The sequence below is a fragment of the Silene latifolia genome, chromosome X (genome assembly GCF_048544455.1).
Source record: "Silene latifolia isolate original U9 population chromosome X, ASM4854445v1, whole genome shotgun sequence".
NCBI classification, from domain to species: Eukaryota; Viridiplantae; Streptophyta; class Magnoliopsida; order Caryophyllales; family Caryophyllaceae; genus Silene; species Silene latifolia.
In genome coordinates, this window is record NC_133537.1 from 302,375,369 (window position 1) to 302,447,457 (window position 72,089).

A 72,089-nucleotide genomic window follows, 5' to 3' on the forward strand; every position below is an offset into this window, starting at 1 on the left:
GGTACTCCGGGTCTTCAATCACGGGTGGGGTTTCCGGTTGTTGGCGGGGTTGTCTTCTACGGGTGCTCCTTGTTGGCCTTATCATGCTACAAAACCGATTCACAAACGAGATACCAAATAGAAAATATGAGGGTTATGGCAAACTTGAAAATGGATAGGAGTTTCCCCAACAGATCTAATTGATTAACAATAACTTCGGAGAAAAATTTGACATGATTTCCCTTGTATTGTAATCAACCAAAATTTACTCAAGACATGTATTTTCCGAAAAAATAAGAAGTTTGCGAAATTGCACAACCATTCAAACCCATCTTAAGCATTATAAATTAAATTTTGTGGTTTTCAAACTTTGTGGTACAACTAAATCAAGAACGAAGTGTGAAAAATCAAAATTTCCCGGTATGTCACTATATATTTCGAAAATTGGATGGTTTTGAGACCAAAATGTCAAATTTAAAATAGTACAATACATTATTATCAAAATTTGAGTGTCAAGAGGCAATTAAGGCAAGGATTAAGCTTGAGAATAAAATCCGGGTGCTCACATTACCCGTTTTCGACAACTCGAAGGAAATTTCAAGACACATCTCCAATTTAAAGTTATAGGTGACATTATTAGCCAAATTGAATCATTATGAAGCATTTAACCCATGTTTTAATTGTAAAACCAAAACGAAAGCATATGTGCCATAAATGTCAAAATTTTGACAGTATTTTGGGACAAAATTTTTGATTTTAGTTAAAATATAGCATCATTAACATGGATAGTATTAATACAAGGAAATTAAACCAAGTTATACACATGAAAATCAAGATTTGGGGAAGAACATCCTAACTTTCGAAATTTTAAGACAAAGTTTTAAAATAACATTTCAAATGTAAGACAAGATCTAGTATTAACAACAAAGCTTAAGCCTTTGTTGGACTATTAATTCAAGTAATAAACACAAAATCAAGTCTTTGGCCTCAAGAACCCTAATTTCGAAACTCATCAATTTGAGGAAAAATTAAACATGAAATTTTTCATATTTGACATCAACAATAGCATAGAAAGTTGATTACTACTATAAATTAAACAAAAACATGCAAATAATTGATAAAACTTGAAGAAATTGGAGTAGATCTACCCGAAATCAAATTGGGGAAAACAAGAGGAGAGAGAAAATCACTTACTTTGCTTAATTAGTGAGGATTAAGGAAGACTATTGGAGTAGTAAACTTGAATGCTTTCAAGAATGTGCAACAATGGAGTTTTAGAGTGATTTTTAGAGAGTTTTTGGTGTTTGGGATTATGAAGAATGAAGGAGATTGAAGGAGATAATATTATAGCTTATACACGATTTGCTCGAATTTCTCAGCCCGGAATTTTGCACTCGGTCGAGTGCCCTCTTCCACTCGGTCGAGTGACCATTTTTCAGAAAATTATAGATTCTTGAAAAGTTGTCCACTCGGTCGAGTAAGATGGGCCACTCGGTCGAGTGTATTGTACTCGGCCTAGTGTTGGCTCGTACTCGATCAAGTGTTTCCCTATGGCTAATGATTTCCGACTAAGATAAAAGAGGTACCGTTCCTACAACAAAAGAGAATTTTCGGGATTTCACCGGCTATCGGTGACTCGTTCCGAGTTAGTTTACGCGTCATCACACTCATCGTCTCCGATACACTACTTTCACATTAGTGACTACTCTACTAGTAGCCACTACCAACTCGTATTCTACGATGATACTAGCAAGTCTAAAGAACACTCGCGACAATAAAATGTCAAAGGACGGAACTAAGGTCCCTCACACATTAGCAAGCAATAATCACTCTCAATCATGTTATTCACTTCAATACTTTCATCCAATATCACACACTATCATAAACCATATAAAAGACTACATCATGTAAGAAACTTGTCAACAATATGCAGGTATTCACACCTAGTTTTACATAACGTTCACCCTTTATAACCACCCGCGTAGTTTACCGGTGAAGGACAATAGGCCTAGATTTGGAGTGAGGGGCCTTTCTCATCTAAAGTCAACCCCCTATTGTAATTGTACCGAGTTCATTTTATTTAGACTCACCAAGGTTCATTTGGGTCTAGGTTCCAAAATCATCGCTCTGATACCACTTTGTAACACCCCCAATTACCCGGCTAAGGTAACCAAGGGTGCTACCATCTCGGTTTGTAGTGCATCAAAACTCTAATAACGAAACATTTTATTACAACCAAGGTTTAAAGTCGTTATAAGACAACGTACAAAAAAGGGAGTCTCATTACTACAACATCTATATCTCTAGTAGTCTATGCCACTTCGATGGAAGTGACTCTCCACTCTCAAGCAATTCCAACGCACGTGCCATGTCCCGCTCGCGGTCAAAGCCAGACCTATTTTCTAACTGCTCCTCATATGACCAGAAATATGATATATATCAACACAGACCACCCCGGAAATAGGTGACAATTTACACATACACACAAACGCCAGTCTCAATAATACATATAATCACCACTGACCACAAGATTATGACCACACACATGACACCCAAACCCAATACATCCATCTCCGTCTCATTATCATATCGATGACGGTATCGCAACACCGTCACCACCTATGCCGGATCACAGCCCGAGATAGCCGTATCACAACACAGTCTACCTGAGTTTGCATCGCAACACGAACCCGATAACTTGAACCATTAATGTGCACATCCTCCTTGGGGGTGGGTCCCTCCAAGAAGCGATCTTAGGCGTAAGGTCGGTGTCCCACAAATACCTCTTCACTAACAACACCACTCTACCGCATCCAAAAATACGAAACCAACACCACTAACACGAAACCAACACAACCAACACAAGGTCGACACAAGGCACAAATAATTATATGTAATTAATGAAAACTGAGTAGGTAAACCCTACCTCATATCAAGACTTTATGAGCAACATGAAAAACCGCGTCCGACTCACTAGTTCGTCATTTCCTACATAGGCCATACGATATAATTACTAAACATCTCATAATCTCTCATTATGTAAGAACCCTTCCCTTAATTAACCATAACTATAATCATAACCTTAATTAATAAGACATCCCAAAACCTCCAAATCTAGGGTTAGTCTAAACAAAAGATGAAGAAAGGTGAAGGTTTGACTTACCATAAAAATAGGTGAAAGGTGGAGGAGAGGCTACTGGCTCCACATCTTCAAGCTTGGGTTCTATGTGAGAAGGTTATAGAGGGTTTTAAAGAGAGGGGAGAGTGTTTGAGGTTGAAGGGAGAGAAGGGGAAATGATTTAGGGTATAGAATGAGGAATCTCAATGAGTAATATAAGAAGAGATCTGACACGACACACTCGACCGAGTGTCGGGACTATTCGACCGAGTGTCGGGATTACTCGACTGAGTGTCACTCACTCGGTCGAGTATGGTGTGTACTCGGTCGAGTGGAACCTGTAATACTATGGTTTTCTAAGTCTGTTACTTGGCCAAATATGGCTTACTCGGCCGAGTAGTGCGTCGTGTATTTCTGGTCAGGCTACTGTCCAGGAATACTCGGCCGAGTATGGGAATACTCGACCGAGTAGGGGATACTCGGCCGAGTATACTCTATACTCGACCGAGTATCCGGTCTGACGGTGATTATTTTCGTGGTTTGATTTAGAGAGGATTAGAGTTATATAAACGGGATTTACAGTTTCTTTATCACTTTTTACCAAAACCTAAACCTCCAACGTAACTCTAATCATCTTTAATCTCTCTCAAATTCGTAGATTGCTCGTGAGTCTTGTTCATTCTTCTCTTGCGTCGATTGTGTCGGTAAGCCTCTAGTTCTAAAGGTTTTGTCAATTTGTCTTTAGGGTTTGCCCTAGTTTTATGATTTGGAGGAAAGGGGATTTTGGCATGATTGTAATTGGAATTGTATGGTTATTGTTAGGTGGAGATTTCATAGAGGAGCCGTTTTAGCTTGCTTGATTGTCTCGTTTCTGATTTTGCTAAGGTAGGGTTTCCCTACTCAGTTTATTATTTAATTGATTTAAGATTTGTGTTGTAATTAATTGATACGACTGATGTTATGATTGATTGTTGTTGGTGCATTGGAGTTTGGGTGTTGGTGTTAAGATGGCTGATGATGTTTACGAGGTGCGTCCTCGGCTGAGTGGAGTCACTTGCGGGAGTGGCTTCACGCCCTTGATTTGCCCTCTGTGGAACCCGCCACAGGATGGGATGTACACATTAATGAATAGGGTTATCGCTCGTTGATGAGCGGGGCTTAGGTGTGCAAGGCTGCGGTCCCCCACTGGCAGGGCTATACACTTTAGTGTGTAGCCAGTTGTGAGATGTGATTGGGAGTTGGAGGTGGATTGTGGAACAGCTGTTTATATTTATTGCACTTTGTCTTATTTTGATTATGCAGTGAACTGACCCCGTTGTTATTTTTATAAAGTCTGTGGTGATCCATTCAGGGATGGTGAGCAGATTGTGACAGGTGATTATGGTCTTTAGCTATGGGGACGAGATGTGGAGTCATCACTTCGAGTCTAGCTTCTGCTGTCACGAGATTAGCTGTTTTAGATTTAGTTGTTTGAGTACTGGTGAAAATTTGTTTTGGATTTGGTTTTGGAACTTGTAAACTTTAACTTATATACTTTAATAAATTTTGCTGAATAATTTATTTTGATATACTAACCTTGGGCAACCGAGATGGTAACAATCTCTCATGCTAAGGTGGTCCTTGGTAAGGCACCTTGGTATGTGGGGGTGTTACAAAGTGGTATCAGAGCGACGATTCTGGAACCTAAAACCAATGAACCTAATGAACATAGGGAGTCTAAATAAAATGAACTCGGGGAGAGTTATTTGGAGTTACCGCAAGGATTTGGGAGACGTCCCAAAGTCGCATTGAGGCCCTTACAATCTTGAACCGGTCAACAAAGGGGTGTCTTGGGGACTGTTGTGTGTTTAAAGTTATGTGTGTTTTACTTGTAGCTATGAATTTTGTGAAGTTGTTGGATGAAATGAGAAGAGAACTGTGTAATTTGAACATGATAGACATATGTGTTTATTACTTGGCTTTCGAAAGGGTAGTGAAGTATCGTATATATAGAATTGCATGTTAAAGTATGTTATCGTAAGTTTGTAGCTCGTTTTTGGCATGACTTGGCCGAGCAGGACTGGTACTCGACCAAGTAACCAAGCACTCGACCGAGTGTTGGTTGGTGTGTACGTAGCAGAAGCTACTGGTTGTGATCACTCGCCGAGTAACGAGCATACTCGACCGAGTAACATACATACTCGACCGAGTATGTTCTTTGTGTTTCTGACATTGGCTACTGGAGTGGAATACTCAGCCGAGTAGTAGCATTACTCGACCGAGTAGTCTATACTCGACCGAGTATTTCACCATACTCGACCGAGTACTTCTTTGGCGGAGGGTCTTGTTTATTTTGAGCCGTAGGCTATGTGCTTACGTTTCCTTGCTTTTATGAGCTCAAAATGCCGCCAAAGAAGTTAGCAGTATATATCCAAGCCACTGAGATGACTGTGGATGAGGTCGCCCGTATGATTGAGCAGCAGGATGCGCTCCTGGAGGCTCTTAAGAACATGGGAAAGGGAGGTGAGAAACTGGTGGACGCAACCCATCTAAGCACCATCATTGCTCGCTTCAACCCTTCGACTTCTGAGGGCATTGGAGAGCCTAAGCTGCTCGATAACTGGCACCGCGAGATGGAGAGTCTTCTTGAGGTTGTGAAGTGTCCGACGGAGTTGGCGGTCGAACAGGTGGCATACTAAGTAAGAGGTGAGGCTGGGGTTTGGTGGCAGAACGTGAAAGAGGATGCCAGAGCATACTACAAGGACGAGGGATACGATGATATACCTTAGTTAGGTCTAAAGAGCGCTATGAGGGAGCATTTTGTACCGGAGCACATCTGTCACAAGCTAAGGGCTGAGTTTGATTCTTTCACCATGGCTGATGATATGACTGTCACGGAGTACTATCACCGGTTCTTAGAGTTGTCACGTTACGCAGAGGATATGCAGCTGGGTCAGCAAGGTTTAGCTCTTCATTTCGAAAAGGGGTTGGCAACTAAGATCATGGATAGACTACCGGCTGGGGTACTTAGCAATCTGAAAGAGGTATATGCACGATTTGGGCATGCTAAGAGGTTGGCGGACTTGTCCATGGAGGCTAAGGAAAGAAACACTAAAAAGAGAAAGGTAGAGAGCGAGAGTGGCAATCAGTCGGGCCACAAGAAAAGCAACTATGGTCAGTCTAGGGCTTTTTATGGAGGGTCTGGATATACGGGGGGATCTCGAGCATGGGGAAGAGGTGGTGGTCGGAGTACTAGTGACAACTCCAACCTTACCTGCTTCAACTATGGCGGAGTGGGTCACAAGAGGCACGATTGTACCAGTGCCAGAGTTGGAGGAGGCTTTTCGGGAGCTTACCAGGGGAAATTTTCTCAGGCTCCAAGCCAGAGTTTTGCTAGCAACAGGCCATCTGGGTCATGGGGCAATCGTGGAGGGCAGAACAACAACAATGGCGATTTCAACCGCAACAGTGGAAGATCCTATCAGCGCCCGAACAATAGTGTGACTCAGAACTCGACAGCTAAGCCGACTACTTCAAACACCTTGGTCCAGGGGGGAGGTCATAAAAGCAGCGGGAAGCTCTTTATGATAGGCAAACAAGAGGCAAAGAACGATGCTCATGTGGTTACCGGTACCTTTCTTGTTCATAATACACCGTCTTTCGTTTTGTTTGACTCGGGGGCAACCAATTCTTTTGTGTTTAGGGGTCATGCCTTAGCTATAGGGTTAGGGGAGTATTAACTTTTAAAAGATAATATGTTTATACCATCTGGGGAGTCGGTGTCTTGTTCTAAGTTGTATAGAGATGTGTCCATGTTGGTAGGGGAGGTAGATTTACCGGTCAACTTGTTAGAGTTTCCTATGGATGGGTTTGAGGTCATCGTCGGGATGCACTGGTTGGGTAAGTATGATGCTAAGATAGATTGTAGACAAAAGAAAGTGTCCTTAAAGGGTTCCAAGGGTGTCAGGGTATCATATAAGGGGTTTAATGTGAGACCAAAATGTAAGTTTATCGTTGTGATCACTTTAAAGTCATGTATAAGGAAGAAGTGTCCCTTGATTCTTTTCCAAGTGAGAGATATAAGTGTGGGGAAGCTGACAGCATCCGATATACATATGGTTGGGGAGTTTAGTGATGTCTTTCCAGATGAGATATCGGGGTTACCACCTAAGAGGGATATCGACTTCATTGTTGAGCTCAAACTGGGGACGGGTCCTATATCTAAAGCCCCGTACCGTATGACACCTAAAGAGTTGGAAGAGTTGAAGAAGCAGCTGAATGATCTGTTAGACAAAGGGTATATCCGGCCTAGTGTGTCACCGTGGGGAGCACCAGTGTTGTTTGTGAAAAAGAAAGATGGGAGCATGAGGCTATGCATCGACTATAGGGAGCTGAATCACGTCATGGTGAAGAACAGGTATCATTTGCCAAGGATTGATGATCTTTTTTACCAGCTAAGTGGCGCAGGTGTGTTTTCAAAGATCGACTTAAGGCCGGGTTACAATCAGTTGAGGATAACAGATGAGCATATTCCTAAGACAGCTTTTCGGTCACGTTATGGTCACTATGAGTACGTAGTGATGCCTTTTGGGTTGACGAATGCACCAGCAGTCTTCATGGATCTTATGAACCGTATTTTCAGCCCGTTCTTAGATAGGTTTGTGGTCGTCTTCATTGATAGCATCTTGGTCTACTCTAAGACCAAAGAGGAGCATGAGGAGCATCTGAGGTTAGTTTTGCAGACCTTACGAGATAATCAGCTATATGCATGCCAAATTATCTAAGTGTGAGTTTTGGTTAGAGAAGGTGGCTTTTCTGGGTCATGCAATATCTAAAGAGGGTGTGTTGATGGACCTTAACAATATTGAGGCAGCGACTAAGTGGGAATCGCCGAAGAATGTTGCTGAGATTCGGAGTTTATTGGGTTTAGCTGGCTACTACAGGAGGTTCGTGAAAGACTTTTCTACGATCGTGAGGCCTATGATAGCTTTGATGAGAAAAGAGACCAGATTTCATTGGGATGAGAGTTGTTAGACGGCATTCCAAACCTTAAAGGAGCGTTTGACCACAGCTCATATCCTAGCTTTACCCGAGGGAAGTGAGAACTTTGAAGTATACACCGATGCTTCAAAGAATGGTTTGGGTTGTGTTTTGATTCAAATGGGGAGGTTATAGCTTATGCGTCGAGGCAGCTAAAGCCGTATGAGGAGAACTATCCTACTCATTATTTGGAGCTGGGTGCAGTTGTTTTTGCTCTTAAGATTTGGAGGCACTATCTTTATGGGGCAACCTTTAAGGTGTTTTCAGATCATAAGAGTTTGAAGTATATCTACACTCAGAAAGAGCTTAACATGCGATAGAGGCGATGGATGGAGTTGGTTGGGGACTATGACATGGAGATCATCTATCACGAGGGTAAGGCCAATGTTATGGCAGATGCTTTGAGTAGGGAGAGTGTTCATTCGTTGTATATAGCTATGTCTTTGCTGAAGCTGAGGGATGAGATGTCCAAGATGGGGATTCATATGATTCGGAAAGGAGATGCCATCGGGGATTTGACGATCGAGCCAAATTTGTATGATGATATAAAGAGGAAGCAAGAGCTTGATCCAAATATTCAAGAATGAAAGTCAAGGGTAGAGAGTGGCACGATTTTGAGGTTTTCTATCCACACAGATGGGAGTGTTCGTTTTGATGGGAGATGGTGTGTTCCTAGTGATGCAGATTTGAGGAGGGTGATCATGACAGAGGCTCATTACACTCCTTATTCAGTTCACCCAGGGGGTGACAAGCTTTACAAGGACTTAAACAAAACGTTTTGGTGGCCTAACATGAAGAAGGATATGGCCGAGTTCGTGGCTAAGTGTCTAACCTGCCAGAGAGTAAAGGGTGAGCAATGAAGACCGCAAGGTAAGATTCAATCACTTGAGGTACTAGAGTAGAAGTGGGAGTCGATCTCTATAGACTTTATTGTGGGGTTACCAAGGATTCAGCAGGGTAATAATATGATTTGGGTGATCATCGATCGTTTAACAAAGTCAGCTCACTTCATTCTGATGAAGGATACTTGGACCAAGATACAACTAGCTTTGGGTTATAGAAAGCATGTGGTTTAGTTACATGGTGTGCCAAAGGATATAGTGTCGGATCGAGATGCGAGGTTTATATCACGTTTCTGACAAGAGTTGCAGGATTTGCTGGGAACGACCTTAAAGATGAGTACAACTTTTCATCCTGTGACAGATGGTCAGACTGAGAGGACTATCAAAACTTTGGAGGATATGTTGAGGGCTTGTGCCACGGAGTTCGGTGGGAGTTGGGAAGATAGGCTGGACTTAATTGAGTTTTCTTACAACAACAGCTATCACACCAGCATTGGAATGGCACCGTTTGAGGCTTTGTATGGCAGGAAGTGCAGGAGTCAAGTTTGTTGGGACGACAGTACAGAGACAGTGGTTTTAGGACCACAGATGGTGCAGGATATGATTGAGAAAGTTCGTCTAATTCGTCAAAAGATGAAAGCGGCTCAAAATCGCCAAAAGAGTTATGCAGATTTGCACTTCAGGGACATCGATTTCGCAGTGGGTGACAAGGTCCTTTTGAAAGTGTCACCTATGCGAGGGGTGATGAGGTTTGGCAAGAAAGGGAAGTTGAGTCAGAATTTTATCGGCCCGTATGAAATCTTAGATCGCGTAGGTGAAGTAGCCTACCGACTAGCTTTACCACCATCGTTGGATCGAGTCCACAACGTATTTCATGTTTCGCAACTCCGGAAGTATAAGAGTGACCCATCACATGTGCTTGAGGTTGAGAACATAGAGCTTGATGAGTCTCTAACTTATGCGGAGGTTCCTAAGGAGATCTTAGACCGAAAAGTGCGCAAGACAAGGAACGGTGAGACCGTCTTACGAAAGGTACTTTGGTCTCATCACAATGTGGAAGAGGCCACATGGGAACGAGAGGAGTCGATGAGAGAGCGTTTTCCTCACCTTTTTGTTCAGGTATGTTTGGTTACGGGGACGTAACCGTTGTCTTTTAAGGGGGGGTAGGAGATGGTCGCATGCTCGTTTTCGGGTTAGTTTCAGTTAACTTAGCTATGTTTTTATCATCTTTTCAGTTTGAGTTGGGTGTTTTGTCTTTTACAGTGGGAGTTGTTTGGTACTTGGCGTAGTTGTTGCGTTGTTGTTAAGGAGTCGTGTTGTAGTTGTTGGTTTTGTTTTGTGTATAGTGTGAACTTCGGAGACGAAGTTCTTTTTAAGGAGGGAAGACTGTAATACTACGGTTTTCTAAGTCTGTTACTCGGTCGAATATGGCTTACTCGGCCGAGTAGTGCGTCGTGTATTTCTGGTCAGGCTACTGTCCAGGAATACTCGGCCGAGTATGGGAATACTCGACCGAGTAGGGGATACTCAACCGAGTATACTCTATACTCGACCGAGTATCCGGTCTGACAGTGATTATTTCCGCGGTTTGATTTAGAGAGGATTAGAGATATACTAGGTAGTATCCCGCGCTTCGCGCGACCTATTTTAAATTTTTATTATTTTAATTGAAGAAAAATAATATAATTCATATATGATCTTTAATATTTTTACTTAGAAATAAAAATAAATTAATTTTTCTCAAATTTAATTTTTTTTAGGTTTAACTTCAATGTTTTAAAATAAAATACATACAATTTTAATTATTAAAACTAATAAATGATAATTAATTATGCATGATAAACGTTTTATAAATAGATTTGTTACTTATCTAATATCATATTAATTAAAATAAAATTTATTCGAATAACGCAACGATGGAACATTAAGTTCTCACATTATATTATTTAATGATAATTATGTCCCGAATCAGTTAATATTTGTTCAAAATGATGTGAATATAATTTTTTGTATTTATATTTTTTTATGTATAACATGTGATATTCAAGTATCAAACATATAGCTAGCGTCCAAACTTAACTTGTTCAATTCTTTTGATTGTGTGCTGCAAGTGCTATGTGTCAAACATATTTATAAGAAATTTAACCTTTTGTTTTTTAAACAACTATCAATTATATTATTTTTCTACAACGATGTTTAATAAATTACCTGTAAATAAAATAGGTTGAACTTTCTAATTTTTTTTTTGAGGTTTAACTTCAAACTATTTAAAAGTTAACATATAAAATATTTAACTAAAAGTAATACTATATTATTACCTGTAATTGAATATATTAAAGAAAAATGTACGTGTTTTCTACTTTTTCATGGCGTTTATAATACTATATTACTTAATAGTCATTCATTTGTTTTGATTATTTAAATTTACTCGCGATCAATGTGTTACTGTGTACATTAGACCTGACAAACAAATCGGGTCGTGTTGGGTTCGTGTTCGTGTCACATGTAAACGGGTCACAATCCCTCCAACCCAAACCCGACCCAATTAAATCTCGTGTCGTGTTCGTGTCGACCCACTTACATAAATGGGTCATAAGGCCTCAACCCTAACCCATTAATTTCGTGTCGGGTTCGTGTCGTGTTTTCGTGTCACGTCCATATATTGAAAGTTTAAGCATATTTATGTGATAGAGGATCAAGAAAAATTAGGATTAATTTAATAAACAGGTCATTCGTGTCGGGTTCGTGTTTAGAGAGGTCAACCCTAACCCAACCCAATTAAATATCGTGTCGTGTTCGTGTCGACCCACTTACATAAATGGGTCATTAAGTCTCAACCCAAACCCGTTAATTTCGTGTCGGGTTTGTGTCGTGTTTTCGTGTCGTGTCATTGTTTGCCACCTCTAGTGTACATACATACTCCTTATCACACTATTTAAACCTATCAAAATCTCACATGTATTCAATTTCTCGCAATATATTTTTTTTTCATTCTCACACTATAAAAATTTATCTCTTAGTAGTTTTCTTTAAGTTCTATTTTTAATAAATACAATGAATCTCCTAAATTTCTTACCGGATTTAATGGTCTGAGTTTTATAACTTTTTCAAAATATTTTTTTACATATATGTAAAATATCAAAATATTTCAATAAATATAATCAAAATTATACTCAATTGAAAGCATTATTCGCAATGAACATAATTATTTATATTTTAGAATTTTTATCAAAATAATTTTTTACTAAATTTAGAATTAAATTACCGTAATTTTTTTATGTAATTTTATAATAAATTTATTAAACTATAATTAATATTTTGCTGAGATTTATACAGCATTTATTATGCTAATATTAAATGATTAGCTGTAATTAATGCTTATCATTAAGGCTGTATAGAACACGTGGCGCATCCACAGCGTTTCAACCCAATTTTATATATATATATATATATATATATATATATATATATAGTACGAAGTATCCATATTAATCTAATTTATAAATAATGCGGGTATTACATTGTTGGATTGAGTGTCCTCCATAATAGTGCGTCTACATATTAAATCTCGTACAAGGAATATCAGGGATTTATTTTATATATTTGTCAGTTGATCAACGTAAATCGGTAAAGCTCGGGATTACTCGACCGAGTGTCACTCACTCGGTCGAGTACGGTGTGTACTCGGTCGAATGGAACCTGTAATACTATGGTTTTCTAAGTCTGTTACTTGGCCAAATATGGCTTACTCGGTCGAGTAGTGCGTCGTGTATTTCTGGTCAGGCTACTGTCCAGGAATACTCGGCCGAGTATGGGAATACTCGACCGAGTAGGGGATACTCGGCCGAGTATACTCTATACTCGACCGAGTATCCGGTCTGACGGTGATTATTTTCGCGGTTTGATTTAGAGAGGATTAGAGTTATATAAACGGGATTTACAGTTTCTTAATCACTTTTTACCAAAATCTAAACCTCCAACGTAACTCTAATCATCTATAATCTCTCTCAAGTTCAAGGATTGCTCGTGAGTCTTGTTCATTCTTCTCTTGCGTCGCTTGTGTCGGTAAGCCTCTAGTTCTACAAGTTTTGTCAATTTGTCTTTAGGGTTTGCCCTAGTTTTATGATTTGGGGGAAAGGGGATTTTGGCATGATTTCAATTGGAATTGTATGGTTATTGTTAGGTGGAGATTTCGTAGAGGAACCGTTTTAGCTTACTTGATTGTCTCGTTTCAGATTGTGCTAAGGCAGGGTTTCCCTACTCAGTTTATTGTTTAATTGATTTAAGATGTGTGTTGTAATTAATTGATACGATTGATGTTGTGATTGATTGTTGTTGGTGCATTGGAGTTTGGGTGTTGTGTTGAGATGGTTGATGATGTTTGCGAGGTGTGTCCTCGGCTGAGTGGAGTCACTTGCGGGAGTGGCTTCACGCCCTTGATTCACCCTCTGTGGAACCCGCCACAAGAGGGGATGTGCACATTAATGAATAAGGTTAACACTCGTTGATGAGCGGGGCTTAGGTGGGCAAGGCTGCTGTCCCCCACTGGCAGGGCTACACACTTTAGTGTGTAGTCAGTTGTGAGATGTGATTGGGAGTTGGAGGTGGATTGTGGAACAGCTGTTTATCTTTATTGCACTTTGTCATATTTTGATTATGCAGTGAACTGACTCCGTTATTGTTTTTATAAAATTTGTGGTGATCCATTCGGGGATGGTGAGCAGATTATGACAGGTGATGATGGTCTTTAGCTATGGGGACGAGATGAGGAGTCATCACTTCGAGTCTAGCTTCTGCTATCACGAGATTAGCTGTTTTAGATTCAGTTGTTTGAGTACTATTGAACATTTGTTTTGGATTTGGTTTTGGAACTTGTAAACTTTAACGTATATACTTTAATAAATGTTGCGGAATGGTTTATTTTGATATACTAACCTCGGACAACCGAGATGGTAACAGTCTCTCATGCTAAGGTGGTCCTTGGTAAAGCACATTGGTATGTGGGGGTGTTACAGAACCTACTTGGACCACTACAGCTTTTACTCGGTCCACTATATCCCATTAGGTCTAGCATAGCTCACACTAGGTCCACTGTACATTTGTCCTTCATTCTCGTGTAGCTTTTCATCGGGCCTAAGGTTCTCTCACGCCTCCCAAGGTTCCTTTAAGGGTCTCAAAAGGTCAGGGTATTACAGTAAATACTTTTACAAAGCTAAAAAATCACATACACATCACGTTAGACCCGAAAGAGGGAGAGAGGCGATAAGAGGACGCGGGTTTCGAGTTTGGGATCGATCTAATTCATAACTTCGAGTTCTTAAGCAATTCTCCACTAACCCTAGTTATCTTATATTCCATATTCGTTAATTATTGTCTTGAATTGTTCAAGGTATGTCGCGTTTGACCGAGAACGACGTGCCCTAATTGGGGTTTTGGGTCAGTTGTTGTCGTACTTGTGTATGTTTTATCATTGGTATATCGCCTTAGACCATGTAGTATCGTTACCGTGGCTAGTGCGGGGTTTGTTCATGGAAACCGTGATTTGGGACATGATGGGTTTCGTTGCTCGCTGTCTTTCTGACGATGTAGATTATTGATAATTACAATATTGTATGCTTTAGGTGGTGATTTCATAGAGAAGCGGTTCTAGCCTTGTTGCCTCGTTGTTACTGATTTACTAAAGGTAGGAATTTCCTACTCGATCCTTGTACTAATTAATGTATGAATGTGTCTAATATGAATGTTGAGACAGAGTATTGCGTTGAGCTTATTATGATGTTATAATTAAAGGAACTGTTGACTTTGTATAATATTGTGATGAATTTATGGAGAATGATCGTTGTCATTCTGGATGTCGAATACTTATGTAAATATTACAGTGGCCAAGCTCAGTGTGACTGAGACAAGGTATAGTGGCCAGGCATGGCGGAGTTGGGGTTGGTTGTGGACACGAAGCGTGAGCCTAACGGGGTTGTAGTGTTGGTGTGGTGTTGGCCGTGTATGCTGTTGTTGTAATTGTTATTATTGAGTGCACTTGCTTTAATAGTTTCTATTGCAGGGAATGTTGTATATTGTACTGTATTGTTAAGGGAATTTCTACTCAACCGTTTGTGTCTTGTGTCATATTGTTACTTATTTCCAGGGTGACCTGTTATGATCCATTCAATAATTTCTGATTGAATGGGGAGCAGATTAAATAGCAGGTTTAGGATATTTGGTGATGGTTATGCTGGGATTTCGGGACGAGAGATGACGAGATATTACGAGTCTAGTTCTCACGTGTGGTCTAGCGAGTTGTTAGACATTATTATTCTTTATTTTCAGTCCAGTTGACAGTATTTACTTAAATATGTAATCGGAGAATTAAACTATGTATTTGTTCAGTTTGAGACAGTTTTCAATAATTGATGTAACATTTAATTAAAGTACTTTTGTATTGTTTAATTTGATATTCATTGTCTCGGGTTACCGAGATGGTAACAGTTCCATTTAATCGGGAATGTCTTGCTAAAGACTTCTGCTTAAATGGGGGTGTTACATTCAGAGGTTCTGAACGATAACACGAATAGTCCCACAAACTATTCAATCTTAAATTGATTAAGTTTTACATCAATGAGGTAGGGTAAGTCAATATGTAAATTCTGGAAAATTAATTAAATTAGTGACAAATTAATCAATTTATAAAATATTCATTCAAGTTAGTAGCGTTTGGTGGCGGGGTGTTGTACCCCTTTCGTGCGCATAAGATGGTGGCCAAAGTAGATGTGTGTGTGTGTGAGACACTGAAATATGTCGTGTGTAGTTCGTGCGGCATACATGAAGGGCTTGTGGGTGACTCGTGTAGACCAAATGACTCTCCTGTGGAGGCATCGTGGTGGTGGCACGAACAAGACCATGGTAGTGTCGTGTTGGTGGCACGAACTTACCCATGGTTGTATCGTTTTCCTTGCACGAACAACATTAAGTAGTCTAGGGTGGGAACTAGGACCTCTGATGAAGTCGAGAATTGTCTTTTAAACCCAACATACAAATTGATAACTCTGACGAATAGATGGTGGCAGTGACGATACTATTAATATACATTGTCATAGTTCGTACATGCCTTATGTATAGATCAAATAGAAAAAATAAATGTTACTAATTGACAATGTAACGCCTCGAAAAACCAGAAGAGTGCTCAAAATAGCTCTTTATATTAAAAAAAAGACAGCAGCGGAATTACAAGAGCGTCACTGCCGTATTTCCGCTTCGGAAAATACAAGGCTTACAATAAAATAAATACACTTATGAAACTTGATGGGGCATATTCTGCACCCGCTGACCAAGTCAACACATTGAGCAAGGTCAAAGATATCCACAGCGAGTCAACGGCTTAAACAGCCTAACCGACGCAGCCTGTCGGCCTGCCTCTTGTGCCTCGGCTAGGACACCTTGTCCGCCGGGGCACACATCCGCGAACTCATATCCAAGACCCCTCGGCGGCGAGTCAACAGGGTCCGCCGGCCTGCCTTGGGTCCCTCGGCCGAGGGTAGATCAGTCTTTCCACCTGCTAGCCACTTGGCCACTTGGCCACTACGTGACAAAAGGTGAAAGTCTATAAATACTCCTCAACTATCATTGAGGAAAGCATCCACAATTTAATCTAAGAATCACTATTCATCTGGTAATATCTTCCTTATCTCTCTACAATACGTACTTTGCCAAGTAACAACAACTTACCTCTCTAAGTTACTGACTTGAGCGTCGGAGTGAGTTCGCTCGGCCCAAAGCCGAGCCCTCAGTTTGTTCATCGTTTCAGGAGACCGCAAGGAGGAGTCGACTAAAGACGTCATTCTACAAGCACGGGTGGTGACATATAACTGCTCTGGAATTACACCCGGAACAATTGGCGCCGTCTGTGGGGAGAGATACTAGAAGCTAGTCACATTCATTCCCAAAAAAAAAAAAAAACAAAACAAAAACCCACCCAAAAAGCTAAGAAGATGTCAAAACAACAAGAGGTATTCGTAACTGACGAAACCGAGTTCTGCCAAGATGATACCGTCCACAACTCTGGAGTTGCGCAGCCCTCCACCGGCCGGGTAATACAGCCGGAGTACGGGATGCCAATAATACCAGATACGCCGCTGCCCGCCAACCAGGTCACCATCATGGGGCATGTGGTTGATGTAGCGAAACTGAAGCTATTCCTGGACCTCATTAGTAGTACGTCGGCTCACACTGTCACATCGACAAGAGCGGCGGAACCCGTCCAGGAGACCAGGGCCCAGAACGTGACTCCAAGAGACTTAAATGGAGCACTGGAAGAAGCTGGCCCCGTGAAGACGCCGGAGGAGCCCAGCGTGCCAGTGGTAGACCTAAGCTCCTCCCGCACCCCGGGAGGAGGCGTCGCGCGCACCGACCGACGAGGCCCGCCTCGAGGAGTGAAAGAAGTCCGACTCGTCGAGTCGGAGAAGAAGCCCGACTTACCATAGTCGGAGGAGAAGCCCCACCCAAAGAGACGAGGAGAGGGGCCGGACTAGGAATGCGAGGAGCCGATCGCCGCGTGTCATTCGACACGTGGTCGACACCCCTCGGTGCCTATGTCCTTGACACACCGCCGTGCCAACCAAACTAAAATTGCCGGCGTTCACTTACAAAGGGGATAGCGACCCCACCGACCATGCCGAGGCCTTTGAGTCGTACATGTCGGTGTGGGAACAACCCGATGAAGTCTGGTGCCGAGTCTTCCCAACGACCTTGCATGGGATGGCTCAGAGTTGGTACAAAGGGCTGCCCGACGGCTCGGTGATATCGTTACGCTGACCTAAGGGACGCCTTCCTAGCCCAGTACTCTTGCAATAAGAGGAAGGCCGTGGAGACGTCGGACCTCCTAACTATTAGGCAGGGGGGGGAGTCTCTACGAAGCTATGTGAAGAGGTTCGATGCAAAGGTTCAGCAAATTCGGGAGATAAATCCCGAGCTGGCGGCCTTCACACTGATGAAAGGCCTCCCAAGGGGAGACTTGAAAAACGAGCTCATCAAGTCCGGAGGCCTGGGCTTAGACGCCGCCAGGAAGATGGCCGATCAAGCCATCAAGGTAGAGGACTATCACAAGACTGGTCGGCCACAGCCAAGCCGGGCACTCGAGAAGAAGAGCCACCGGGAGGACAACCCGGATGAAAGACGCCGTGACAATAATAGGTCACGGCCGATAAATCGCGAAAGCGAGCTCGGCGGGCACCGGGGAGTTCGGGAACATACCACCAAAGGCGGTACCGTGATCACACCCCCCGGTTGTATCCGCCGCCGAGGTCTTCGCCCGAGCAAGGGCGAGGGCCGAAATGGGAAAGGCCTCCCAAGCCGAAGGGAGACGGTGACACGAGCCGATCGTGAGTACCACGCCACACCGGTCACCTATCGACGACCACACAGATCTCGAAGAATGCCATTGAAGAGCTAATCCGGAAGGGGAGCCTCGGCAAGTATGTTGCCAAAGGCCAAAAGACTGAGGCCGGCGGCTCAAATAAGAAATCCGTCTTTGAACGGATAGGAGTGATCCATGTTGTCATCGGGGGCAACGAGAACGGTGGGTCCGCTCGTGGGCACAAACGGCGGCACTGAACGAGTGTATCGGGCCATCAACTTTGTGCCCAAAACAGCGGTCCCCGCTTCCAACATCCCCGATATGACTATTGGGAAGAAGGACTACGAGGGAGTCATCGCTCCTCACAGCGACCCACTCATAGTCCACTTGGACATCTCCAACCACCTGGTCAAGAAGTGCCTGATTGACACGGGCGCCTACACGAACATCATGTTCAGGGAATGCTTCCTCAACCTCGGTCTGAAAGTCAAGGACCTAAGCCCTTGCACCAGTCCACTGTACAGCTTCTCCGGGGCCGGATTGGTACCCCTGGGGTCAATCAGACTGCCGGTGATGTTCGGCGAAGGGAGTGCGGCTAAGAATGTCCTAGCTGAGTTCGTGGTCATTGACGGCTCGTCCGCCTACAACGTTCTTATCGGCCGAGTCACTCTGAGCGAGGCCGACGCGGTAATGTCCATACGGGCCCTGACACTGATGTATGTCTCGGACCGGGGGGAAGCACATAAGCTCGTCTCCAAGGACGAGAAGGACGAGGTGGTCAACACCCAGATATCCGCCAGAGGGTGCAACATGCAGTCCCTCAAAGTGGCAAGGAAGTCAGAGAAGGGGGAAATCCCATCCTTACAACAGGAGGGCGACCTCATGGATGCAAATGACGGCTAACTAGGAAGGTGTGCCTTTAATAAGCCGTTAGAACACTGACGACCTCAGAGAATACCTTGTAAAGTGTCGGAGGTGCCCAAGACAACTGTGGGTACCCCGACACATGTTTATATCTAATGAGGAATCGTCCAAGTTCTCCATCAAAGTGTTCATTTCCCAAATAGTCACTATCAGAAACAGGTACCGACTCACACTGTCATACCGACAAGAGCGGTAGTCACTATCGAAACAGTGCAGGCTCACACTGTCATACCGACAAGAGCGGCAGTCATCATCTGGAAGCAGGCGCCGTCGCAGTCACCCCAAGTAGTAGACGCTACGGCAGTCACCCCAAGAGGTAGACGCCGCAGCAGTCACTCCAAGTGGTAGACGCCATGGCAGTCGTCATCAAGGATCAGGCGTCGTCGCAGTCACCCCAAGTAGTAGACGCTACGGTAGTCACCCCAAGAGGTAGACGCCGCAGCATCACCCAAGTGGTAGACGCCACGGCATCATCATCAAGAAGCAAGTACCGTCGCAGTCACCCCAAGTAGTAGACGCTACGCAGCGATCACCCCAAGAGGTAGACGCCGCAGCAGTCACTCCAAGTGGTAGACGCCACGGCAGTCATCATCAAGAGGTTGATACCCGCAAAATGATCAGCATGCCTTAGGAACGTTAAACACAGTTGAGACACGCACTCTAGACTGCCTCGGCCAAGCCGAGGCGGAAGCAAAAGAGGCGCTCAATTAATAACGTAACACAACTCAGACAAAGACGAGAAAAGACCTCGGCCAAGCCAGAGGCAAAGTGAAAACGCTAAGTACAGTTGAGATGCTCAATTATTAGCGCAAGAAGATAACTCAAAAGAAAATGAGGTAAAGACCTCGGCCAGGCCGGAGGCAAAAGAAGCGAACTCTTATTAAAAAGATAACGAGTTACAAATGAGGAGAATGCAGACGACGGCCGTCCCCATAAGGATAAGCCAAAAGACAACCTACCAAAGCTGTACAAAATACAAGGAAAAGAGAGGCAAAAGGTTACAGATATCATTTACAGACAAAATCCGAGGTTACAGATGGCAGGGAGGAAAGACTGATCTAAAGCTAAAGCTATCCGAGGCGCCGGGAGAGCCTGGTGACAACCGCCCGTCTCCCTAGGCCTGTTGCTGCTCGCCGTCAGCAGCGTTAGCAGCATCGTCCTTAATAGGCGACCCGTGTCTGTCTCGGCAGTCTCGGCTTTCTCAAGCGACCACGGCCTCGCCTGCCTTCATCCTCTCGGCTTCCTCTTTGGCTGCCCTAGCCACCTCAGCAAGGGCCGCCTTCTCCGCGGCCGCCTCCGCCTCCCTCTTCACCCTTGCCTCCTCCTTGGCCTTTTCCTTCGCCTCTTCCTCCTTAGCTTCGAGCTTGTCATCAAACAGCTCGTCGAATCTGTCCCACGGAAAGGAGCCATCAAGAGGGAAGAGCTCCTCAATCACTTCCCTGGCAGCTCCTTCGGCCAGGTCCCGATATTGGGCGCACATGTTAGGGAGAAGAACGGTTTGGAGCTTCTCAATGTCCTCCTCCCTTTGGGCAATGATAGCATCCTTGTCCCGGACCACCTTCCCCTGGGTCTGGAACAGGTCCCTAAATTCGTTCCTCTGTTTAAGGAAAAGGTCGGCGCGCTTCTGAACAAAGTCACGCATCTCCCGCAGCTTGGCAGCTTCAGCCGCCGCAGCCTCAGCCTTGGCTCTCTCAGCAAGGATTTCCTTTTCAGCGTCCTTCCAAAGTTTTCTCTCAGCCCGGACTGCCTCTTCAGCCTCCGCCTTGGCCCTCTTAGCCTCCTTGTTCGCCGCGTCAAGTTCCAGCCTTAGCCGCTCGAGCTGTGGGGCAGCCTCAGCCATGGTCTCCTCTTGCTCCATAATGTGGGAGCCGGCTAGCCGAGCCCACTTCGCCAGCCTCTTGGATATTTTTGCACCCTCTGCCACAAGCTCGGCGGGGGAAATCTTCCGAGGTAGGGAAGCGACGGTGACATTTCTATCACCCGCCTTCTCAGGCTGCTTCTCCAATTGCCGCACGGTGAGAACGGTGGCTGCCGACGGTTGATCTACAAAAAGTCAAGTAAAGCATCCGTGTCAGTATACATGGACGTATCAGAAAGCCTGTCATCAGGAACGCCTGATTAACCGGCTAAACCTGAGCCACAAGATGTACCTGCACCATGCTTAGCCTTCTTGCTCGGAGGACGCATCTCCTCGCCGGCAGCAGTTGCAGCAGCAGCAGCAGGAATATCAGCAGCAGGGGTGGGCTCTTTCCTTTTACGGATAAGGGGAGACCCCTCCGCATCGGAGTCCCCCCCCCCCCCATCGGTAATGTCAACAATCTCCACCATCTCCTTCTGGACTGAAGGGATGGAAGGAGGAACGGATGTCGACGCCGTCGCCGCCAAAGACTTTGTTTTCCGCATTCGACGCGGCATGTTACTAGCAACCCTCGCCTGGGCCGCCTCCACATTCAAGCCTTTCAGCTGCTGATCCATGAGGTCATTCGGCGACATTCTGCGGTCACGACCTGAAGCCTTAGGATGCAAATTAGCAACGGTCTTGTCCTTGTGCAGCCCCATCCTCTTAAGAATATCCTCGGACAGGTCCGCGCCAAAATGATCTGCAAAAGAAGCAAGGCAAGAGTTAAGCAAGGAATGAACCAAAATCCAAAACGGACAGAAACATTGAGAGCAGTCATGGGCCTCACACCGACCCCACTCACCCTGTGCTAGGGCCGGTATGAGGCCGACATGGCAGAGCAGCTCATCCTGAAGAATGATCTGCGTTGGGGGAATCCATCTTTTCGACACCCCACTCTTGTCCGTCTCAAAGAGCCTCATCGCCAGCCTCTCATCCTCATTAAGAAGGACCTTGTCGGCGTCCATTTTAAGCTTTTTCCGGGTAACCCATCTGTCGTGCTCTGCCTCAGTCTCACACCGCAAGTTAAACCGGTGCTGGAAGGACCGGGGCAGCGGATAGTCATCCGGCACCTCAACGTACACCCACCGATCTTTCCAGTCCTTGCAGGAGGAAAGCTTATCAACGGAGATGTAACCCGGTTCCATTTGCACGCTGTACCATCCGACGCGACCAGAAAATGACGGCCGGAGGTGATGAAGCCGACGGAATAAATTAACCGTTGGGACCTCCCCCTTAAAGAGACAGAGCCAGACAAAGCCGACTATGGTCCTAACGGCCAACGGGTGCAGCTGGGCAACAGCGACGTTCATGGCCCTAACGATGGCCATAACGTAATCATTCAGCGGAAACCGGAGCCCGTACTCCAGATGCCACATATATACGCCGGTGCAACCCGGTGGAGGGCAACAGATGGCCTGACCCCTCTCAGAGATAACAATTTTGTATCCCCTGCCAAAGTAGAAATGGCCCTCGAAAAGCGTCTCGCCGGAACAGCGGGCGAACTTATGGGTCCAAGTACGGTCAGGGCCGATCTTGCAGGGTTCGCCGTGATCCATGACGTACTGCCTCCCCTCATTGGGAGGAGCCTTTTCAGCATCATCACCGAAATCGTCTCCGCCGCCATCATCATCATCCTCCCATTCCTCCAAAATTTGAGGATCAACTTCGGGAGAAGGAGACCTAGGGCCCCCAGACCTTAGCGGGATGGCGTCTAGCATTTCCTCCTCATCAAGACGCGATGGGGAACCCCCCGACGTCGGTTTACTAGTCCCGGCATCAGCAGAAGACATGTTTACAGCAAAACTCACAAGTTAAAAAGAGAAATTTGTTGGTTTACCTTGAAGAAAAGTACTAGCCGGAGTAGCGACACTGAAGATTAGAAGAGAGAAAAACCCTTGGAAAGTTAGAGGAAAGAAAAATTAAGAGAATGAAATTGGTGCCCAATTTCAGGGACTAAGTACCCTATTTATAGGAAAAAGCCCATGAAGAAGGACCAATCAGGGCACAGCCCATGAAACGTCAGCCAATCAGCAATCAGACACGTGTCAGACATGCAGCCACGGAATGTCAATCAATGCAACAGTGACCAAGCGTCTTCAACACGCCCCTTCATATCTCTGACTATTCATCTTCCTCGACAAATTCCTAAGTATCCGTCCTCCGCCGGCAACATGATCAACCAAGGCAGAAAGCACCGGCCGAGGGGCAATCGAAACAACCTAAGCACTCTCCACCCCGGTCTCGGCCAAACGTCATTGCCTTTTCCACATCGGATGTCCATTACACAACCATGTGGAGGGGGATATGGTACGGCCTAAGCGTAGTCGCGCCGAGGTAGAAGAAGCGGGCGAAAAATTTTCACTTGCGCGAGAATATACGCTCAAAGATACATCGGAGCCCATACCACGGCATAGACTACGGCGGGGGCAAATTGATGGGGCATATTCTCGCACCCGCCGACCAAGTCAACACATTGAGCAAGGTCAAAGATATCCACATGAGTCAACGGCTTAAACAAACCTTAACCGACGCGCACTGCTTCGACTGCCACTTGTGCCTCGGCTAGGACACCTTGTCCGCCGGGGCACACATCCACGAACTCATATCCAAGACCCCTCGGCGGCGAGTCAACAGGGTCCGCCGGCCTGCCTTGGGTCCCTCGGCCGAGGGTAGATCAGTCTTTCCACCTGCTAGCCACTTGGCCACTTGGCCACTACGTGACAAAAGGTGAAAGTCTATAAATACTCCTCAACTATCATTGAGGAAAGGATCCACAATTTAATCTAAGAATCACTATTCATCTGGTAATATCTTCCTTATCTCTCTACAATACGTACTTTGCCAAGTAACAACAACTTACCTCTCTAAGTTACTGACTTGAGCGTCGGAGTGAGTTCGCTCGGCCCAAAGCCGAGCCCTCAGTTTGTTCATCGTTTCAGGAGACCGCAAGGAGGAGTCGACTAAAGACGTCATTCTACAAGCACGGGTGGTGACATATAACTGCTCTGGAATTACACCCGGAACAAAACTAAAACTAAAACTCTATAATTACACATCTTTTGCTCTTATCTTCTATATGAAATTCCTCACACTTGACCTTCCCGGATACCTGTACCTGAAAAAGAGTGAACGTAATGGAATCAGCCAACCACAGGCTGAATATGACTCCAGTTGCCTCCACCGGCCTTATGTCATTTCCTTTATTCATTAAGAATTCTCCTCATTATATCGCACAATACAATAAACTTACGAGAGTACATAGCTTACCAGAGATTAGGCTGGTATCTAAACATTATAAGATATTTATCATTAACATACCAACAGGATATATATTCATATCACATTAATGCCGTATACCATTACTGAAAAGATAGACATTACGTATTTAACATGGAGCCAACGCCCCTGGAGCCGACGCTCGTTTAATTCATATGGAGCAACGCTTCTTTAGTTCAAAATTTTAAAAAAAAAAAAGCATATGAATCTAAAATTAATTAAATTGAATGAATCGAATATGATTGATTTACTTCGTGTCTATCGCCGTTGTTTGTGATTGAAATACTTTTTTGTTATTTAATTAAGTTTATGAATTGAAAAAAAATTGTTGATAGTTTTTTTTTTTTTTAGGGGAAAAATTGTTGATAGTTGCAAGTTGTAACATATTAATAAGAGAGACAAAGAGATAAAAAAGATTATAATTGGAAAGTTAATGACATAAGATATTAATAAAAAACGGGCTACAAAAAGCAGCACCCAAAAATTTTCAAATCACGAGGAAACTAAATGAATAAAATTAGCTACCCAAAAAATTTAAAAAAAATAACAGGAACTAGATTCAGGGTGTCCATATCCCGTGAATTTATGGGGTTACATTTCTTCCTACTCAGGGATCTAGTACAGAGGGAATGAACATGGATTCTTTTCGAATTTCATCTCGAAGAAAAATAAAAATACGTGAAATTTTGACAAAATTCAAACAACTTTGATTCACATTTTGACATCAACATATTCAATTTTTTTGTCTTCTCAAGCAAATCATTCTCTTAATATCGTTTGATCTCTGACATACAACTTATTGTCCAATTTATTATTTTAAAAAACTTGAAATTGCAGCAAAAATATCTCAACAAATTTACAAAAAACGCCTATTATTCTGGGTAAAAAGTAAATAGGGTGAATATTCATTCCATTAATATCTTCATCTGGGTTGTTTTCATTTATATGAACAATTTATTGGTATTGTTAAATTTTCATTTTTTGTTAGATGGAGAACTTGGGTAGGTTACAATGAAGCCAAATTGGTTTATTTTGGGTTTTTGTGATGTGAAATGATCTGGGTATGATTTAGATGGTGTAGAAAGATAGGATTTTGGGGTGAATTTTGTAGGAGATTGGTGAAATCCCCATTTTTCAGGGTTTGTGATTATTTATTTAGAGTTAATTTTAGGGTTTCATCATTGATGAGATGAGAACTGTTGTTTGTTTGTGTTATGGTCAAAGTTTTTCTTCAAAAAATGCAAATAAAATATGTGGGAGTTTGCATGGTTTTTATTCTTCTATCTTGTGGATTTTTGGGAAGGGCGTTGGAAGACAGAGAGGTGATCAAAGGGCTACTTTCGGGCTTTCGTCTCATATCTTCTTCTCAAAAATCAGATAAAACGTTGGTATGACATTTGATTTTGAACTACCTTTTGATATTACGGCATTGTTTCATATTTGTTTTGCTGTTTGATGTGTTATATTACGTTGAATTAGTAGATTAGTGAAGTTTCTGTAGTTGTTAATGTTATATTGACTATGATGTACTCCGTATGTGTTTGTGTCTCAGCTGCATATGAAAGCGTACATCTCTTAGTTTCTTTTTTTTTTTAATGAATGAATGATTCGTAAAACTATATATGTACTGGCATGGCTTAATATATTCATTAAAGGATGTTGAATTTGTGTTCTTCTATTTTGCTACCACTTCATAGAGCGACTTGGTCAGGATTTCATCTTCATTCTTAACCTCTCTGTCCCATTTGAAGTTTGTGTAAGCCCTTGGAGGCTTGTATTTTAGAGTTAAGACACTTAGACTATAACACATGGGCGTGTCTTTATGATTTCATTCATGTGCTTAAATCATAAATTTAAGCTTAATGGTAGAGCTCCACAAAGTTTTGTGAGGTGTTGTATGATTTAATATTTTACTTTTTGTTGGTAGTTCCTTTAGGCTTAGGCTGGCTTGGGAGGTGCTCTTTACCCTAAAAATTTAATGAATGTATACACTTTGAAATTTTTTGTCTTCAAGTGTGAGTATCAATAATTTTTCTAGTTTTATCTTTTGCTTTTTTAGATGATGTATTAGTGGTATTGTGTATGAAGTATAAAATGTGTTTTACCTTGACACATGGTCTTGAGGGAGGGTGATATGATCGTGAAGCAGGGGTGTCTAAGGCCACGAGCAACCACGGGCATGGGAACCGGGCCTTTGCTTTTGGTCACCGGATTACAAGATTTTATTAATGAAATTAATACAAACATCGAACTATAATAGACTTGTGCATTTATATTTGGGGCCTCATTTTTCTGTATCGTGGGGCCTCCATTTATTTTAAGACGCCCCTGTCGTGAAATCCTAAAACTCTCTTCTTTCAGAGTTGAACTTCTGATCGGGATTTATCCTAAGAGCTTGTTTGGGTTAAAAATCACGAAAGAAAAGATGGGGAAGGAGAATAGAGGATGATGGGGGAGGGGGGAGGGAAAAAGAAGTGGCGAAGATGTATTCCATCTAAAACTTAGGAATGTTGTAAGGATTTCTATTTCAGAGAGAGGAAAATGGATCCAACCATTTTTTCCCTAACTCAACTTTCCAAACAAGGAAACTTGTCTTCCTCATGTTCTCCTCCTTTCGATTCCTTCCATCTAAGGATGACAGTGGGTTTAAGACCCGACCCGGACCCTTCGGGTCGGACCCAAATGGGTCGGGTTTGGGTCTGATTTTTTGGGACCTGGCGAGCATGGGTTGGATATGAGTTTTACATAAAAATCATGGGTATGGGTCTGACTTGTGAGACCCAGACCGACACGTAGCCGTCAATTTTTACAAAAAAAAAAAAAAAGTTAAACATAACAAAACGTATCCCCTAGACCCCTACCCAGTAACTGAACTATCACTGATACCCATACTTTTACTGTCTTCCTTTTATCGTCATTCTGCATCCCCCTTTCACAATTAAACCTAACTCCCTAATCAGCACCCATCACTGACGACGGCCATAAATTGGTGACCGGTGACGGACGACCAACAACGATGACATTCTTCTTCTATCTCGTTCTATTCCTTTGACAATTTAAATAAAAGCAACTCTTCATCCTTCATTTTTTTGGGTTTTTATGCTTCTTCTCAATCTTTGAACTGGTAATATGATTCTAATCTCTTTATAATTCACATGTTTTGTTAAATTGAGAATCGTTGTGGCCTAAGACTTTAAGAGTGTCTTTTAACTTCATAAATCAAATGGTCCCATAATATTGATGGGTGACCTTGTAAATGATTCTGCCTTGTAAGCTTTGAGGGTATAATATGATGTATCTGAGTTTGTGAAGTCAGGCCCGCGGGTTACCCGGACCCGACCTAGTTCAACATTATACGGAGTATAAAACTAACTACTGGGTTTATGATACTCATTTCTGTCACTGGTTCAACATAGGCCAGAAAATAGTGAAATTTGTAAAAATATGTAATTATAGCCATTTATAGGCCGTATTGTGTCTTAGTTGCGCCTTAATGAAACCACAATGCCTAAACCAAAAGGAGAATGTCCTCCCTACGTACAATTCTAACTTTAACGCTTCTCTATATACTACACTAATACTTTGCAGTGTTTTCTCTCAGAAAAAAATACTTTATAGAGTTATTCGAAATTTTTACCATTCCCTCATTTACTACAGAGTACGCCATAATTACTCTTTAACTATTGTGTTTTATTAATTAGAAAACCAATTTTACCATTTATTCTAAACCAACATTTATAAACTATGCACGAAAAAAAAAAATCTTAGCTGTACTCAATGTACCACATCACTCCACACTCTATAATATCTAAGTATTTTATTTTTGTTCCGGTTAGATTTTACTTTGTTATTTACTCCGTATATTTTATATAAGAAATATCATCTACTCTAAAGTTCTCATCGATTTAAGTCTACGATAACTTAGTTCCCTATCTTTACTCGAAAATTGATCAAGATGTACACATACATGCCATGTTTAACCCAAAATTTTAGTAGTCCCCTATTTACTAAATGAATAGGTGATTCTACGTTTTTTCCCGCCTAAAATATTTTCTATTTGGGCTTTTAATTTTTGCATTCTACTATGGGCCAAGTCTAACGTAAAAAAATGATTGCCAAAAAATATGTATAACGTCCTTCTATTCTACAACGGGCTAAATCTAGATTATATCAATTATCTTGCCCAAAATAACGTTATATTGATTGCCAAAAAATAAGTATAAAATCCTCAATCACTGCCAAAAGATCAGTATACCGTTAATCATTGCTATAATCCCCTATCTACTAAAAGAATAGGTGGAACTCTACATTTTACCGCCTAAAATTTTAGAATCTAAAATTGGGTTATTATTATTATAGTCTATTCTATAGGTGTATCTTGAACTATAAATGGATATAATCTTTTAATCGGATATATTCATAAATTGAAATGCTCACAATCTGCACAAATTTGATCTGCAAGATTTACCTCCACGGGGTTTATAATTCCAAAATTCATTGATTTTCTATGAAAATATAAGAAATTGCGGATCAAAAAGTATAAATTAATAAAATATTTTAAAATAAAATGATTATGAAAAATGATATTATTAAAATAGACATTTTTAACATTACTCAATCCTCTTGATTACTTTTTCAATATTGAGTTTTTTTTTCAAATCAAAATATACAGATGATGAACGCGTAAATAATTAATAAATTGTCAAGTTATAAACTAAAAAGTAAAACTTCATATATACCGTGCATAAATTGCACGGGTTCTATACTAATAATACATTAAAATGTGGAACCTCTATATATACCGCGCATTGCGCAGAATCTAAACTAGTTTAGATTAATTATTTAGGCTAATCCCTTATAAAATGATTTTTTATATAGTAACTAGTTTTGTGGCCCGTGAATTTCACGGAATATTTTGTTTTTAGTGTGATATTTTTAGTGTTACTAGTAATTGAGACTTAATAAAATACAAATCACATAGTAAGATTACCTCATGAATAATTCATGATAGATCGTGTATTAAAAATACGGGCATTGACATGTTAACATAAAGATAAAGTTGATAAATTAAAGAGTGCTATTTTTTCAAAGCTAAAATGATGAAAAAAATCAACAAATACCAAAATAAAAAGGCGAATTTAACAAAAATAACCCAATATTTGATAAGTCTTCCAAAAATAACCCGACCTTTTAACTTAAACAATAATAATCCAACCTTTGTATTTTTGTCACATAAATATCCCAAAATCTCAACTAAACAAATTTCTACCAAATATTGATAAATGATATTTGTAAAATAGTTTCATAAATCTTTAAAGTCTATTTTGTGATATCATATATAAAAAAACTCATAACCAAAAAATTGGAAAAATTATAATTTCTTTAGTTTGTCAATGGAAAGTTAATTATAAAACAAATATATAATTTTTTTTGAAAAGAAATAACAAATAAGGTAGATTTTAAATTTCTGGAAATATTTATTAGAGAAATACTTTTGATTTTTTAAATCGTGGATTTGAGAAAACAAACAATTTTTTAAACATATCATTTATGCATTTTGGGATTTTGAACAGCAGTATAGTATTTTTTCAATTTTTTTTCCATGCTTCAAATTGTTCTTAAATAATTTTTTCATAATTTTATATAATTACTTATGCAAATATATGGTCAATAAGTTAATGGATTGATTAATATATGATTAATATATGCAAATATATGGACATTTCTGTAACACAAAAGCAAACGTTGGATAATTCTTGTTAAAATCAAAAGGTTGGGTTATTTTCGGAATACTTAACAAACGTTGGGTTATTTTTGTTAAATTTGTCAAATAAAAAAGGGAGAATGCACATGGTACCCTTGAGATTTGCCATTTTGCACGATATACCCAAAATTTTGATCCGGAAAACTTTAAGAGGTCATAACTCGTGTTTAAGAGATCGGAATGTGACGGTTTTTTTTTCATATCGATCGTCTTTTCGAGAACTACGATTTGGAAAAAAAATTGTCGTGTTTGGATCCCGTGGCTAGGAGTTTTAGTATGTCAAAGTTTTTTTGACCGAACAAATTTTGAGTAACCATATCTCTTGGTAACGAATTCCAAACTTGAATTTTTTTTTCAAATCGTAGTTCTCGAAAAGACGATCGATTTGAAAAAAAAAAAAAACCTCGTCACATTTCGATCTCTTAAACACGAGTTATGACCCCTTAAAGTTTTCTGGATCAAAATTTTGGGTATATCGTGCAAAAGGGCAAACCTCAAGGGCACCATGTGCATTTTTCCAATAAAAAATACAGTTGGAAAAAAAAACTAAAAAACTATTACTCATTCACGTTGATGTCGTCAATCTTACACTTAGTTTTTAATATATAGTTCTTTAAACAATCCTAATATTTTACTTCTCCATATAGTCTTCTTTTTCCAATGAATCGTCCCTATAAAAAAGTAACTCAGTAATTAGTGTGAATTAACCAACAAAACAGTGGAATTTGTTTTATACAATATTATCGTTATTAACTTAACTTCCTCTTAAATAGAGAAAGAAAGAGGGAATAGGAATGAAGTCTTAGAGATCTAAGTATGTTAACCTTTGAATAGGTCAACACCACAAATCTTGGTAGACCCTAAATGAGAACAAAACAAATACATACGATGAAGTTGAAAAATGTGATCAAAACTTCATACCAATGGAACTTGCACTAAAAAAGAAATAAATTAGTGACACATTTAGTTCTACTAACAATAGGGATGAGAAAAATTTTGGTTTATAAATTTTGCCTTCCAACAAAAACATATAAACAATTGAGGATGCGTTTATGACTTTTGAGCATTATTTTTTCATTATTATCAAATTTAATATAAGTATAAATATGAATTAAGGTTCATGACTTTTGAGTTTTGAGCGTCATTTTTTTCATTATTATGAAATTTAATATAAACATAAATAAGGAGTAAGGAGAAATGGAATGTATAAGGTTTGCTTGATTACTAATAATTATTATTTTTATTTTTTTTACAAAATCTACTTTATACAAGAGTGGTTTAAGATATTATCGTATGTAATTAAATATGACATATAGATTATGGTAGATAGTTTGACTTGCCTTTTAATTAGATTTATAGATTATAGATTTTTTATTTAGATTATAGAGTTATGGATTTTTCTCAGTATTATGAAGTCTAATATAGACATAAATATGGTGTAAGGAGAAATGGAATGTGAAAGGTTTGCTTTATTATTATTGTTTTTTTTACACAATCTACTTTGCATGAGAATGTTTTAGAAATTATCTTCCAAAATTAAAATATGACATGCAGAATAATAATGGTAGATAGTATCGCTTGCTTTTTAATTATCTTATGGAATTAAAATTAAATAAATAGGTAGATTAATAACCAAATTTATGAGAGGAAAATAAAGAGTTTATATTAGTTTTTTAGTGATTGCAACTACTATTTTTTTTAATTTTTTTTGTACTTATAAGCATGTGACAATTTTGAAGATAATTAACTTTTTAATACATAGTTTTTCCTTTTTATAATATTGTATAAAAATAAATAATTAAGTAATTAATATAGATGAATTAGTATTAACCTCTATAAAAATGTCATGTGAATTAAAATTAAATGTTTTAAGTATTCTTTTAATTATATTGTATAGATAGATAAATTTTACCTCAGTTTCGTGTCTTTTGTATTTCCTCCCTCTTCAGATTACCCACATGATGCTTTGTCTTATCTGCATTCACATACATTTCCCGATGCTTTAAAATTCATATAAAAAAATATACTGGCTAAAAGGTAAAACATCAACATGGCAAAAAACTTCACAAACGAATCAACATTGTCACATTTAAATCATTGAAATTAAACCAAATGGGAAACATGAATTTAAATATAAATCAAAGAATTTATAAAACCAATAACATAACAAATTAAAATATACTTTATTGGACATAACAACAACAATACTCAATATACTCTCCATAATCAAATAAATAAATTAAACCATAAAACATAATCCACAACTTAAAAACTCATGGGCAAATGAGAAATAGATTTTAAATAAATATTGTGAATAGAAACTATCATAGGTATTATAGGTTTTATTGCCATCACACAACCATAGACTCCCATATTTTTATTTTATTTTTATTTTATTTTGTGGTATTATTAAATTAGATAATTGATTGCTAAGTAACTCAAGAGGTGAATTAAATAGGGAAAAATGTTAATAAAAATTATGGGTATTAAGTAGTATAAAGAAATCTAATCAATTTATTAACATATTATATTACAAAAATTAATTAGATAGGAAGAAATTTTAATTAATTTGGTGGGTATTAAGTATTATGAAGAGTTTTAATCAATTTAATATAATGTTTAATTAAAAAATGAATTAAATAGGAAAAAGTGTTAATAAAAATGGTGGGTGCATGTTAAGTAACAGTATGTCTCATGAGAGACCGTCTCCCACTAATTTAGTGGGAAACATAATAGGGAAAAAAAATTCGGTGGGTCCCTCACCCCATCATGTGAGAGGTCTCTCAATACGCTATTGGGAGACCTCTCTCTAAAGTTTTTGTGGTTAAGTAATATGAAAAGTTTTAATTTATTAACATGGTTTATTACCAAAATTTCAATTAATATGTCAATTTTAATTATAAATTATGACATTTATTAACATGTTTTTATTACAAAAGTTCAATTAAATGTCAATATTGATTATAAATTATGAAATTTTGATGTAAATTTGTAAGGATTACATAAATTAAATTAATTTATAGAAAAATGAATTAAATCTATAAAATAAGACAATTACGTGGCAATGAGTTTTGATGCTCACATTTACGTGGCATTTACGTGGCATTTTTGGATCCTACGTGGCTTTGTCTACGTGGCGTTTATTAGTCATTTTAGGGTAGGCTTTTAATTATATTTTATAGAATAAAATATCGGTGTGAGGAATTTTATACTTCTAACGACCACTTTTATAGGTTATATACTCGTACATTTTGTTAAATAATTTGTAGACGCTCTGCCTTTTATATGTACTTGAGATTTAGTTTCTAAAACTATTAACGGAAATTCCCCAAGTTTCGCCACTGACTTTACAAGTGATATATCATGGCAGGTGGATGCATTGGTGAACAATTGCAAACTTGAGTTGATACCTGTGAAACGTATATATGAAGATCTATTTTTCCATATTCCGCAAACGCTACGCACCACTACAAGTATAAGTGTTCATGATCAGGCATTATCAGAGGAGAATGTTCAAAAGGTGCTTAGCATTCTTGATCCACAGATTAAGGAAAGACTTCATAGGTGTTTAAGGGAGAACTGTGATCTCTTTCCGGTTTCTGGTACCAATGTTGGTTGGTTACAGAAAAATCCGCGTCACCTATTACCTACGTCCAATCACAGAGCTGACTCTAGGAGACAATTGGCTGACGAACAGCCGCATAAGTCTACTTCTCAAGAAGACACATTTGTCATTCCAATTCCTGTTCCTCCGGATGGTGGATCAGACGCAACAAAAGATCATCAGAGTGATGGTCAAACAACAATACTTGTTGCTGTTGTTGTCACTGCTGTGGCCACTTCTTTTGTTTCTATAATTTTGTTTCTATGCTGCCACAAAGCTCTCGCCGGTGGTTCAGGCCTTGAACTTAAGGATGATAGGCCTCTTTTAAGCCTCAGCATGAGTGACAATTCTATTCATGGTATAGTTATAATACTCCCTTCTTCCAAATGTCTATTCCAGTTCTCAAGTCTTATCTACATATTTGTTGATCGCATACTGATGTTAGGCACTGAAACTGCAGATCCTTCCTCAAAAACATGGGCATATGAAAATTCGGGTGACAAAGAAAAGAGCAGCAGTCAGTTATTCTCTAGTAGCTTTACTGACACTACAAGTGTTGTATCTTCGGGTGATAAAGCCTCAGTTGAGACCATTGCCACAAGATTCTCAACAGATTCTTTAAGTGGTGGCAGTGCAAATGAACAACCCTTGGTTCTAAAGCCTCCTCCAGGAAGGATCATTCTGTCGTCTCCTGGATTACTTCCTTTGAAGCCTCCACCTGGTAGACCAGATCTCTTGCCACCTGTACTACCTGTGTCCTTGAAGCCAGCTTCTGTTTTGAATAATCCACCACCACCACCACCACCACCATCGCGACCACCACCACCTCCTCCATCTCCAAGGCCACCAGCAGGACCTCCTCCCCCTCCTCCTCCTCTGAAACCACCAGCAGGACCTCCACCTCCTCCTCCTCCCAAGAAGGCTGGCCCACCATCTCCTGGACCTCCGCCACCACCGCCACCCAGGAAGTCTGGTGCGCATGCACCACCACCTCCAAAGGCTGGTGCTACACCACCTCGACCCCCGCCGTTTGGTGTAAAAGGTGGCATTGATGTTTCTAAAACAAAGCTAAAACCATTTTTCTGGGATAAGGTTATGGCTAACCCTGATCATGCTATGGTATGGGACCAAATTAAGGCAGGATCCTTCCAGTGAGTGCCCTACCCACCTTGTTTACTGTTTCTTTGGTCAATGATGATGATGCATTATATTCATAGTATTAAACTGTAGGTTTAACGAGGAGATGATAGAATCATTATTTGGGTATGTTGCTGTGGAGAACAAAAATGAGAAAAAGAAAGACTCTTCCCTGAATCCACATCCAGGACCACAACCCGTCCAACTTATAGAGCAGAAGAAGGCGCAAAACCTATCCATTCTCTTGCGAGCTCTAAATGTGACTACAAAAGAAGTCAGTGATGCACTTCAAGAAGGTGATTCTTCCGCTTATCTCTAGGGGATGCATAAATTAACCATGTCCTGAGCTTGTTGATTTTATAGGTAATGAGCTTCCCTCGGAGCTTCTTGAGACTTTGATAAAGATGGCTCCAACAATTGAAGAGGAATTAAAACTCAGACTTTTCGATGGGGAACTTTCTCAACTCGGGCTAGCTGAACGTTTTTTGAAGGAAATGGTGGACATCCCATTTGCCTTCAGACGAATCGAGGTATTACTCTTTATGAGTACTCTTCGTGAAGAAGCTACAATAGTCCAGGAGAACCTTGTAACTCTCGAAGTGAGTATTTTTAAGCTTTTTTTTTCTTTTTTTTGCTTCATTTTTACATTCTTTGTATCCATCTCATGCTACCCTTTTTCATTTGTGAGAAGGCGGCTTGCAAGGAACTCAGAAATAGTCGGCTTTTCCTCAAGCTCTTGGAAGCAGTCCTTAAGACAGGTAATCGCATGAATGACGGAACATATCGGGGTGGTGCCCAAGCATTTAAGTTGGATACCCTCTTGAAATTAGCGGACGTCAAAGGGACAGATGGCAAGACCACGCTTCTCCATTTCGTTGTTCAGGAAATCATCCGATATGAAGGCAAGAGAGCTGCGCGTAATTCCCGAGAGAGCACTAGCATGTCTAGTATAAAATCGGAAGATTTTCTAGAAGATATCCCGGATGACTCCGAAGATCACTTTTGTAATCTCGGGCTTCAAGTTGTTTCGGGTGTGGGTGATCAACTTCACAATGTCAAGAAATCGGCATGTATAGATTCCGACAGTGTGACAGGAACAATTGTCAAGCTTGGAACTGATTTGCTGAAAGCAAAGAATTTCCTCAATAAAGAAATGAATGATCTTAACGAGGATAATGGGTTCCATAAAGCCCTGAGAAGCTTTATACAGCATGCAGAAGGTGATGTCATGCAGTTACTGGAGGAAGAAAAGAGGATTATGGCTCTTGTGAAAAGTACAGTTGACTACTTCCATGGGAGCTCCGGGAAGGAAGAAGGTTTACGTTTATTTGTTATAGTTCGGGATTTCTTGATAATGTTGGAGAAGGTATGCCGTGAGGTGAAAGCGAAGCCCAATTGGCCTAAGCCTCAAAAAAAGGAACCCCCTTCTAGGCAAACATCTACAGAAACCCCTCGTACACCGTTTTCTCCTGATTTTCGCCAACGTCTTTTCCCAGCTATTGCAGAGCGACGTGTGAATAGCGGTTCTAGTTCCGATGATGATTAGTCAAATACTCCATTACTTCTTGCCGAATGCCGAGCAAGGTATGTAAATTTATGAGCTTTTTTTTCCTCCATTTGAATTTAAGATCGGACATTCATGATGTTCGCAATTGATAAATTTCCGCCTTGTCTATTGTTTCCTTTTTGCTCATGTAGGGAGACTAAGAACAGACAAGTCTGCTTAGAGTTGTCATACCAGGTGTCTGTTATTTCGACTAGGTGACGAAACCACTCATACTTTAGCGGAATTAGCATTTGGGATCAACATATATGATCCTGAGCTGTCGGAGTTTACATTTCAGCAGTGGTGGTTTCTGACACTTGTAGATAGATGATCGTGGCCGATGTGTGGGCCAAGAGGATGCACTGATTCCCCTGCAACTGCTTTGCATAAATCCTCACTCAGATTCTCCATTGTAAAATTTGTTACAAGAATTCACACAGTAGCGTACTCCAAAGTTTTGTTGTTAGATTTTGTTTGTAGAGATATTATACGAGTACTCCTGAGCTTGACTATGAAAGCCAGACTACCTCAAAGTAGGTAAATTTGTCAATTGCCAACATTTGACTAATGATAATTGTCTTCTCCCTATTCATAACTCAGATCGTCCAGAACTTTTCCACTGCTCTAATAGTAGAATACCAACTAAGAGCATCCACATTGAAGAGGATGGTGCATCCTCTTAGCACCTTCTCTCATCTAAGAGGATGTCCTCTTTAATGTGGGATCAATTTAGACATCCTTTTTGAAAGAGGAAGAGGAAGACTTCCTCTATTTTTAGAGGAAGTACAACCTAGGCCCTTGTGCCAATTAGTCATGCATTTCCACCATGTGGCATATAATTTGTTTATTTTTTATTTTTTGGTCATTAAAAATTTAAGAGAGGATAAATAAGAGGATCCTCTTTGATGTGGGAAAAAAATAGAAGAAAACTTAGGAGGAGGATGAAGATAGTGGAAAATGAGGTATCAAAATTATAGAAGGAAAGAGAGGAAATAAGAGGAAAATGACATACTCTCTTCAATGTATATGCTCTAACCCTGAGTTCATCAGGAAACTAATTATTTATCTACCCCCTTCCCATCGTTCAGAACTTTTCCGCTGCTCTAATAACAACCTGAGTTCATCACGAACTGCTTCATTTGATAATTCGTGCCTTGACTCTCCAATAGCCAGTTCAAAATTATTCAATCTGATTGGGGTATGTATGTCAATCGCCAATTTCATTATGAAACTGCATCAATTGACAGCACCACCAACAAAAACAGGTTCAATACCATTTGAAAAACATGATTTGCAGTCGACTAACATGAATCATTGTCCAATACCATTTGAAAAACAGGTTCGTTCATTAAATGCATTCAATTAGAGTTCAAAACCAAGCAAATTGAATCCAGAAAATTATCTATTTCAGAAGAAATTATACACATAATAACTCGAAGGACAATATAGGAACCCCAAATACCACCTCCTTCATGGAGACAACAATCAACCAAACAAGCAACTCTTAAGAAACTCCACCTAGAAAACCTAACTAAATACTAATCCTATAATCATCTAAGAAACCATATTCCGCAATCAAGCAAATCCATATCCTGGTTCCCAAGTTTTATAGCTAAACGAAAAACCCATCAATAGTTTAACTGTCGTCGTCAGCAGCACTCTTGTTGCCAGACTTGGACTTGGGAAGAAGAAGGTTGTGGATGTTCGGCATAACACCACCATTGGCAATTGTGACATCGCCAAGCAATTTGCTTAGCTCCTCGTCATTCCTCACAGCCAACTGAATATGTCTGGGTACAATTCGAGTCTTCTTGTTATCTCTTGCTGCATTTCCTGCTAATTCCAACACCTACACAAACATACAGATTACATTGCATTAGCATTGTGAATTTAATTTAATTCAATACCATACTAGTTACATTCAATTCATACTTAATTAAATGAGATACGGCTACGAAATAATTGCAATTAATTACGCGTCAAGTGTAATTAAATTCAACTTAACTGAATGAATCGACGTAATTGAATACAAATACAAACCCTGAGAATAACACATCTCCACAGAAAATTCAAAGCCATCATTCTAGAACCTTTGTTCAACAAATAAAGGGCTCAATTAAAGAAAAGCTAGCTCCAAATCTTTTTCAATCGATGATTACAACCCTAGATCCAATCAAAATTACAATCAACCAGATGAAACAAAATGATATCAGGATTAACAACCTAATTACCGATTTGAGAAATAGACAAATCAGGAACATAACATGAACAAAAACAGAAATCTTTGATTTCAAAATTTGTTCACAAAATCAAAATCAAAATCAATCAAATGCGATCAAACCATTAACGAAATCAAATGAAAACGGCAAATAACAAAAAATCACACAAAAATCAAAACTTTAGTTCGAAATCATCAAATTGGGATCAAATCATCCAAAAGGTTCTCATGAAAACATGAAATAACAAAACTTTTGGTTAAAATTTGTGGGACAAATCGTAATCAATCCAATTGCAATAAAATCATTCATAAAATAAGAAACATTTACAAAACCCTAGATTGAAAGCAGTTAAGCGTGTGAAGAGAGAGAGAGAGAGAGAGAGAGAGAGAGAGAGAGAAGAGGAAGGATACCTCAGCGGCAAGGTATTCAAGGACGGCGGCGAGATAAACCGGAGCACCGGCACCAACACGTTCGGCATATTTACCGGCTTTCAAGAACCGAGCAATACGACCGACCGGGAACTGTAAACCGGCCTTACTACTTCTAGATGTGGCCTTCTTAGTCGCGGAGGAGCCTAGTGTTTTACCTCTTCCTGCCATTAAGGGTGATTTTTGTCGAGATTTGTAGGGTTATGGAATTTAGTGCGCGAGTTTTAGAGAGAGAATGTGGGTGCGGAGATATATATAGGGGGTTTGTTTGAGTTTTAGCCAATCATGGTTGAGGACACGGATCGTAAAGATTTGCCGTTGGATTGTTTGTTGAATGGACGATGGGATTTGATGGATTAGAGTATGAGACGGATTGATTTTGCCAACCCGTTTACAATTGCTCAGGAGTCCAGTATCAATAAGTATCGTCCGTAGTTTACGATTTTTTTTATTTTTATTTTTTTAAGAAAATCTGAAAGGTATTACTTCATAGATAATTGATCGAGAACAATACAATTAATAATGTTTTGAGGCGCACCATCGTCCCATCTTCTACAGCCAACGAACCATGGGTCGATATGTGCTAACTCATGAGCAACACAATTAAAGTTTCTACGAGTGAAAGAAAAAACACAACTATCAAAAGAATTACAACTATCAAAAATCTCGTCATAGACTAAGAAAATAGCACTTCGACCTTATTTCCGTTTCTTCAAATCATTGATGGCATTCAAGCAATCACCTTCCACAGCAACACGCCTCATCCCTCTCCGTTGAGCTTCACGAACCCTAGTTAGAATTGCTAATGCTTCCGCCTCCTTCGGATCCCGCACCTCTTTCTCCTGCACCGCCAATGCCCACACCATGCCTCCCACCTCATCTCGACAAACAACTCCAATACCCGTCCCAACACCACTCATAACACCGGCATCTACATTTATTTTATAAGCACCATCCCGCGGCCTTACCCAACCTTCTTCTCCTTCCAACTGTGCCTCACCCATCCCGCCACCACTCCCGTCATCCTCCACTTGCACCTCATTCATTTCCCGCAACACTCCTCGCACTCTCTTGACCACCGCTTTTGGTTGAATCGTCTTCCCCTCAAACACCCACTTGTTTCTCGCCTCCCAAATCGACCAACACCCCGTCATGAATGTCATACACTCGCTCGCACTCCACTCCCTCCACTCATTCTCCACCCACTCCCTCACCCGCTCAAGCCCGTCACCCTTCTTTAGTTCCAACCCGACCTTGTCCCAAACTCATCCCACCCACCCACAATGTAACACCCTCATACACCAAGATGCCTTACCAAGACAACCTAATGCATGAGAGTGCTACCATCTCGGTTGCCCGAGGCAGAGTATATCAAATAGACCATAAAAGAACATACTTTAAGTAAACAGTTTAAGTGATTACATGCCTAAACCAAACTGATGAAATACGATACAAGTGTTCCAAATAAAAATCCACTAAATAAATAAAAGTATCTCGACAGAACAGCGGAAGACTACTAGCTGACGCGTGGTGACTCATCCCCAGCTAACCCTTGCGCATCCAAGTCATACATGCTCAATAACTGATCACCATCCCCGAATGGATCACCACAGTTTTTAAAACAATTAAACGGGTCAGTTACTGCATACACAATATAGGATAATACAACAATACACAAACACAATTCTCCAACACCGTCACATCACCAATCATCTGACTAGCCTGAAGGTCTAGTCCTGCCGGATTATGGCCGCAACTAGTAATCCACACCGCCAGTGGGGGACTGCAGCCGTTCCCACCTAAGCCCCGCTCATCTTTACCGAGCGAAAACTCATGTTCCTTAATGTGCACATCCCCTCTTGTGGCGGGTTCCACAAGGGGCGAATCAAGGGCATTAAGCCACTCCCGCAAGTGACTCCACTCAGCCGAGGGCGCACCTCGCGAACCACGGACAAACAACAACAACAACCAATTACAATACCAACAATACCAAATAATTACGATATAATCAAATACGAAATCACTTCCTACCAACATATAATCATACAATTACCATATATTCACAATAATACTCCCAAAACCCCCAATTCACCCAATTAGAGTTTAAACCAAAACTAATAAATCAACATAAAAATTGTACTAGGATCTTACCCACAATACGACGGTCTCAACGGTATAAAGAACTCTGCAATCCGACGACTCTAGCCCCTTGGATTTGATAGCAATACGAGAGAAGGATCTTACGTTGTTTGCTTTTCTCTTGTACAAGTTTTAGAATAACTAAAGAGGTAAATGAATACTAACGGAAAGGTTTATATAATCTTTTCACGCGTTGCTATCAAACTCGGCAAAACCCATATAAACCAACTTACTCGATCGAGTAACTGAGGTACTCGATCGAGTACCGCCTACTCGATCGAGTTGCCCTTACTCGATCGAGTATCCATCAGGCAGAACCTGTAACACCCCCATCTACCAAGGAGCCTTAACAAGACCTTCCCTAGCAGATAAGGGCGTTACCCTCTCAGTTGCCCGAGTACAGTAATAATAAAATGTCGATAAAAGAACATTTATATTAAATTACAAGTGATTTAAACCAAACAAACGATACATGTTGAACCATATAGAATATATGTTTATGTTTTGATGGTGTCAAGAGTGCTTTACTTTTTATATACTCGTTGCACGTAATTGTTTGTTTAGTCTCTTTAGATTAGACTTACTATTTGTCAAGCTTAGAGAATTGTGATGAAAGTATACAATACTATATTACGATCAAGCCCTCAATTATGGATCAAGATTATAGAAGAATTGTTCAAGCATTATGAGAAGATGAAGCTCGTCTAAAGATTAATCAAGCTTGGATGATGAAGTAGCCTATGCTCGAAGATCTCCTAAGAAGATTAGAATAGTATAGGTGATTATCTCATAATGATAACATAAGAATGAATTTCTTATACTAGTAAAGGTATAGCTTGACAGTTATAACATTACTTATAAAAGAGCTCAATGTTATAGCTCTTCTACTATAACATTGAGATGCCGAGTTTATACTACACTACTTAAAATGTTTCAAAATTGTTTTCGAAAAATGTTTTTGTTTCTTTTAAATGTTCTAGCAAAAGTATTTATTTTAAAAGCCCATATTATTATGGAGTATGGTTTTATTTTAATCTTATAATTAGTAATCATGTTGGATCAACTTATGAGTTGAGCCATATTACTAATTAGGGTTTTAACATAGCATATTCTTAAACCCTAAAATCTGACCTAATATCAAGCTAGGGTTTCCACGGATCACGAGGCATATGTGCCGTGTTATCTCGTGTTGCCTTAAGGGATAAAAGATTGTTATTGATTTAATTCTCTAGAATTATCTTAACATATCTTTTATATTTAGTTTGATATTATTATTTATGATAAGAATATTTTTTATGGAAAATCTTATCGTATCTTAAGATTTATGGAAAAGATAATAGAAGAATAATTTATATTCTATCTTTTGGAATATCCTCTATTATCTCTTAGGGTTTTAAGGAAAGAAATAATAGAAGATATGATTTGTTTACATATCTTATATTTCGGCTATCTAGGGTTTAAGGAAAATATATTAAGTATATATTTGATTAGATTATCTTATATTTATCCTATATCTTTTCTAAGAGATTACTTAAATAAAATAAGGAAAGTTGTTATGATTTTTCCTTATTGTTTCGGCATATCTAGGAATTAAGGAAAGAATATTAGATGAATATATGACAAGATAATCTATTAAAAAATTATATCTTTTCCTAAGATTTTATGGATAAAAATAATAAGATATGATTCTATTTCCATATCTTATTATTTCGGCCTCTAGGGTTTTGAGAAAACCGAGTGCCATGCTTCCTCCTTTGCTATAAATACTTTACTCTTTGCTACATTAAAAAGTAAGACCTTTGAACATAACTTTGATTTATTTTCAAAAAGCAAAAACCGTGTTTTAAAGCAAGAAAACCGTTTTGTTATTTTTCGAGAAAGGTCGTGTATTTTATAAACTCGTGCATTCATTCTTATTGTTATCGTTATAAGATAATAGTGCTTAATTGATTTCTTACTCGTTCATTAACGTGAACTTTTAGTAGAATCATTAGTGCTTTCTTATTAGCGTAAGTTAGTCACTCGAGTTTTTAACGGTACTCATTTGAGTTACAACTAGGGTTAGTTGTACGAGTGGGTTAGTAAATTTGTAATCCGTAGAAAGGTACTAAATTTATTAATCGAGAATAGTGGACGTAGGTTTCGACTTGTGAAATTGAACCACTTCAAAAATCCGTGTGTCTCTCTTTCTTTTGTTTATTTGCTTTGCTTTTAATTCGTTAATTAGTTAAAGTTTAACCAATAAACTTTAAATAATTAATTATACATTTACGATCGAAAAAGTAGGTAAAAGTTTTAATCCTAAATTCACCCCCCCTCTCTTGAGTATTTCGGATCGATAGACTCTTCAATACAAAAGATACAACTCGTGATAACTATAACCTAGGTGAAACTATCTCTGCCAAGACTCGTGGTAGACTCGTCCCTCCAAGCACCCCGCTATGATGCAAACATCAACCTGCTAAGACTGACTGCTCACCATAGTGGATCACGGCAGACTCAACACAAAAATACAACACAGCAATACCACACAAGGTCAGTAACTGAGGTAACAAATACAAAAGCAGGCACAAACAAATACAGCAATACACACACACCACCTCCTCCGATCAACCACGCATCTCTGACTGCCCGAAGGTCCAGTCCTGCCAGTGGGGGACCGTAGCCGTTCCCACCTAAGCCCCGCTCATCAATCCGAGCGATAACCCATGTTCCTTAATGTGCACATCCCCTCTGTGGCGGGTTCCACATAGGGCAAATCAAGGGCGTGAAGCCACGCTCCCGCAAGTGAGTCCACTCAGCCGAGTACGCACCTCGAGAACCACAGATAAACAATCACAACCAACTGTACAATCAACAACCACTAATTCCTATTCCAATACAATGTTAAACAATCGACCACAACCAACCATCAACAATGACACTAAACCAACTGTACAACAACAATGGACACTCTAGACAATCAACAGTACTGAGTAGGAGAACCAACCTTTAGCGAACCGCAGCGATTCCACGCACGACCGTAAGACAACAAGCAACCACCATAACCACCTATAACAACCAGCATAATCATCTATCACTACTACCAATATCACAACTGAAATCAAGGGAGACGATGATGATGACAACATACCTACGCAAAGCAATTCGGCGTCAAGACCGCTACCCAACTCAAGCATCCCTTCCCTATGGTGTAACCACTCTCAAAGGCCTCAAGGAGATGAACCATGGTGAAGGAGGAGTGAAAGGACGACATCTAGATTTAGGAAGAAAAGTAGAGAAATGATTTGGGTTTCAAGATTTTGCGATTTATAATTCCCCGCTCAACTCACGTCACTCGGTCGAGTGGCCTCTACTCGATCGAATGCCCAGACTACTCGATCGAGTAGCCTCCGCTAGATCGAGTAACACAAACTCAAAGGCTCACAACGTCACAAGGTTTAACTCGTAAGGTTTCCGAAGGTTAAGATAGGAGTCTATGGTCAGTCAACGGGCTTCTAAAAGGACGGGTATTACATTCTTCCCCCCTTAAAAAGAACTTCGTCCCCGAAGTTCAACTCATCCTCCCCCATGACACAAGGTCAAAGAAACCAAGGCAACCTACCACTATCCATCCCGACGAGGACTAACACAACCGTTCATGACTACCACCCTAATATGAATGTTCATCGACCATCATCATCATCTACCTTAGCACACATCACTCAACACGACTTCCTATCAAAACCGTCAAACAAGCATTATACACAAGAACAACCAACTCAACTATCACTTCCACTTAACACATGTCATTACTCAAATATAGACCAACACGACTATCTGTTTATTCTTCCATCAATTACTTGTCAACAAACATTAGTTATCAAACACCCAAAAGCAGTAGATTATCGATTACTTACACACAAGCTACATATCATTTACTTACATTAATTCCTTTAGGTCATTTCTATTACTTAACCATGCAGCAACAATTCAATCCCCACTAAACTAAAAGAATAAGAAAACTCAATGTTTTTCCCGCCTAAATGCATTCTCCTATAAGTGGGCCTATTTTTTTGTCATCTTAATTCACTATCATTCAATACATTAGTGGGCCAACGAAAAATTTAAAATGTAAGTATAATATTTTCTGTAAAACAAGAAACTCGGTGGGCCCCAAACATTGATATTTTATATTAGTATTACCTTATTTAATACTAATAGAATTTCCATAACTATATGCGCAATCTTTGCCACAATAAAATATTCAGTATCCTATATTTCTATGCACATAAAAGTTCAAGCTCCAAACATTATAGTGTTGGTATAAAGTATAATATAGATTATAGAGTATAATTAAAGAGTATAATTAATACAAATAAAATCTTCAAAATCTTATGATGTATAAATAAATTTTGATGTATAAATACATTTTGCCTTTTTAAATAACGTACATACTATTATAACTACAACTCATTTAACTAAAAATTAAAGCTCAATTAATTAACCCTCACAAATACCGTGCTTTAGCACGGGATCTCAACTAGTTATATAACAACTTGTAAACAATTATTTGGAAACGAGATACAACAACATGATAAATTCGATCAACAATTGCCAACAATTATACAACAATCACCACCAATTACTCAAACAACTATCCAAAATACCGTAAGATTATCATAGTTTTGTCATTTTCCCATGCGACATTACTCTTCCCCTCTTAAAAGGAACTTCGTCCCCGAAGTTCACCATCAAAACAACTGTAACTATTATACAAGGCGATAAATCTTTATTTCACATTGACATTATGAACAATCATATTATACATTGAGACTCACAACGACCATGATACTTCCTTGTCATTACCTAGATATGATTCATTTATATGAAAACCATCGGAAAGGTGAACAACACAACTATACATCCTATCATCCATTATCGTATATGACATCAATTAATTTCCCATGCAACATTACAAAACAAGCAACACGGATTATAGCCGCCAATCAACATATCACTTGAAGCAATTTAGCGTATGATTTCGACAAGGGTGAAAGTACAAACCATGTTTATAACGTAAAACCGTACTTGAAACACAACCACGTGAGCACCAACAATTAGAAAGGAACATATTATCAACAACATACACAAGCATGAAGTCTTAAATCAAATTTTGAAACGAAATATCCAACACACATGGGTACTCGATCGAGTTAACAAGCTACTCGATCGAGTTCATCAGTTACTTGATCGAGTACGTCGAGTCCAGAGGGCATTTTCAAATCCCTCATGCAGTTACTCGATCAAGTGAGGGGCACTCGATCGATTAGCCACAAGTTCAGTTTCTTTCAAGTTTGCTACGTGGAGCACCAAAGGAGTATAATGGAGGCGGAATTTCATTTCCGACACTAGTAACCTGCATAACAGTTCTAAAAGCATCCCAAAATATGGCCTTATGGCCAAGTAAAAACCGAAAGTGTAATAAAAGTACTAACAAACCAAGTGCCAACAAACCAACAACCAAGTACTAACTATGACAAATCCACGGGAACGAGTATATATAAAACAAGACCAAATACAAAAGCATCACTCCACGACCTGCTCCTCCATCTCCTCATCACCACCACCTCCTCCGGATGTGCCAGCTCCAGCTGTGCCCTCACCCGCGATATCACCAGTGCCAGAATCTGCTCCTACTCGCCATGGTGCCAAGCAACCGTAGAGGTAACTCTGAGGCTCTCCCCAAGTAGTCCGATCCACGCCGAAGGAATAGAAGACCCCGCTGTCATCTCCAACACCTCTCCACCACACCGGCAGGGCCGCCTCGGTCCCAATGCCCTAAATATAAGCCATCTCATGAAGGTTCTGGAGTGTCAAAGTGGCAGACACTCTCTCCGTGAGCTCACTCACCCTCATCTCAGGACTAAAGAGCGAAGGGTAGCTGGGAAACTAATGCTGTGGAGGCACGTGCTGCTCTGGCTGGGTCTCAGCAACCCTCTCCCTCACCCGTCTCGGTCCCCTCTCCACTCTAGGTTGTCTATCCTCTGGTCTATCCTGCTCCTTCTTAGTTGGCTCTTGCATTACCTCCAAAAGGTCATCATCAATGAGGTAATACTGCCGTGCAGGAGCCTTCTCCTCATCATCGGAGTCCGCTGCCACTACCGCCGCTGTCAAGGGCTCAGTCACGGGAAGGTGCTCGGGGTCGGGTATCTTCATCCAGCTCATACCCCACACTCTCCAGGCCAAACCACCACCCTCCAAAGTTCTCAACCATTTCTGGTCGAGAAAGTAGTCACGGTCCAAGGTAGGTACAGACGGGGCCAAGGGTGTAAGGGCCGAGGAGGCCTCAAAAGTGGCCAGACGCTCCGCCAAGCGTGTGGCAATGGCACCACAACTCATGTATCGGGTCCCAGAGGCGGCCATCAAAGCTAGGCTAGCATAGACTATGGCCGGGGCACTGTAAGAAACTCTCGGGGCTCGGGTGGGGTTAAGGTAGGCAACAAGCAACATCACCTCATGTGAGTTAAGCTTACTCACATCCTTCCGATCACAGAGTAGGCAAGTCAAGCCACGAAGAAAGATCTTCAAGGTGATATGTTGCACATCGTTTATCAACATGTTACTAAAGGTGGGGGCGTTCTTTCCGGTAAAGCAAGGCATGAAACTACTGGCTCCACACCCAGTCGGGATATCCCTAAGGGCTCCCTTCTCCGGTCGGGCAAGGCCAAGGTGGGTATCAAACAAGTCCATGGTCAAGATGAAACTAGTGTTCATGAAGCGAAATTGTACGTTCTTAGCCGCCGCATCATAGAGAAAAGAACTCATGAACTCCAAAGTCAAGAAGGCGTAGGAATGCTTCCTAAGACGGTATAAACCGGTCAAACCCAAGGTCACAAATATATGCCTCACATCCGTCTCTACCTTAAGGTCCTCTAAGATAGTGGTGTCGATACAACGGATTGGTTTTATACGACGTTTTTGTAAGTCGACAAAGGCCTCTCTTTGCTTGAAGTCAGCAAAGACAACGGTGGGATACTCATGCACGGGTGGGACAGTGGGTCCCTGACTCCCTCACCAACCTCAGGCTCAGAAGCCCTCCCCCTCTTACTCTGACGGGTACCAACTATAGGTATCGGCATCTATTTCAACACACATTTTAGGCATACAAACGAACACTTACTTGAAGAAAATAAACTTTTCATGCATAGCTATGAAAGAAGGAACGAATATATACACACTTTCACCAAAACAATCCAAAGGTTTAAACATGCTTCTTCCAAAATTCAATAACAGACGGTCTTTATAGCCACCAAAATATGAAAATTGTAACATCAATTAACAAATCAACTAACAAATTAAGGTATTAATCTTTTCAAAATAACTTCATAAATGGGCAACCATCATAAAGAATTGGGGCAATTTTCAGTTTGAGGCACTTTTAAGACGGAGTTTTAAGACAAAATTTTGGGCAAAACTATCCAAAATCAACACCAAACATGATACTCACAACATACATTACTCAATTTTCCCCATTCCATACCCAAAAGATAAACAAAAATTCAATTTACAACCCAAACCCTAGAAATTTCGGTCCACATATACCCCCATATTGATTCGATTTTTCTATTTCTAGCATCAAGAAACAACAATCTAAGGCAATTATACCATGTTACATTAATTATAAGCAATAATACTTGTGTATAAATCAAATTTTCAGAAAAATCCTACACTTTATATGATTCTAATTGATTAAAAACAAAGAAAAGGATGAACATTCTTACCTTGAATGATTAGAAAGTGGAAAGGACGAAATAAACAAGAAGAAAACCAAGGAAACAAGCACAAAAATCACCAAGTGTTTGAGAGAAAGAGAGTGGTTGAAAGAAATTAGGGTTTAGTGTATGAAAGAACAAAGAATAAAAGAGAAAGGAAATGTATAAGAATCCCGTCATTTACCGGATACTGTAGCACTTACTCGATCGAGTAAGTAGGATACTCGATCGAGTGGCCTCTACTCGATCGAGTTGGAGCTACTCGATTGAGTTTTCGTTGGCAGTTCTAACTTTTCGATCTTATAACTCCTCAACTAGATCGAGTAAGGTCTACTTGGTCGAGTAGGTACTTGTACTCGGTCAAGTAAAGTTAGGTACACGGTTAAAAGCTACGAGTTTAGTTAACGATTCCTGCAAAACAACAACTCGTGTAAATTCCAAAGTATATTTGGAAATCGTCACAGATTATTTCATCCAACCACGACACATTATTACTACTCAAATGTACACAACTACTTCATCCGAACGTTACATATATCATTCCACCCTATAATAAACATTATGCAAGATAATTCGCTATGATATCAGCTCATACATATAAACAATCAACACATTACTTCTCATTTGCTTACGCATTTGCAAATTAAACTATCCAACTTATGCATACACTACACTAAGCATCCGCCTATCAATAAACCATCATATATTACTCAAGTTCGCTACAAATTTCAAACATGTCACGACATTTCATCAACCAAATATCCAACATGATTATGCCATATCACAAAAGTACTCAACAACATTCATCCATTGCATTCCCAAACATTACTTGCCAACTTATACTAATTAGAACGCGTATAAAGACTCGACTCGCAACTTGTTACTATCATCATATTATCCAACATTATCATGCAACTATCAGTACTTTTACCATCTTTATCACACCCACACACACTTCTAACAATCCACAAACCTTCACAGTTTGTTGTCACTATTTGTACGCACTAAACATTACCATAGACTCCATCACAACTATTTCTAACTTATCTATCATACACATCTATGCACACAATTACCGAGTCGATGCCCCATACTCGGTGACCGGCTTAAGCATAATGGGGCCGCGATTTTGAAATGAGGGCGTCTTCTCACCCAAAATCAAGCATCAGCCGGGGCTCCCTGTATACATACACCAGGTTCATTTTATTAGACTCACTACGTTCATTGTGCTCATTAGTTACAGGTTCCAAAATCGTCGCTCTGATACCACTTTGTAACACCCCCATCTACCAAGGAGCCTTAATAAGACCTCCCCTAGCAGATAAGGGCGTTACCCTCTCGGTTGCCCGAGGACAGTAATAATCAAATGTCGATAAAAGAACATTTATATTAAATTACAAGTGATTTAAACCAAACAAACGATACAAAAGATACAACTCGTGATAACTATAACCTAGGTGAAACTATCTCTGCCAAGACGCGTGGTAGACTCGTCCCTCCAAGCACCCCGCTATGATCCAAACATCCACCTGCTAAGACTGACTGCTCACCATAGTAGATCACGGCAAGACACAACACAAATAGATAACACAGCAATACCACACAAGGTTAGTAACTGAGATAACAAATACAAAAGCAGGCACAACAAAATACAGCAATACACACACTACCTCCTCCGATCAACCACGCATCTCTGACTGTCCGAAGGTCCAGTCCTGCCAGTGGGGGACCGCAGCCGTTCCCACCTAAGCCCCGCTCATCCAATCCGAGCGATAACCCATGTTCCTTAATGTGCACATCCCCTCTGTGGCGGGTTCCACAGAGGGCGAATCAAGGCCGTGAAGCCACTCCCGTAAGTGACTCCACTCAGCCGAGGACGCACCTCGAGAACCACAGACAAATAATCACAACCAACTGTATATATCAACAACCACCAATTCCTATTCCAATACAATGTTAATCAATCGACCATAACCAACCATCAACAATGACACTAAACCAACTGTACAACAACAATGGACACTCTAGACAACCAACAGTACTGAGTAGGAGAACCTATCTATAGAGAACCGCAGCGATTCCGCGCATGACCGTAAGATAACAAACAACCACCATAGCCACCTATAACAACCAGCATAACAATCTATCACTACTACCAATATCACAACTGAAATCAAGGGAGACGATGATGATGATGACAACATACCTACGCAAAGCAATCCGGCGTCAAGACCGCTACCCGACTCAAGAATCCCATCCCTATGGTGTAATCACTCTCAAAGGCCACAAGGAGATGAACCATGGTGAAGGAGGAGTGAAATGACGGCATCTTGGTTTAGAAAGAAAAGTAGAGAAATGATTTGGGTTTTACGATTTTGCGATTTATAATTCCCCGCTGAACTCACGTTACTCGATCGAGTAACCAACTTACTCGATCGAGTGGCCTCTACTCAATCGAGTGCCCAGACTACTCGATCGAGTAGCCTCCGCTAGATCGAGTAACACAAAATCAAAGGCTCACAACGTCACAAGGTTTAACTCGTAAGGTTTCCGAAGGTTAAGATAGGTGTCTAAGGTCGGTCAACGTCGGTCAACGGGTCTCTAAAAGGACGGGTATTACAGAACCCACTCCAGAACGCAAAACTAACTTACTCGACAAAGTAAGCCTTACTCGATAGAGTACCCAACAGCTCATAAATCGAAGGTATTACACACAATCCCGAACAAGGTGAAGACAATACTCCGCAAAACAAGTACACACTGGGCAAGAATTATCCGCTCCATTCCTCATATGGGCAGCAATATTATCTCTAGTGGCGATGGCATCGAGACAAAGTTGCCAGAAAAAGAGTTTAATGCAAGGGAGTATGGGAAGTTTCCATACCTTATTCCATAGCCCTTGTTCAGCCGCGACATTTGACTGCCCAAGAGTATCCTCATTAGCCGCTCGTGGGAGACGATACGCAGACTTCACCATATAAATTCCGTCATGTTCCGGATCCCAACACCATATATCATTCGGCTTACCATCACTAAGCCGTAAACGAAGTACCCGCTCTTGCTCAAAAGGAAGAAATAGCACTCTGACCTTATTCTCATTCCATCCCATACCATCTGCATCCATTAGTTCCTGGACAAACATATCTGCACTCCAATTTCCTCTCGGGGAAATAACCCTTCGAGATTGTGTCCCAGGAATCCATAGATCAAACCATACTCTTGTGCTTGCCCCATTTTCTATCCTCCATCGAACTCCCAGCTGAAGGACCTCCATTGCCTCTTAGATGCCCCTCCAAGTATAGCTCGGGTTAGTACCCAACTATGCTTCTAAAAATGATCGATCAGGGAAGTATTTACCTTTCATAATACGCGACATGAGACTTTCGCTATTTGTTAATAACCGCCAACTTTGTTTTCCAAGCAAGGCCTTATTGAAGCTCATATAATCACGAAATCCAAGCCCACCTTTACACTTTGGCTGACATAACTTCGACCATGCAATCCATGGGATTTTCCGCTTCCCTCGCTCCGACCCCCACCAGAAACACGAGACAAGAGATCGCAATTCATCGCAAAAACTAGCCGGTAGTTTAAAGACACTCATAGCATAAGTGGGAATAGATTGGGCCACTGCCTTTATCAAAGCTTCCCCACCGGCTTTAGATAGTAGCAAACCCCGCCAACCTTGCAATTTCTTACTAATCTTGTCCCGAACCACCGAGGAAATAACCTTCTTCGAATGACTGACCATCGTTGGAAGACCCAAATATTTGTCCTGATTCTCCACAATGCGAACCCCGAGCACCTCCGCTATAGCTGCCCTCCTAGCCATCGTAGTACCACGGCTAAAGGACACCGTCGTTTTCCCCAAATTTACCATCTAACCCGACGCCGCCTCATAACGTTCAAGGATATCCTTAACTTGAGCAGCCTCATCCACATTAGCCCGCGTAAAAAACAAGCTATCATCAGCGAAAAGTAAGTGTGTAACAGTCGGTGCCTGAGCTGCCACTCTAACTTCATGAATAGCCCTAGTTTCCATAAAACGGGACTAACCCAGAATAAAACAACAACAAATAAATGGGAAACTAAAACGCATAAAACGGAACTATATAAGGTCTTGCTATTTCTCCTGCAGCATATGAAAAAGTCGACTTGGCATATCCGAGACCCCAATCACTTGAAGTTGTTGTGCTTGATACACACCCAAATTTGCTAGCCAATCGGCCCAAGCATTTGCTTCCTGATACATATGATGCGTCTTTATTTCCACGGTAAGTCCTGAAGGAAAGACTTAGGCTGTGTTCTTTTGGACTTTTAGGAACTGAACTGAAGTTATAGGAACCGAATTGAACTTATAGGAGCTGAACTGAACTTATAGGAGCTGGACTGAACTTATAGAAACTAAACTGAACTTATAAAAGCTGAACCGAACTGAACTTATTGGAGCTGTACTGAACTTATAAGAGCTGAACTGAACTTATAAGAACTGAACTTATAGAAGTCGAATTGAACTTATAAAAATTTTGCGCTTTATATAAATTTTTTTTATAAGTACTACAATACATTACAATAAAAAATAAATTACATATTACATTTTTTTCTAACCATCTATTTCCATATTATCATCCTCCTCGTCATTTTCATCTTCATCTTCATTTTCAATGACATTATCGAATCGATTGTCTCGCCAAATGTCTTTTACTATGTTATTTCGTACCTTGTATATAGCTTCATTACCCTTCGTTTCAAGTATGCCTGAATCTGTTGGGATTAGTGAGGTATAGGTGAAATAAGAAAAAAAATTAATGAAATAGGTGAACTTGTGAATAATTAATGAGTAGGTAGTGTAGCATAAACAAATTATAAGGGTCGTTTTTTTTATTAAGAATAGTGTGTATAGTATAATTTTAATATTGGACTTTTTTTTTGCATTGATTTAAATGAAAAGCGTACTAATATTTTTCATTTCGTCAATATTAGAAAACGGGTTAAATTTATAGTTAATATAAGTTGTATGAACTTGTATAAATTGAACTTATAGGAGCTGAACTGAACTTTTATAAGAACTGAACTAAACTTATAAGAATTGAACTGAGCTTATTGGAGCTGAACTGAACTTATAAGAGCTGAACTGAACTGAACTTATAGGAGCTGAACTAAACTTATAGGAACTGAACTGAACTTATAGGAACTAAACTGAACTTAAAGGGGGTTACTTTAAGTCCAAAAGAACAAGGCCTTATATGTCATGTTCTTTCTGGCTTTTTAGAGTTGAACTGAACTGAACTGAACTGAAGGGAGTTGAGCTGAACTGAACTAAACTAAATGGAGCTGAGTTGAACTGAATTGAATAGAGCTGAACTGAACTAAGCTTATTGGAGCGGAACTGAAATAATAATAATAATAATATTAATATTAAATATAATAATAATAATAATAATAATAATAATAATAATTAATAATTAATAATTGTAATATAATAACTGTAATATTAAGATTAACATTAACAATGTTATTATTAATTTATATTAATATTCATATTACTAATAATAATTGTGTAGATACCCAGTATCTGTTGAGTCTCGAACAAACACCCGATGATTATCGGACTACAACATGCTCAGAAATCGCAACGTTTGATCGACAGTTTTGTACAACTATACGTCGGAAAACTTAAAAACGATTTCGAAAATAAAACATTTCAAAACTTTTCAAAAGTACCTGGAGTGTTTAATGCATGACGACGGGGTCACAATGACACTAACTAGAGTCAAAATCGACACCGGACCAAAAACTGACTCAAAAATTCAAATCCCGACTCCAACAACGAGTCAAACTGAGACAAACACAAAAAAACAAAATTTTCAAATACTTTCATGTTAAGGTTTCCCGGAATCCTTAATGGTCAAGTACAAATCAAGTTCATCCAAAACATAGGATAAAACAAATCATGATTGCACTTGCGTGATAGTGACAAGACACCTTGAAGACCCGCGAAATGGCTCGCGCCTCTTCGAGCAGCCCATGCGGCCACGTCTCTCAAAACGCACACAACCACCCATTTTCCTATAAATACCCCTCAAATGCCACCATTTGAGAGTTACGAGAGTGTCCGCCCCCTCATCTCTCCCTTAAAATTCTAGAGTCGACTTCTCAAGTCATAAACTGACACGTGTTTCTGACCTACCGATCGAAAACACAAGCCTTACACATATTTTGGTACCGTCATCGTGCATTAAACCACTTGACCGACCATCTCGACCACTATACCATCACTAAACTTAAAACACTCTTTTACATTACTAAAACGGTTTGCAAACCGAGTTTTCCAACCAAACAAGTTGATACACTTTCGTCGATTTCTCGTCTCAAGCCTAGCATGTAAGTATGAGGGTGTAAAAATCCTCTTCCATCATGTTTTTCATTTGTTTTATGACTATAACATGCTAAAACATGCATAACATGGTCCAAATGTGGGATAAATGAGCCAAAATCGGATTTTTGGTTGAGGCAGGGGCTGCTTGTGTAGCTGTGGACAGCGGGCCGCCCACGGGGGCGCTTGGGTAGGAAAAGAGAAACAAGCGTTTGCATTTTTGTATGGAGTCGCCACCAATTTTTATGGGAAATTGGAACCGTTCGAATACCTCATGTCATGTCAAGACACAAAGTAGAGACATGAACACTAAGCAATCGTTACCCTTAGCATTCTATGTCTAGAATGACTCTCGTGGATGCCAATGAACACGGGTGCTCACGGAGATCTGGAGTAAGGGGTGAGGGTACGTATTAGGAAGCTCTTTTGATCGAACACCTAATCCCGCCCGCCTCGATAGCGGCCTCTACTAATGATTAGGGAAGTTATTCGTACTTGATATATCGTCGGCTATATGCATGCAATGCAACATCCAAGTTTTAATCCTAGCATGTGAGAATTAATACTAAGTCGGTTGACAACTAATTAGCAAACAATTGGGTCGAAGTAGGATTTAACATTGATTACATGTGAAAACATACAAACAATAAAAGAAATACAATAATTATGAATTACAATAATGAAAATTACAATAATTACATTGGGTTAGGCGATTTATGTCGAAAATACCTTTAAAACGGATAATTTGAGAAAACAAATAAAGGCATAAAAATTAAAAGAATCAAATAAATTAACGAACAGGAATTAGCGTGATATTACGGATAATAGTTGATTAAACGTAGACTAATTAAACTATGTCAAGGCAGAAACGGAGTTCAGAGACAGAACTCAGCCAGGAACAGGCGCAGCAGAGCTGCGTCCTTTGGAAAAGGCGCAGCAGACGCTGCGTCTGTTCCGTGGCTCAGTTCTGGCTGTGAAGCCGTAATTGCAAGCCGTTAATGTCAATTGGTAAATTTAATGATTGATTAAATTATTTACTCGGAAGAAAGTTATTAATAGATTATTTAACATATGATTGAATGGTCATAAAAGCAATAAAACATGGATGAGACGGATTTAAGACGAATTGATTACATGAATGAACGAGATTAATGACAAATATAAATTAACTAAACAAATTAATTAGTTTAAACATGACGAATTGATGATAAATTAATGACGAATATGACAATAGACAGATGAAAATTTATCAAAGGTCGAATTCCAGAAACTCAATACGAACAAATCGAATTTCTACAACCCGGATTGAATTTAATGACGAAAACCCGCTAATATGAGATTATAAGGGATTTAAGTCGGATTTTAATGATGGATAAAACGTGTTAATGATGATGATTATAATTTACATGTGAATTATATACTGTTATGATGAAGAATTAATAGAACAAACGAAACAAATAAAAGGATTTGACGAATAACAGAGGACGAACGAAGAAGAAAGGAAGCAGGAACTGCGTCAGCCTCACGAAGAGGCGCAGCAGGAACTGCGCTCCTTCGAAGAGGCGCAGCAGTTGCTGCGTCCTTTCTCAACGGTTATCTACTGGAAATCCGTAAAAAGGGGTTTTAAAACATGGTTTTAGAAATCGGTTTTAATGGTATTTTCGACGTAAACCTTACAATTGATGATACAATAAATAAAATACAATAAATAAAAGAGATTATACACCCTCAGACTTACATGTTGACGAAACGAGAAGGACTAAGATATCGATTAGTGATGCTCGAAGCGAATGCAAAGAAAGTGCCCTCGTAAGAGGAAAACGATTAATTAATTAGATTGATTATTGGTGTAGTTGGTCAAATTGGTCGGTCATGCAAACGGGGAGGCTGGTACTCAGAAGGATCCGAGCTTACGTGGTCGAATGTTCAAGCACGTAGACGCCAAAAGTAAGAACAAAGTCTAGAATGCAAAGGGAGAAGAGAAGGGCGGACACTCGCGTGAGAAATATGAGGAGCGAAGGCTCCTATTTATACTAATCACGTGAAGGAATTAGGGTTTCAGAGACTCTTTGGAAGTGAATCTCGGAAAGATATGAAAAAGATACGAGAAATATGCAGAAAAGGGCTCGGGAAGAGGCGCAACATCGCGTCTCTTGGAAGAGGCGCAGACACCGCCGCGTCTATTCCCAAGTGGTTTCCTCCCGAAGAAAGATTTCCGTGTTTGAGTTATGGTAGGACGGAAATAATTCGGTTTTCCTTAATATCTTATATGAATATTACGGGAATTTACTTACTAAAAGATAAAATTTATGAAATATGGAATAGAAATATCCGTAACATTCCAGAACATTCTGACTCGGGATTTAATGGTTATCAGAAAATGGAGACGGGTTTAGGCCCAGACTCCGAATGTACTCTAATTACTGTCAAAACGACCGTATCAGGACGTAGATGACAACTAAGAGGTAGACATTAATATTTGAGCAATCACTTGACGATAATCTTACGAATTGTCACAAATCGTTCTGCGTATCAAACATGCGGCCCAATCATCACCGGGTGGTTTGCGGGAGGTGCAGAAATGAGGTATCTACAGAGCCCCCACTTTGACTGAGGCTTGGACAAGGCGAAAGTCAAAGTATAGCCATCGTGTCAATCAAGATTACAACTCGACGACTATGGCGACGCGAGGCGGCTCAAGGGGTCTGAGCCAAGGACCTGTCGTCGGGAACATTTTAGAGTCTGTCGACTATTGGGGAGGGTCGTTTAAAGTCCATTAGACTACGTGAGGAGGCTCGCCAGCCATAAGAAGAGACCATACCTGAGACTTCTTTCTCGAGATGCTTCTGGAGGTGCATAGGAGCTAAGGGTAAGCGTAGGAGCTAAGGGTAAGACCTAAAAGATATATAAGGATTGGCGCTAGGGTGTGGGGCCCTAAAGGAAAGCATTGACGGGAAGGAGGCCTAAAGTAAGTTCAACTTAAGGGTAGCTAAAGCTTGGGTATAGGAACTCTATTGGTTTGGGAATTTGAAGGTTTATGAACCTAAAAGGATTGGGATCCTATAGTTAAAAAGTCCTAATTTCGGGCTTACGAACCTAAGAAAGAAGGCTTTGGGTTTGGGAACTTCTGGAGAACAATACCCTTGTCGCACTCCGCGGGGAAACAAGAAATATTGAGAGTAGCAGGACACAGGCGGGAACTGCTGAGAGGAAATCTGTTTGGGTAGTCTTTGGGAAATAATTGCGAGTAGCAGGACACAGGCGGGAACTGCTGAGGAGAAATCTGCTTAGGTAGATGTCAATCCTCGTGCCTTGAGAGGGACAGTACGTCCGCTTACTCTCGCTGGAGACACGATTGGGAATTATTCTTCTTGTCGTGAGAGGGAAAGTGTATCCGCTTACTCTCGCTGGAGACATAATGAAGGTGTGTCGAAGTTTGTGAAGGAACAAATGCTCGTTGCGACAAGCAAAAGGTCTTGAAAGGAATAAATGACGTGCGACAGTCTGCTGCTGGCTTGGAAATACGGGCCGGAACGAAAGAAAATCGCCAAACGGACCAAAAGAATAAAATAGCATCGGGGAAGAGGCGCACCAAAGATGGCCCCACAAATAACGAACTCATAACGAATTTTTGAAAATCCGTATGGAGGGAACAAAAGGAAAAGGCGCAGCAAGAGCTGCATCTCTTGGAAGAGGCGCAGCGCCTGCTGCGTCTATTCCCCAATTTGGTTTTCCTGCGTAAAAACGCGAAAATCAGGAGGTTCATGTGTTCATTTGCTCGAAACATAAATCACACTTCTCTCTTTCAAATCTTCACCATTTTCGCCAAGGTTTGATTCAAAAGCTTGCATTAATCATGACTAATCGAGGTATGTGTCTCAATCTTGCATTAATCGTCTAAATTTGTCCAATTTTGAGCCGAAAAATCTAGGGTTTATGACCCTTTTGATCGAAAATTTGGGGCTTTTCCCCCAAACGCATTTGCCTTGCCAAATTGACATTAGAAATGGATAGTAGGTAATATTAGGAACATAACCATGTATTTGTTTCGAATTTTCATCAAGTTTTGAGCCTTTGAGTGAATTTTGAGACGGTTTTACAGCTAAACCCTAAATTGCTTCGAAAATAGCCTTAGGATTGCCCATTTGCGACGAAACTTGATATTTGGGATCCTTGAATGATGGGTAAACTTTCTACCATTTCGGAATTTTGGTTTGTGACAGCTTTTCCAGGACGCTTTTGGGGCATAATCACCATTATAGCGAAATGCTGCCGAAATTTCGACTCGAACCCGGAACTAGGCTTCAAACTAGACTTGGCTTGACCCAAAATGCCACATGAGTGATCGGGTTGGTGGAAATATGGCCAAGGATGGCGAGAAAAGAGCGATTTCAGGGCTTTGAAGGCTCGAAAATCCCTTAACTAAGGCTCGTCGTCACGTGACGCGGCCTGAATTTGCTTTTATGTTGCAGGTGATGAGGCTTCTACTTCTGGGAGGACTCCCATGGAGATAGACATTTCTACTGTCGAGGAGGCTTTAGAGTAGGCCTTCACTGCTGCGGTGATGGCTGCTGGGTACGAGGCTCACGAGGAGGAGGCCGTTGAGGAGGAGGAGGCCCCGAGACGGGCCAATGTCGGACGAGGAGGTCGCCAGCTGAGAGGGGCTCCTGCGTGGGTTGAGACTTGGGAGAGCAGGCACCTGGTGTGGGCTGCAGAGGGTCACCTGTCCTACGGGACGGTGAAGAGTTTGGTAAATAGGAATTCACTACTCATTACTCATCCCCTTTCGTTCTTTTATTCGAATTTCTTTCAAACTTCATTCAAAACTAAAGATAGCTTTGTTTCAAATCATAATAGGAGGCCGGGAACATCAGGTCGTTCTCGGGCTACACGACAGCGATGGAGCACTACGAGCAGCTGTCGGCGGAGGAGAGGGCCATGATCGAGCGCGGAGCGTTCGGTCCTTTGGTTCAGGTTTGGATGGATATCGCGAAGAGGAAGCTGCGGGCTAACCTTAGCCCCGGTCCGCGCTTTCTTGGACCGATTCTGGGACACGACTTCCACGTTTCACATGCCTTTTGGTGAGGTGGGAGTCACTTTGGAGGATTACGGCATGATTTCTGGTCTGCCGTGTGGGACCGAGGAGGTGGTGTGGCCGGAGACTGCCATGAGGGCGGACTCGGCCGAGGCGAGGAGATTGATCGGCTGGAACTTGTCGCCGAAGGCTGTTCGATCGGGTTTGATACCCGTTCTTACGTTCGAGACTACTTTGCGGGAAGACCCCGGCGCCGGTGACGATTGACGGGAGGGAGACGGCTCCTCCTCCTCATGTACGGGAGCGCAGGGCTCGTGTGGCTTTGGTGGTTCCCGTCTTCGATTTACCTCGAGACAAGGGCGAGAGGTCTGTCGACGAAGCTTCTCCCCTTCCTTTCTCGACCCGAGTTCCCTAGGACGTTGGGACCGGGTCATCTTTGGTTTTGCGGTCCTCATCCGCTTCATGAGGGCCATGGTTCATCCGGAGTTGATGGAGAAGGGGACTTCTCCCGGTGCCGTCGGACCGGACTCCGCCGGAGGTATGAACCTACCTTTAGATCAAAGTAAATTCCTTTCTTTATCAAATCATGAAAGATCGTCATTGATTATTCTTTTACAGCGTGGGTGTACTCCTACTTCCCGAGCCTCGCGCCCAAGAGGACGGGAGCTGGAGAGGGCCTATCCCGTGGTGAGGGATTGGGTGATGTGTCGGACGAAGAGCAAGCGTTCTTCTCACAACGTCTACCGGCTGGACGTGAACGCTCTTCAGCTGAGCAGCGTGAGTATCTCATTTATATTCATTTGTGCTTCTTATATTTGCTTTTAGTTGATCATAGGAATGATCCTTGTTTTATTTTGTCATAGTGGGTCCCCCGACCTTGGGCGGAGTACGCTGGAGCGCCTCCTTTCGTGGCTGAGGTCCTTCGACCTAGGAGCTCGAGCCGGCTGTTGTTGAGGACGTCGATGGGTCTGTGTGGTACTGGGCGAGCGTTTGGCTCGTCGGTGCTCACGGGACGTGTTGACGATTTCGTCGATCCTCCCGGACGATGTTCGTGGAGCCTTCGAGGCCGAGAGGGAGGCGGACTTGGCCGGTGCCGGTGGTGACGACCTTCTTCTCCCTGGCGAGGACTACTCGGCGTTCCTTTACGGGAGGTTGGCGTACTGGCCAGTAGTGGTGAGTATCTTTTATTTTGATTTTGATTATTGAGAATCATGATGAAAGATCATCGATTGATGAGAACCATTTGTCTTTGTAGGAGGTCGAGGCGGCGGGGGCGAGCCCCCGAGAGTACCCCGAGACCTCGAGTACACCGACGCGACCGGGGAGGACGACGGTCTCCGAGCTGCGTGACTTCGACGTAGCTGTGACGGATGCTGGCTTGGACGACTGGCAGCATCTGATTCGGAGGGTGAGCCTCTAACTTGTATAACCTTTGTGTAAGAACACATTTGATTGAGTTTGTTCGATTGTTGAGAATTTCTTTTTGAAAATGCAGGTTGCGCCGTCTCGGTTCGTGGCGTTGTGGAGGGTGGCCAACTGGCTGCGAGCTACTGCCGTCGAGGCACTTGTTGGTGGTCGAGGTCGTCAGGTATGAACCTTACGCCTATTGATTTTTGATTCTTGATTTTTCTGATTTTGCTTAGAACGATTGACATGAGCCAATTTATTGTTTACAGGGTGACCGCGGGTTGGAGCGAGAATTGGCCCAGTCCCGGGAGGAGACGGCTCGCTTGTTGAGGGAGCTCGAGGTTCGGGACGCCGAGATCGCCGTTCTTGTGGCGAGAGTTGCAGAGTTGGAGGGCGCCCAGCAGTAGTTTTTTTTGTTTGTTGGCTTTTGTCGTATTTTGCACATTTGTACATTGATTTTGAACACACATTTTTTGGACTTTGTTTGGGGCTCAAGCCCCCAGTTTGTACATTTTCTTCATTCGGTATATACGATGGCCTGAGCGCCTTTGCTGCTGGATCGTGTTGCTTGTACCTGCAGGTTAGTTTCGAACAGGTTTGGTAGATGACGGTTTACGCCGTCATGCTGCCGAAATTTACATAGAAAACATGCAAAACATGCATTTGTATATACATATGGCTTTGATTGGCGCAAAATGAGAGACTCGAGAGAATGTAAAAATGCAAAAATTTTGCCGAAAATGACCGGACGGTAGGGAGGGTTACCCCCTAAAAAAAGAAAAAAAAGGAAATTTATAAGTTAGAAATGTAGAAATGAAATTAAGAAATTAATATATACATGTTGAGCTTCGTTAAAATAAACGAATAAAAATTATTTCCTAAAAACGAAAATGAAATTTATATAAAAAAAAATGAAAACGAAATTTATTTCCTAAAAATGAAAATGTGCACATGTGGTAAAATGGCGAAATGTCGATGTCGTCTCGAAATGCGTGCCTGCGGAATTAGGAAACTTGAAACATGGTAATATTCCCGTATTTACCAAAATAATAACCCGTAGGAATAGGAAATTATTCGTCATGGAATTAGGAAAGATCCAACGCGGAAAATCACAGAAGTGAAGCTGAGGAAGAGGCGCAGCATGAGCTGCGTCCCTTTGAAGAGGCGCAGCAGGTGCTGCGCCTGTTCCCAAGTTGTCCTGTTCTGACGGATTTTTGGAAACAACAATTAGTATAAATAGAAACGTCGATAGAGCTTTTGTTCACACAAATCTTCCGTCCCTTCTTCGTCTATTTACATAAAACTCTCAAGACAAAATTTTTCATCATGAATACTTTGGAGATCCGCTTGAAGGAATGGACCAATGAATTTTCAAATATGGAGAAACACGATATGGGCTCTTATAATTTTGGGTTGTTGTTGAGTTTGAAACTCATCAAGGTTGTGAAACCATTCCTGGATGCTTGCCTTGACTACTGGGACCCGAACTATCATGTTTTTGCGTTCCCTGGGGGTGATATTTGCCCCTTTCCTGAAGAAATTGCTGCTATTGGTGGATGGGACCCCGAACATTTGCCTGCTATTCCTTCTACTTCTCAAGGGTACAAAAGCAAATTTAGCGATCTGCTCGGATTGACTAGGCTTGAGGTGGACCGTCTAGTTACCTCAAAAGGTGTGAGAATGTTGGACCTCATAGATCGATTCATCAACAGGGCCGATCCCACCGTTTCTCATGTTGCTAGGCGGAGGGCATTTGGCTTTTGCTTGTTGCATGTATATGTCTTTCAAGGGCATGTTGATGAAGACTTGAGAGGTGATCCCCGCCTTCTAGGCCTTATTGAGCAGATGGAGTCGCGCAGAGCCCACTTGCTTTATGCTTAGGGAGATTATTTTGGGCTTGGATAACAGGAAATCCAACCGTGATCTGCCATTCTTGGGGAGTCCCGTCATCCTGCAGGTAAAAGACACCTCTTTTTGTGTTTTTTTTTTTTTTTTTTTTTTGTGTCAATGTCTAATACCCGCTTTTGGTAGGTTTGGCTTATGGAACGGCTCCGATTGATCGAGCCCCCAGTTCATGCACTTTTCTATCATGCTCGTTCGATTGCGATGAGGACGCGGTTGTACATGGTGGACTTCACCCGGGTCTGTGATTATTGGAAGAACAAGCTGAAGAGTGATGATGGCCCGTTGATTAGATGGGTCGTGCCGTGGTGGCACCTCAAGTCCGTCACTGGAGTGTCTTCTTTGGATCCCACTAGGTCGGTGCGCATTCCCGGGTTGGAGTTTATGGTGTGCATCTTCCCGGAAAGGCTGATGAGACAAGTTGGGCTGAAACAGACGATCCCTAGGCTTGATACCGTCCCGCAGACTGCTATGGCGCTTACTACAGAGAGCCGAAGAGAGTGGGCTATCAAATGGGCCCAAAGAAACATGTGGTTCTTGAATTTCTCCGCCAATGCTTTATGGGTGTCGGATTCTTATCTGAGGTGGAGAAAGGCTGCAACTCTGGAAGAGCGCGAGAAGTTGAGGAAACGCGAGCCCATTGACTACAAGGTGCGCGAGGGAGAGAAAGAGAAAGAGAAGCATCTGACAGAGGGAGAAGAAGAAGCCGGGTTTCAAGTCATTCATCCTTCGAAGAAACCGAAGACTACTCCTGTCGCAGAGATGGTGATTGGCAAGAATGGAAAAGCTAGGCCTCGAGAAAGACCGTTGGTGATTAGGTCGTGACAAGAAATATGATAGGAATGACAAGGGCAAGGGGAAGATGGAGGAATAGCCCGAGTCTCTTTATTATTATTTGATTATTATTATTATTATTGTTGTAATAAAAGGTGGGGTTTTTAGAATCCTAGCCTATTCTATTTTTATTATGTAGCATACTATTATTATCAGAAAATGAATAAAAAAGGTTAAATGGTTATGAAACCGTTGTGATTTTCTATTTATTATTCTTGTCGAATTTCAAATGCAATGCAAATGTCCTTCTATTTACATTTTAGATATAATGGGTTGAATCCCGTGAAGGATTGCCTACGTATTCACTTAAAAAGCGAAATCAAACCCTTGCGCGTAGTTCGAGTAAATGTAAAAGAATAATTGTTCTAAGCAAGAGCTTGTAATGAACTTAGAAAAGAAGTATGAGCCTTTGCTTACTCTGAAGGTGCGAATTTAGTTTATTTGATGATATGAGGATGATAAATTTGTCAAAATGCAAGAGCATAGTGACATTAGCTTATTTCAGCTTGGCCAGGGGCCGTTTATTTAGTGCCACAAGAGCGACACGTGGGGTTACGCGAGGCGCATTTTTTGGTCCTATTCTAGGCATAGTATCGTTTCAGTTGGTCAAGGTTTGTTGGGTTTGAAAACTCATTCCCGTCTAGGTCTGTGATTCTAACCGCACCTCCTGGGAGTATGGATTTGACTAGAAATGGTCCGGCCCAATTAGGTTTGAATTTTCCCCGTGGGTCGATAGGTAAAAGAGCTCTAACCGATTTAAGCACTACGTCTCCTTCTTTGATGTTCCTTGGCCTAACCCTTTTGTTGAAAGCCCGTTTGATACGTGCTTGATATGTTTGAACATTATGCAAGGCGCGCAGCCTACGTTCATCCAGGAGGATGAGTTCTTCATATCTATCCCTTTTCCAATCGGCTTCCGGGATTTGGCTTTCGAGTAAAATACGCAAGGATGGTATTTCTAGCTCGACTGGTTGTACAGCTTCCATACCGTAGGTCAAATAGAAAGGAGTAGCCCCAGTGGGCGTCCTAACGGATGTACGATACCCCCACAAAGCAAAGGGTATCTTGCTTGGCCAATCTCTATAGTTGTCAATCATTTTCTTGAGAATTGTGACAACATTTTTGTTTGCCGCCTCTACCGCGCCGTTAGTCTGTGGCCTATAGGGCGAAGAGTGGTGATGCTTAATCTTGTACTTGGCTAGCAATTGCTCGGTCTCAGCTTGGAAATGTGATCCATTATCGCTAATGATCTCATGTGGGCACCCATACCGACAAATGATGTTGTTTTGTATGAATTTTGCCACATTTTTAGCTGTAAGACCAGTGTAGGAAGCCGCTTCTACCCATTTGGTAAAATAGTCGATTGCTACTAGAATGAAACAGTGACCTCCTGTTCCGGCTGGGGTTATCTTTCCGATTATGTCAATTCCCCATGCAGAAAATGGCCAAGGAGATGTCATTGTATAGAGCAACGAAGGAGGGACATGTTGTACATTCCCGAAGATTTGGCAGTTGTGGCAATGTCTTACGTATTTGATGCAATCGGATTCCATCGTGGTCCAATAATATCCCAAACGTGTGATTTTCTTTGCCATCATGGGCCCACTCATGTGAGGACCGCATTCTCCGTCGTGGACTTCTTCCATTACCTTTCGTGCCTGTGAATGATCGAGGCAACGTAGGACTACACCAAGAGGTGTTCTTTTGTATAATTCTCCTTGCATGAGGACGTATTGGGAAGTTAGTAGGCGTATAGCGCGTTGTCCCCTCTTGTCCATATCTGGTGGATATGTACCATTAAGCTTAAAATTCAGGATTGCTTGGAACCATGGTTCCTGTGCGATTTCCTCTTCATCGGTGATTTGGTGGACATAAGCCGGTTCTGACCGCCGTTCAATGCACAAAGGCATTTCCACCATGTGATCTGGCATGTTAATTAAAGATGCAAGTTTCGCAAGAGCGTCTGCAAATTGATTTTCTTCCCGAGGTAGGTGTAGGTAGGTTATGTGATCAAATAATTGAGCGACTTGGTCTATCCTAGCCTGATAAGGTGCGAGGCTTTCGCTTCGGATTTTCCAAGATCCTGTAACTTGGTTGATGATCAGTGATGAATCCCCATGTACTCGGAGGTTTTTAATGCCTAAGCTCACTGCCGCTTGTAGCCCAATGAGACAAGCTTCGTATTCTGCGGCATTGTTTGTCACCTCGAAGTCGAGTTTGACAGCAATTGGTGTATGCTCGCCTTCAGGAGAAATGAGCAACACTCCTATTCCGAATCCTCTTAGGTTTGATGCTCCATCAAAATACAGGTCCCAGGAGTCTACATCAGTTTGGAGTATATCCTCGTCTGGAAATGACCAAGTATCTATTGTTTGTGCGTCATTGATAGGATTTTCTGCGAAGAACTCGGCGACGGCGCGACCTTTTATAACTTTCAGTGGTACGTATTTGAGGTCGAATTCTGAGAGCATCAAGGTCCATCTTGCTAGACGTCCGTTGAGGACGGGTTTCTCGAAGAGGTATTTGACTGGATCCATTTTAGAGTATATTTTGACGGAGTAGCTAAGCATGTAATGGCGTAGCTTCTTCGTTGCCCACACAAGAGCGAGGCATGTCTTTTCGACTTGTGAGTATTTGCACTCGTATTCCAAGAACTTCTTACTAAGGTAGTAGATAGCCCTTTCTTCACTTCCTACAGTTTGAGCCAACATGGCACCCATGGCTGTTTCGGTTACTGTGAGATATAAACCAAGAGGTTGATCTCGTTGTGGTGGCATGAGCACTGGTGGTTTAGCCAATATCTCCTTGATTCGATCAAATGCCTTTTGACAATCGTCATCCCACATGGTGTGGTCTGTTTTCTTGAGTTTCTTGAAGATAGGCTCACAAATCATTGTAAGTTTCGATATGAATCGACCTATATATTGCACTTTTCCCAGGAATCCTCTGACTTCTTTTTCTGTTTGGGGTTGTGGCATTTCGATCAGAGCTTTGATTTTGGAAGGATCTATTTCTATACCTCTTTGACTAACGACGTATCCCAAGAGTTTGCCAGATGTTACCCCGAATGTGCATTTCTGAGGGTTGAGCCTCACGTTGTACTTTCGTAGCCTTGCGAAGAACTTGCGAAGGTTCGCAATATGCCCTTCTCTTTCCTTGGATTTGACAATCATGTCCTCTACATATACCTCAACTTCTTTGTGCATCATGTCATGTAAGAGTGTAGTTGCGGTGCGTTGGTATGTAGCTCCGGCGTTGATCAATCCGAACGGCATTACCGTATAGCAGTAGGTTCCCCATTGGGTGACAAATGCGGTCTTATGCATATCTTCCATGGCCATCTTGATCTGGTTATAACCCGCATACACATCCATGAAGGATAGTAATGCGTGATCTGCAGTATTGTCCACCAATATGTCGATGTGAGGTAGAGGGAAGTCGTCTTTTGGACTTGCTTTGTTTAAGTCCCTAAAGTCAACACAAACACGGATTCTCCCATCCTTTTTGGGTACGGGTACTATGTTAGCTACCCAGTCAGAATACTCGGAAACTTTGATGAACTCGGCTTTGAATTGTTTGTCAACTTCTTCCTTAATCTTTAGAGCCCATTCTGTTCTCATTCGTCGAAGCTTCGTTTCACGGAGTTTGAAACCCTACTTAATTGGAATCCTATGTTCGGCGATATCTCTGTCGATCCCTGGCATGTCTTTGTAGGACCAAGCGAAAACGTCTTTGAATTCATTTAGGAGGTCTATGAAATCGGCCCTTTCGGTAGAGCTCAAGGTAGTCCCTATCCTAAGTTCCTGGGGTTCTAGTTCGGTTCCTACGTTGATGGGTTCGGTGTCTTCTATTACTGGTCCCCCTTCCCCTTCCTGTAATATTTCTTTGGCTACGTAGGAGGGTATTTCGATCGAGTCTGGGTCTTGGTCATCCTCAGTATCATCATAAACAGAATTGCACTCAAGATAACACAAAGAGTAAGGTAACCCGATTTATTCATATTAAAATTTGAGTAAAGTTGGAACAAAGAAGCCAACTGATCCATAGTCAGTGGTGGCAAAGGGACAGTGGTTGGGGCATTTCCCGAACTACTGTGACTACTCGAGGCTAAGCTAGGAGAAACGAAGGGAGTGGGGATGACGACAGGAGTAGACTCTCTAATGACTTCTCTAGACTCCGACTCTAACTCCGACTCTGACTCGAACTCATCGTCTTCAGGTTCTCCTTTGAACATCTCTCCTTCTCCAGTGGTGAGCTTGAAGAGTCTTCCTTGATTGTTGGTCCATTTGATAGATTTTCTCCATCCTTTCTGCTGTTTTGTGTCGGTTTCTGTGATCAACGCGGTGGGGTTGAAATGATCATCTTGAAGTATCATGGTAATGATCTCATCCTGCACGGCCCTAATGAATCGATCTTCTCCAAACAATAGGCTAACAGCTTGTTCGTCTAAGCAAGGTGCTTGACGGGTTTTGACGGTAGGAACCGTTTCTGGAGGGATGAAGTAGCAATCGTGAAAGATCTCGATTCCGGCTAACTTCCTCTCGAGATAATGCCAAGGTTCGGGAAATCCGTGAAAGAGTTCTAGACTTCCTTTTTGAACAAAGTATCCATTTAAAGTAGGGAGATAGGGCCTCATTCGGACCCCTACATACTTGCGGTTTTGGACTTAGGCGAGCATCTCGAGAACCTCTTCTTTTGTGGGTTTGTACCCTAGTCCAAGTGGTATCCTTGTTGAGTTGCCTTCCTTGTATGGTGCGAAGGTATTCTTCCGAATAGGGTTCAAAGGCATTCCAGGGAAGTATCCCTGGGATTTGAGTATGTGGTTGACCACCAAGTTAGAGTAAGGATTATAGTATAAGGGTGCCAATTCGCTTTCTATGACACTTACACTTTGGAAGCCCCCAAGTTCGTATACGGGATCCGCAAGGACTTGATTGTTCGATTGTTTTTCGATTATTGCATGGGTGACGAAGTGATCGTCACTACTTTGCCATTTAGTGGGATCTTGATCTTTTGATGAAGGGTGGATGTTACCGCTTTGGAAGCGCGAATCCAAGGCCTTCCCAGAAGTATGTTGAATGAAGCTTCAATGTCCAATATTTGGAAGTTAACCTTTCGTTCAATTGGCCCTGTGGCTATGGTTAAGCTAGCAAGTCCTACTACTTTTCGTCGTGTACCATCATATGCACGCACACCTTGATTGGTAGGGGTCCAATCCGACTCTTTCATGCCCAACTTGTATGCCGTTTTGAGGGGTATGACGTTGACCGCAGAACCATCATCCACCAAGGTCATTGGCACATTCTTCTTTAGACAAATGACAGTGATGTATAGAGCAAGGTTGTGACTAGCGCCAAAAGGTGGCAAATCTTCGTCCGAGAAAGTAATAGGATTACTTAGCTTCGGTGATTCTTGGAAGACCAAGTTGACTACATCTTCAGGAGTGGAGTTATGTGCTACATTTAGCTTGGCCAAAGCTTGCAGTAAAGCTTGGCGATGTTGGAATGAGCTTGCTATTAATTGCCAGACTGAAAGATCAGCCTTTGTTTTCTGTAATTGCTTGAGCAAATGATCAGTGGAGTCATCTTCGTTGTCATTTGGTGTGATGGCGTTGGTTGGACCGTTTTTGAGTAGTGCTTTGATATGGATGACCCGAACGAGTTAGGTGGTCCACATCTTGGTCTTCTCCATTTTGGACTATTTCTTTGACTAGGGAGTTTTCAATGAGATACTCGTCCTCATCATCGTCGGCCCAAACTCCATTGATTGTAGCTAGTGCCCTCATTCTAATGATATCATCCTCTAGTCGTATGATTTGGTCGACTAGTTTATCAACTACGGTGACTACTTCTTGCATAGTGGCATTTTGAGAGAAGGTTAGTGGCACATGTTCTTCGGGTATTGCGTAAAGTTGTCACTATGTTTTCTAGTTCCCAAACTTGTCTATCCACACTCCTTGCCCATGTGATGAAGTCGGAAATGGTAGGGGAAATGATAGAGTAGAACCCTTCATTTTCGATTGCATGGATTTCATTTTCGATGGGAGAAATGAGGTGCGAGCAATCTAAGGTAGATTCATCACTTGTGATCACTAGAACTCCAAGAGGATTCTGAGTGTTGTTGGGCTTACCTCCCGGTGGTATTGGCAATCGACCATCTTCAATCATGTCTTGAAGCACGTTTTTCAACTTGTAGCATTTTTCTGTGTCGTGCCCCTTGCCCCTATGGTATTTACAGTACGAATTCTCGTCCCAGAACTTGGACTTCCTTTCGGGTTCGGGAGTAGGTCCAATGGGTTGGAGTTTACCTTGCTTCATTAGCCTTTTTGGAGCGTTGGAGTAAGTGTCCCCAAGGTTTGTGAATTTCCTTGGTGGGGTAGTTTTCTTGGATGGCTCGAGAAGGTTAACTTCATCGGTCTTGCTAGTAGAGCCGTATGAACGACTTGTGGACCCTTGATATCCTCGGCCTACCGTTTTGGACAAGAGTCCTTTACGGATGTCGTCTTCGATCCTTGTTCCTAGTACGGTCAAGTCCTTGAAAGTCTTGATGTTTTGGTACCTCAAATGATTGGCATAGATGGGTCTGAGATTATCCACAAACTTTTCCACAAGAGTAGCCTCGTCCGGGCGTTCTACTAGTTGAGTGCTAGTCTTCCTCCACCTACTTAGGAAGTCGGTGAATCCTTCTTTGTCATTTTGGGTAAGAACCTCTAGAGTATGCATGTTTACTTGGATCTCGGCATTATCCGCATATTGTTTAGAGAACTCGATTGCGGCGTCTTCCCAAGTAGCGACCTTCTTGTGATCTAAAGTGTAGAACCATTGCTTCGGGATGGTGTCAAGAGATGAAGGAAAGATCCTCAAGAACATCTCGGGTTTGATGCCTTTGATAGACATGTAATCCTTGAAGGCACGGATGTGGTTTAAAGGGTTCTCGTGTCCCTTGAACTTAGGGATATCCGTCATGTTAAAGTTAGTTGGCAATTTGGAATTGACGGCCTCATACTTGCGATTGTTCTCCCTATAAATGTCATCCCCCTTAAGGTACATCAATTGCTCCTCTAGGTATTGGAGTCTTTTTCACCGCAGTCGTCCCCATGAGAGGGTTCTCATCCCTAGATTCATCATCAGAGTTACGTAGTACTTCACTTTCGTGAGGAGGCAACCTTCCCTCTACGGCATAGATACGGCCTTCGATGAGCTCAAGGCGGTCATAGGTTTGTTCTTGGGTAATTTGCATTTGGGCTAGCGCGGCTAGGATTCGATCATTACCATCTTGAAGTTGGTGGAGATTTGTTTCATCACTTGATCCGGGCATCTTGAAAACTGGATAAGAGATCGGCGACGAATCAAAACACGATCGACCATTCTAACACACTTGCTAAAAGAAGAAATGCTTTGACTTGTGAAGTGGGTGTGTGCCACTTGTGTTGAGTGAGTTTTGAAGAAAGACAAGGTCTTTGAAAATGTGTGTCCTAGTCAACTAAAGTGTAGTTGTAGGAGTGGACTCGAAGTGAGGTTTTGAAATGGGCTTGTGGCCC

The 72,089-nt window shown here is 41.2% G+C and overlaps 3 protein-coding genes across 3 annotated transcripts; 1 reads left to right on the forward strand and 2 right to left on the reverse strand.

The window, feature by feature from the left end:
- Nucleotides 1–5,883: 5,883 nt before the first annotated feature.
- Nucleotides 5,884–37,046, forward strand: LOC141620410 (uncharacterized). The gene is made up of 6 exons (XM_074437287.1): nt 5,884–6,706; nt 33,471–34,923; nt 35,003–35,205; nt 35,273–35,508; nt 35,601–36,493; nt 36,608–37,046. The coding sequence occupies exons 1-5, from the start codon at nt 5,884–5,886 to the stop codon at nt 36,453–36,455; spliced, it is 3,570 nt and encodes a 1,189-aa protein (XP_074293388.1). The 3' UTR covers nt 36,456–36,493; nt 36,608–37,046.
- A 793-nt stretch (nt 37,047–37,839) lies between these two features.
- LOC141617240 (histone H2A.6-like) lies at nt 37,840–39,341 on the reverse strand. Its single transcript, XM_074434424.1, has 2 exons — nt 39,085–39,341; nt 37,840–38,304 (listed from the first exon to the last, which is right to left on the reverse strand). Exons 1-2 carry the CDS (start codon nt 39,271–39,273, stop codon nt 38,092–38,094), a joined length of 402 nt encoding a protein of 133 aa, XP_074290525.1. The 5' UTR covers nt 39,274–39,341; the 3' UTR covers nt 37,840–38,091.
- A 12,973-nt stretch (nt 39,342–52,314) lies between these two features.
- Nucleotides 52,315–52,827, reverse strand: LOC141620411 (putative mitochondrial protein AtMg00310). Its single transcript, XM_074437288.1, has one exon. It carries the CDS (start codon nt 52,825–52,827, stop codon nt 52,315–52,317), a length of 513 nt encoding a protein of 170 aa, XP_074293389.1.
- Nucleotides 52,828–72,089: the final 19,262 nt, after the last annotated feature.

Coding starts and splice junctions, on each gene's coding strand:
- LOC141620410 (XM_074437287.1), top strand. CDS start 5,884: ATGAGGGAGCATTTTGTACCGGAGCACATCTGTCACAAGCTAAGGGCT. Junction 6,707..33,470: donor CGATGCTCATGTGGTTACCG/GTACCTTTCTTG, acceptor CTTGAGATTTAG/TTTCTAAAACTATTAACGGA. Junction 34,924..35,002: donor ATTAAGGCAGGATCCTTCCA/GTGAGTGCCCTA, acceptor ATTAAACTGTAG/GTTTAACGAGGAGATGATAG.
- LOC141617240 (XM_074434424.1), bottom strand. CDS start 39,273: ATGGCAGGAAGAGGTAAAACACTAGGCTCCTCCGCGACTAAGAAGGCC. Junction 38,305..39,084: donor TTGAATACCTTGCCGCTGAG/GTATCCTTCCTC, acceptor ATGTTTGTGTAG/GTGTTGGAATTAGCAGGAAA.
- LOC141620411 (XM_074437288.1), bottom strand. CDS start 52,827: ATGGCTAGGAGGGCAGCTATAGCGGAGGTGCTCGGGGTTCGCATTGTG.